Source organism: Furipterus horrens, unplaced genomic scaffold (assembly GCF_987537825.1).
Source record: "Furipterus horrens unplaced genomic scaffold, mFurHor1.1.pri manual_scaffold_8, whole genome shotgun sequence".
In the NCBI taxonomy this organism is placed as follows: domain Eukaryota; kingdom Metazoa; phylum Chordata; class Mammalia; order Chiroptera; family Furipteridae; genus Furipterus; species Furipterus horrens.
Window position 1 is genome coordinate 71,906,920 of NW_028327178.1, and position 72,089 is coordinate 71,979,008.

A 72,089-nucleotide genomic window follows, 5' to 3' on the forward strand; every position below is an offset into this window, starting at 1 on the left:
ATGGCATTGGCTCAAAGTTCAGGATCTTTTTACCTAAAACAGGTCAGTGTATAGATGATGCTTTATCTGAAGATTTGTAACTAAAAAAAGCATATCTAACATTCAATATTGACTCAGGGATAGGATAACTAAAATAAATGCTTCTATTCAAATAAATGGAGAAATATATACACACAGTTCATATAATAATTGAAAGGACCCTTGGGAATGGAGTCCTCATGTATATGATTTTTTGGTATGTCTTTTTTATTATGCTGTTACAGTTGTCCCAATCTCATTTCCCTTTGTTCCCCTTTACCCAGCAGCCCCCTCCCTCCAGCAGTCCCACCCAACTTAGCCCATGTCATCCATGCTTCATGCATATAAGCTCTTCTCTACATCCCCGCCTATTCTGCACTCTCCTACTATGCTTCTTAATTCCTGTACCATTTCCCTCTCTCCCCCCCAACCCCCTCCCAGCTGACACCCCTCCCCATGGTCCCCATACCTATGATTCTGTTCCCACTCTGGTTGCCTGCTTAAATTGACTTTATTTCCATTCCTAGCTTCTGTTGTTGATAGCTGTGATTCTGTTGTGATTTTAATGTTCACACTTTTGATCTTCTTTTTCTTAAATAAGTCCCTTTAACATTTCATATAATAATGGATTGGTGATGATGAACTCCTTCAGCTTTACTTTGTCTGAGAAGCACTTTCTCTGCTCTTCCACCCCAAATAATAATTTTGTTGGATAGAGTAATCTTGGTTGTAGGTTTTTGTCTCTCATCACTGAATATTTCCTGCCAGTCCGTTCTTGTCTGCAAAGTTTCTTTTGAGAAATCAGCTGACAATCTTTGTAGGTAATTCTCTTTTCTCTTGCTGTTTTTAAGATCCTCTCTTTATCCTTAACTTTTGGCATTTTGATTATGATATGTCTTGGTGTGATCCTCCCTGGGTCTAGTTTGTTTGGAACTCTCTGTGCTTCCTGGACCTGTATGCCCATTTCCTTTCCAAAATTAGGGACGTTTTCCTTTATTATTTTTTCACATAGTTTTTCAATTTCTTGCTCTTCCTCTTCTCCTTCTCAAACCCCTATGATTTGGATGTTAGCATGTACAAAGCTATCCCAGAGGTTTGTAAGCCTCTCTTCATTTTTTAAAATTCTTGTTTCCTCCTTCTGTACTGGTTGACTGTTTATTTCTTCCTTATGTTCCAATTTGTTGATTTGAGGCCTGGTTTCCTTTCCTTCACTAGTTTCATGTGGATTTTCCTTCATTTTATTTAGTATGGCCTTCATTTCTTCTCTGTCATATTTAATCTTTCTGTCAGGTCAGTTAGCATCTTTATCACCAGTACTTTAAACTGTGCATCTGTTAAATTGGCTATCTTCTCATCTGTTGGGTTCGCTATTTCCTCATCTGTTAGGTTTGCTATTTAGTTGTAGCTTAGTTCCCTCACTGGAACCTTGATCTGACCCCCTTTTGGGCTGTACTTCTCTGTCTCCTCATCTTGACAGCTTTCTGTGTTTGCCTCTGTGTCTTGGTAGAGCTGTCGCACCTGCTATGTTACATGGGGCGGAGCCTTAGGTATCTGTTAGTGCTGGTGACCTGTTTCACACATTGTTGCGCTTTATGTGGGAGAAGGGTCTGAGAGGGAACAATGCCACTTGCTCAGCACTCACCCTTTTTCCAGGCACTTCTCCCCCTTCCTGTATTAAGCAAGCTGCCTCCTTTGAGAGCCTGGTACTTTCTTCCTCCACCCCAACCCCCACTGGCTTTCACAATCAGAAGCAATGCGGTTCTATTTTTTCTGGAGCTGGAACTGCAAGCTACGCAGTTAGGTTTGAGGCTGGGGTCGCTTCTGGGGTTTAAAATATATGACTGCTTTTCACCACGGCTACAGTAGCTGTACTGCTATCTGCGCTGCCAGCCTCTGCTATCTCAAGCTGCATGTCAGCTGCAGCTGAGTACCTCCCCTGCAGCCGCTACTCTGCTCCTCTTTCTCTCCAGCCGGGCTCTGCGCCTTTTACCTTTCTGGCTGGATATTTCTTTATTTCTTTGTTGAACTTCCCTGTAGTTTTTCTGGGTTTTTTGTTTTTTTTTTTTTTAGTTTTTAAGTGGTAAATTCCTTCTTAGATGTGCGGAAGACACAGTGTTTCTATTTATGCCTCCATCTTGGCCAGAAGTCTATACAATATGATCAGGACAATGTATTGTTAAGGAGGCTCCATGATAGGAGATCTAGGGACTAAAGCCTGACAAAAGCAAAAAAGGTGGTTAGGAGGTGATTCTGCAAAGACAACAATAGACATTTGAGAACTAAAATGAGAGATGCAAGAGGAGCTGTCATAGAAGCCAAGGGAAGAGAACAGTTGGAGATGAAAGTGGATTCCAGAGGAAACCATATTTCTTGGAAGATACCTGGAAGATTTCCTTCCCTCACCTGAAACCCCTGAATACAGTTCTTAATTTTTCTCCTTATACATGGGACCAGACTTTCTAATAAGTATACTAGTGACTCAGTTCTTATGCCTTCCAGGAATTGAATTCTTGTGAAATTGAGGAATTAGGAATTCAAGATACCTGTACCACTTTTTATTCCCTATCTTTATAAATGAGTAAATGAGGTACACAGAAAAGTTTACAGATTTGTAAAGAAGCAAAGTTTATTAGAACAAAAGGCCACAACACATAAAGACTTAATGTAAAGAAAGTAAACTAAGCCAAATGTCCTTTGACCACTTATGGGATGCATTTTTCTATACTATAAAAGTGTAAAAATTTTGATTATTTAGTCCTCACCACCATCTTCACTTTCAAAGAGAGTGGAATGGGTCAGAAGATTGCCCCAAATAGGTTTCAGAGTCAGTGTGGAGTGGCAATTTGTGATGGACAGATTTCATTCTTCTGTTTGTTGAGGTGAGACTTCTGGCTAAAGCTTTGCCCACATGTTTTGCACACCTAAGGCTTTTCCTCCTGGTGTGTTATCTGATGTAAGATGAGATATGACTTTTGGATGAAGCCTTGGCCACACTCTCTGCAAACACAGGGTTTCTCTTTTGAATGTATCCATTTATGCATGATTAAAGCTGACTTATTGCTAAAGCCTAGTCCACACTGCCTGCACATGTAAGGCTTCTCCCTCAAGTGTTTCCTCTTGTGCCTGATGAGACCTGCCTGGTGACTGAAGCCTCGCCCACACTCCCTGCACACATACGGCTTTTCCCCTGAGTGTGTCCTCTGGTGTGCAATGAGATTTGACTTCTGGCTGAAGCCTCGCCCGCACTCCTCACACACCATGGGCTTTTCCCCTGAATGTGTCCTCTGGTGTCTGATGAGATTTGATTGTTGGCTGAAGCCTCGCCCACAATCCTTGCACACGATAGGCTTATCCCCTGAGTGTATGTTCTGGTGTCTGTTGAGGTGTGACTTCAGACTAAAGCCTCGTCCACACACACCACACACATAAGGCTTCTCCCCTGTGTGTGTCCGCCTATGTGAGATGAGGGTTGAATTCTGGCTAAAACTATGCCCACACACTCCACACACATAAGGCTTCTCCTTTGAGTGTGTCCTTTGGTGGTTGACAAGGGTTGTCCTCTGCCTAAAGCACCGCCCACACTCCTTGCAGGCATAAGGCTTCTCCCCTGAGTGCGTTCTCTGGTGTGAGATGAGGTTTGACCTATCACTGAAGCCTAGTCCACAATCACTGCACACGATGGTCTTCTCCTCTAAGTGTGTCCTCTGGTGTCTAACAACAGCTGACTTCTGGCTAAAGCCTTTCCCACACTCTCGGCATACATAGGGCTTCTCCCCTGAGTGTGTCCTCTGGTGTATGATGAGGTTTGACTTCTGACTAAAGCCTCGCCCACATTCATTGCACATATATGGTTTTTCACCTGAGTGTGTCCTCTCGTGTATAATGAGTGTTGATTTCCGGTTAAATCCTCGTCCACACTCTGTGCACACAATAGGTTTCTCCCCTGAATGTGCCTTCTGGTGCCTGGCAAGACTTTTCTTTAGACTAAAGCCCTTCTCACACACCCCACACACATATGGCTTCTCCCCTGAGTGTATCCTCTGGTGACTAAGCAGGTTTGTCATCTTGCTGAAGCCCAGTCCACACTCTCCACAATTGACTGTTCCAAATCCTAAGACTTCTATCCTCTTCAACAATTTGTTTGTTTCTTCAGGATTCCCCACCTGAGTAGGGCTGGCCTCTAATTCCAATCCTCTGATGCCATTCCTAGACCTGACTGGCTGCCTTCGGGGTGACTTGGAGAATACTACTAAAGTTCGTTTCTTTGTCTTTCCAAGTGAAGGCTTGGTGCCTTCTCTTTCTTGACCTTCTGCATTTTCACTCCAAGAGCAAGGATCAGAGGCTTCTTGCAGCTTTTTCTGGTCCTCCCGGCACAGATCCCCTGACAGGATGTGATTTTCTGCACACAGGCATGGGAATATCCAAGGGGTATGATTACACAGCACATGCTGCATGTGTAACTTCTGACTAGAGAAATCCGGAGGACAGAAAGCACAGAGTTGGAGTTCTGGCTTTGGTTCTCCTGCAGAGAGAAGAGTCTAAGTCAGAACTGAGACTCACTGGGGCAACTCAAGTAATTATGCCAATTCTGATGTCGAGACTCAACTTCTTGTTCTTTAAAATGCTTAAAACTTAAGTGCTACCCAAATAAGACCTTCCTTTACATAAGCACTTTTCCAGGCTATCACAACATCTTCCATTACAATCCAGAAAATCCACTTCTAAACCTATGTATCAGACTATAAAAGCATCACAGGCAGCTCTGGCTTTGTAAATAACACCAATATGCAAGTCTTACCTGCCCACCCCCCACTACAATTATCTTCTAACTCACAACCACCCACAATAAAATAAACTGTGTCCACAAGTATAGTATTTTCTTTGACTGAGAGATCTCTAACCAGAGGACCCATGTGAAAATGTCATGTCTTTCCCTATTTCCATATGAAGACAAAGAGACAGATTAAGAGAGCAGTTTGGAGAATTCCTAGTGGCTAAAGAGATCATGTGTGAGATGCCTGAACTAGTTTTCCCACTCATTAGCAATTAGAGGATTACTTTGTGCCAGAACTCCTACAAGGCAGTAGGTTTTCAACAACGGGGCAATACAACCAGCCTTAAGAGATGTTCTCTCCTGGTGCTCCTGACCAATTCAAGCCCTGATAATACCCATAATTAATCTAAATAAAAATTCCTCCAGAAATCAATGTAACAGAAAAACTTTCTTCTTATAGTACCTCTTGTGTAGGAAATGTCAACATTAAATGTGTTGTTTCATCACAACTGGTTCTAGTCAGCTGAAGGCAATAAATGACCACACAATTTGAGAAACCAGGTATAGATTTTACCAGATCTACCTGAACATTCTTTCCTTGATCAATGAACTAAACTTTTAAAAACCATTTGCATTCCAGAATTATTCCATCCTATATAAAATGCTACTATATTTGGAGATAGGGCCCTTAAAGAGGTAATTAAGGATAAAAAAGTTCATAAGGGTTGGGCCCTAATCCAATATAAGTGATGTCTTTACAAGAGGAGGGAGAGACAGCAGGAATGTGTACGTACAGAGGAAAGGCCAATGAGGACATAGTAAAAAGGCAGCCATTTGCAAGCCAAGGAGAGAGGCCTCATGAGCAACAAAACCTGCTGACACTTTGATTGTCCAAGAACTCTATGTCTTCAGAACTGTAAAAAAATAAACTTCTGTTGTTTACGCCACTTAGTCTGTAGTATTTTGTTTTGGCAGCCTTTAATTCCTTTGCTTGGACCTTTTCTGTCACTGTAGTCAAGCACTTATGCATCTGCCCAATAGTCAGCCCTTAAGTGACACCTATGAAACTTATCAGTTATTACACTAAATGTGAAAGGGCCACAGTCCAGTTATAAAACACAAACTTGGTCTGGCATAAAATGTACTACCAGTTATGTGCTACTGCTTAGAACACTCAAATCACATTATTTTTTAAGAGAAAAAGATGAATGCAGAAATACTATACCAAAAAATACATAAGAAAGTGAGTGCTAAGACTAACCAGAAGGAAAAGTTAAAAGGAGTATCACATAGAACAAAGAATATTTGTTAAAAACTTTATTAATAAGTGAGAATAAATTATGATGACTTTTTACATACCTACATTTACTAAAGTAAAATATAAAGATAAAACTCAGAAATAAATGGAGAATTTCAAATAAATTACAATGACATTGTGGAGGTCTATGACTCTTTCTAGAAGATAAAAAAGAACATAACTTGTAAATTAGAAATAATTTCTATTATACATGCTATAATCCCTCAATTCTAGGACGATTAATTATAAGGCTCTTTCAAATTTAATGAAATAGAGAAAAAAATTTCTTACATGAGAAAAGAAAACATATACTTCTCTGAGGATGAAATATTTATAAAATTGTTGAAAGTATTAAAAAAAACACATAATTCCTTAAAGCTATCTATACTTCTATCACTAAAAAATAATTCCAAGTAGAAAGAAAAATTCCCTGAAACCTCTGTCCCCATCTCTCCAATTCTATCCCCACCAAGGTAATCACTAGTCACAGTGAATAACAATACAGACTTCTATGTACAATCTTTCATATACCTCTCTTTTTTAACAAAAACTGAACAACACTCTTCTGCAACTTTTTCATTTAAGAATATATCCATTTAGTATCTGAGTTATTCTGTTAAAGAAGGTAAAGGCCAACCTGTTCATCATTAATAAACAGATAGGAAATAGCAACACAAAAGCAAAAATAATAAATGGAAATGGAAATAGAAATGTGAAAACTAAAAAGCACAATATCTGAAATGAAAAATGCACTGGCCAGGGCTTAACAGCATATTGAAAATGACAGAGAGATAGTAAGATCATCCAAAATCATCTACTCTGAACAACAGAGAGAAAAAAAAAATTTAAAGTATGGCTCCAAAACCTGTGGGACAATGCAAAAAGGACTAACACACATTTAATTGTAGTCGCTAAAAAGGAGAGAAAGAATGGAGCAGAAAAAAGAAAAAACATGTGAAGGAATAATGCCCCCCAATTTCCCAAATTTGGTTCTGGCCATAAATTTATAGATTCAAAAATCTCAGTGAACCCCAAGCAGGAAAAATACAAAGAAAAGCATGCCTGAAGGGTCCCATCATAGTACCAGCTTAGTACCAAAAATATACAGAAAGGTTTGAAAGTAGTCAGAAAGGGGGGGTGGGGAGATTAACAAAATGAACAAAGTAACAATTATGGAAACGGCAGCTGACTTCACATCCAAAACAACGGAGGCCAAGAACAAGAGAACACTATCTATCTTAAAAGTGCTGAAAAGATATATAAAACAATCTAAAATTCTATATCCAGTGAAAATATCCTTCAAGACTGAAGGTGAACTGATAGATCCCAGAGGATTAGGGGTTAGGGGGGACTGGAAGAGATTAGCAAAAGAACATATTTGCATGTATGCATAGCTCATAGACACAGACAACAATGTGGTGAAGGCTTTGGGGGAAAAGGTGGTAAAATGGGAGACATCTGTAATTTTGTCAACAATGGAAAAAATACTGAAGGTGAAATAAAGACACATTTAGGATAACAAAATATAAGCAAATACACTGTCAACACAAGGAACGCTAGCTAACCAAGTACTTTAGGCTAAAGAAAAATGATACCTGGTGGAAACTCAGATCTTCAGGAAAAAAAAAAAAAGAAGAGTAGAGAAAATGGTAAGTTATCTGAATGCATATAAAAGAATATTTTTTCTTGATAAAAATACATATTAGGGAATTTACAATGTATGTAGGTGTAATAAGAATGACGACTATAGAATAAAAGGACGTTGGAGGATGGGGCAAATGGAACTGTGCGATTGCAATGTTCTCGTGTTTTTATATAAAGTGTCCAGAATAAGTAGGATAAGAAAAATTAGGGCTATATATCATAATTCCTTAGAGCATGGGTCAATAGGTTTTTTTCTTAAATAGTCATACAGCAAATAGTTTAAGCTTTGAGGTAAGAGGTAAATTTGAGGATATTATATAGTTACTTATATAACCATTTGAAAATGTAAAAAATATTTTTGGCTCACAGTTTTTTAAGAATTTCATAGTTGGATTTTTAGCCTTTCTTCCCCCTGGGCTTGCCTTATTTCTTTAGTTCACTGTTTTTTCTCCCCCCACATTCTTGCTTAATCTTTAAAAAAAAAAAAGAAAAAAACAGTAACAGGAGAAAGAAGCCTATGAATATGGAAAAGAACTGAGTGAGGTAGAGAGCGCAAACTCAGTAGAAGGAATGAAGGGTTCTAATGGAGAAAGATATACCAGAAAAGCCCAGCACTGGAGTAAGAATGAAGGTCTGGAAGGGAGGCTGTGCCACGCAATGCAAACAGCAGCCAGGGGGTGAGAAGCACATCTTCCCTCTCCAGCACTTGAACAATGCCTCCTTTACCCGACCCTGAGCTGCCCACAACTCTGTGATCCATTTGCCAAGTGTTCCCACTCACCTGGACAGATGGCTGATGGGCATTTTCCCTCCTCTCTCCAGGTTTCCTTCCCTTGCTCCAGTTGGGTGATGAGTTTTGGTTTAGAAAATGGAATTCCTGCTCACAGGAAAAGAAAACAAGGTGGCTGCAAGTTATGATCTCAAGGGCCAAGTCAGAAGGCAAGATGGCTGCTTCAGGCATACCCTAAAATGCCCAGCAGCATGAATGGGAATACTAAGGCTTACCCAGCGAAACCAGGTTGCTGTAGTTTTCCAGCATCACCTCCTTGTACAGGGACCTCTGAGCAGGGCTCAGGAGCATCCATTCCTCCTGGGTGAAATCCACAGCCACATCCCTGAATGCCATGTATGCCTGTAACACAAAACACAGCCCTGCTCACCAAGGAGCCAGCCTTGCCCAGGACTCATGGTTAGGGGCAGGGAGAGGGCTTCCTTAGTGGTGGTAGGAGAGATATCTAGTTCCTGCCTTTGACTGTGACCCTGATGCTATGTGTTCCAAGACCTTTAAACCTCTGTTACTATCCAGCCAGCAGCACTTGAGAATCCACACATTCAAGATCCTGGGTGAACTGTTTGGAGAAAATATGCAAAAAGAGTCCCTCTCGGGAACTTTAAATCTAGGCAGAGAGAGGAACAGACAACACATAAAAATTAAACAATAATAAAGCATAACAGACTTTTTGAATTTTAAGCGTTTAAAAGATTAAATAGTATAACCAAATTAATCAATATTGAAGCATCTGATTGACCAAAAGTGACACAATTCAATAGTGGCTAAAACTCGTCGTTCCCCTAAATCCCATGGCTCCTTAGCCTTCTCAGACCTGAGAGGCCCAAGTGCAAAGTGGTGACCAGCAGGGACTTGAATTATACGGCCTAGGATTGGGGACCAACTCTGCCATCAGCTAGTGCCTTTTCTCACTTCTGAAATATGGGTAACAACAAATTTACAGCCTCACACTGTGGATGCTCAGGATGGACCTTCTTGGCCACTCAATCTACAAATTCATTTCCACACCCCATCCTCACTCCCTGCCCAGTTCTACTCATATCCTTAACATTATTTCAAAATGGAGGGTATAATGGAATAGAGACACCAGGAAAGATTTCATGAGAGGGTCCCAAGAACTTGGTCTTGAAGGATAGGCCAGAATCACAGCCACATAAGGGAGGCAGAGAAGTGGACACAGAGCAAAGGAAGACAGGAAGCCACAATGTGGGCAGGGAGGACTACCTGAAAGGAATAAAAGGCACCTGGTGATAAAATACAGCATAGGTAGAGTGTAGCAGCCTACAGCGTTTTTACTTTTACTGTAAAATATACACAACAAAAAGTTTTTACCACTTTTATCATGTGCTTATTGCACAATTGTAATCTTCTTTACAAAACTGTCTATTAAAGTTCTTTGCCCATTCTTTAATTGGGTGTTTGTTTGTTTTTTGTTGTTGAGTTATAGTTCTTTATATATTCTGGATATTAATCACTTATCAAGTAAGCAACTGGTAAATATATTGTTTCTCTTTAATGCACAAGAGGTTTTAATTTTGAAGTTCAATTTATTTTTTCTTTTGCTGCCTGGATTTTTGGTGTAATATCCAAGAAATCACTGTAAATCCAACTTCATGAAATTTTCCATGTTTTTATAGTTTATATTTCCCCTAAGAGTTTTATAGTTTTAGCTCTTACCTATTTAGGCCCTTGATCCCTCTGGAGTTAATTTTTGTATATCGTATATGTTAATGGTTCAATTTACATCCTTTTCCATTAACGTATACAGTTTGCCCAGCAATATGTATTGAGCGGGCTGTCTTTCCCACATTGAATAGTCTTGGTATTCTTGTCAGAAATCATTTAACCATTATATATTGAATGTTTATGTCTGGGCTCTCCATTCTATTCTAATCATCTGTATTTGTCTTTATCCTAGTATTGCACAGTTTCCATTACTGTAGCTTTGTAGTGCCCCTGGCTGGTTTGGCTCAGTGGATTGAGCGTCGTCCTGCGAGCTAAGTGTCGCTGGTTCGATCTTCCAGTCAGGGCACATCAGAGAAGGAAAACTCTGACTCCAAAAAACCTCCGCTGCCTTGCGGCATACCTCTTCAGGGGAAAGGCTAAGGGAGTAAACCCCGACAGAAAATCCGGAGCCGGAGTCCCTAAGGCGGTTTGACGTTGTAGTCAACACCGGCAACTCCTGCGGCGCACCTGAAACCAAGCTGTATTGACTCCGTCTTTCCCTTGGACCCTTCAGCTGCGAAGAGAGGGGGGTCTGCTGCATGGGCAACAGCAGACCCTCCATATCACCCTGCCCAGGCTCTGTAGCTTCAGCTTCACTGGAGAGGACACTCCAGCGTCATCGCAAGATGTCGATTCAACACGGGAGGAGACAGATACCGTGTCACTCCCGAGTCGGACTGCACAGCCATTCTCGGCGGTGCAGATAGACTCTTAAGAAGCTACACCATCGTCTCTCGAGACGGACGGCTGCCAACGACGACGAGCTTTGTAGTAAAATTTGAAATCAGGAACTGTCACCCAACATTGTTCTTTCTCAAGATTGTTTTGAATATTCAGATTCCCCCAAGATTCCATATCAATTTTTAAATGAATTTTTCTATTTCTGAAAAAATAAGTAATTAGGATTTTGACAGGGATAATATTGCATTTGTTTGGGTACTATTGTCATTTTAGCAATATTAAGTCCCATCCATAAACATGTATTGTCTTTCCATTTATTTCTTTGTTTCCTTTAACTCTTTCAGCAATGTTATGTAGTTTTCTTTTCCTTAAGTATATTTTATTGATTACGCTATTACAGTTGTCCCAATCTTTTACCCCTTCGCTCCCCTTTGTCCGGCACCTCCCTTTTCTCCAGCAATACTCCCACGCCCAGTTTATGTCAATAGGTCATGCATATAGGTTCTTTGGCTTCTCCACTTACTCTACTATTCTTAACATCCCCCTGTCTATTCTGTACCTACCAGTTATGCTTCTTGGTCCTTGAACCATTTCCCCCATTCTCTCTTTCCCCCTCCCCACTGATATCCCTCCAAATGATCTCCATATCTATAGTTCTGTTCCTGTTCTTGTTGTTTGCTTAATTTTTTTAAAGTGTATTTTATTGATTATGCAATTACAATTGTCCCAATTTTCCCCCTTGCCCCCCCTCTGCCCATTACCTATCTTCCCTCCAGCAATTCTGCTCCCTCCCTTAGTTAATGTCCATGGGTCATGCAGATAAGTTCTTTGGTTTCTCCATTTCCTATACTATTCTTAACATCCCCACTTATTTTGTACCTACCAGTTATGCTTTTTGATCCCTGCACATATTCTCCCATTCTCCCCCTTGCCCCTACCCACTGACAACCTGCAATATGATTTCCATATCTATGGTTCTGTGTGGAGTCTCTGGGGATTTCCAAGGTGGGCAAAGAGTGTAAGCCAGGTTGATGGAGTCTCAGATACGGCACCAGCTTCCCAGCTCTGTGAATCTGGGGTAGGAGGGTTTTGAAAAGGTACAACGGCGTCTGCTCACCTTGATGTCAGGCCCTTCAGTTTCTCCCAGTATGCCACTGGTGCCTTTCAGGCTGCAACCCTGGTCTGGAGCTCAGAAGAAGTGAGTCTGAGTAGGTGAGTCCATATGTAGGTTCTTTAAGAGGAACTGCTTGGGGCTCAGACGTTTCTTCCACTGACTCAATCCCCAGTGGTTTTTGCAGCCCAAAGTTGTGGAGACTTATCTTTCCTGGCACTGGGACCATGGTCTGGAGGCCTGATGTTTCCTGGGACTCATCGCTCCTGAGATATCCATCACAAATTTTTATCCACTACCCATGGGTGAGGGACCAGCCCATTCTACATCTGCACCCCTTCTAACAGTCTGGATTGGCATGGTTTCTTCAATTCCGAAGTTGTCGGACTTCCATTCAACTCAATTTCTGACAGTTCTGAATGATGCTTGTTCTACATTTTAGCTATAATTTGGATGTCGTTGTGCAAAGAGGTAAGACATGTCTGCCTACACTGTCATCTTGACCAAAAGTCTCATAATACTCTTGTAGTAATTTACATTTTGCAGAATCTGTAGTAATGTTCTTACTTTCATTTCTCATTTTAGTAATTTGAGTCTTGTTTTGTTGGTTTTCTCTATTATTTTTCTATTCTCTATTTAACTCTGCTCTAATCTTTATTATTTACTTCCTCCTTCTAGCTTTCGTTCACTTTGTACTTCTTCTAGTTTCTCAGGTTGTCAAATTAGGTTATTACCTGGAGATCTTTCATTTTCAATGTGTTTATAGCTATAAATTTCCCTCTTGTCATTTCTGTTGCTGCAACCTAAGTTTCCACTTTGATTTCTTCTTTGGTCCAATGGTTGTTTAGGAGTGTAGTGATTAATTTCCACATTTTTCATCTTTTATTGGTTTCTAACTTCATCCCATTGTGGGAAAAAAACTTTGTATTTCTTTCTTTTTAAGTCACTGAGACTTAACTTGTGGCTTAACATAAGGTTTTTCCTGGAGTGTCCCATGTATATTTTGTGTTGAGTCGAATAGTCTGTATAATTCCAATAGATATAGTTGATTTATTGTATTCTTCAAGTCCTCTGTTTCCTTATCTTCTGCCTGGTTGTTCTATCCATTAATGAAGGTCAAATATTGAATTCCCCAACTATTATTTTGAACTGTCTCTCTCTCTCTCTTCAATTTTTTTCATTTTTGCTTCATATATTTTCAGGGTATGTTATTAGGTGTGTAAGCATATATACATACTTTTTATATTTTCTTGCTCTACCAAACCTTTCATTAATATCTAATGTCTTTCTTGTCTCTTGTAATATTTGATTTAAAGTCTATTTTTTCTGATATTGGTGTAGCCACCTCTACTCTCTCAGTTATTATTTGCATGAAATATCTTTTGCCATACTTTTGCTTTCATCTTATATCTTTAGATCTAAATTATTTTAGACAGTATATGCTTGGATCATGATATTTTGGTTGTTATCCATTGTACCAAATTATGTCTTTTGATTGATTAGAGAGTTTAATCCATTTACATATCACATAGTTTCTGGTAAGAAGAGACTTCTGCCCCTTTGCTGTTTGTTTTCTACATGCCTTGTAGCTTTTCTGTCCTTCATTTCTTGCATTACTGTCTTTTTTATTTAGTTGATTTTAGCACAACTTTTAAATTCCCTTACTTTTTGCTGCATATTCTATATCTATTTTCTTAGTGGTTATCATAGGAATTAAATTTATCATCTTAAAGTTATAACACTCTAAATTGAATTTATATCAGCTTAACTTCAATAGCAAAAAAAATTCTCCTATACAGCTCAATCCTCACCTCTTATTAGATAGTAAAGCCTCAAAATTATACCTTAATTACACATGTCCAAAAACAGAGTAATTTGTTTTTTTTTAAAAATATTTTTATTGATTTTAGAGAGAGGGGGAAGGGATGGAGTGAGAAGAGGGAGAAACATCAATTTGTTATTACATTCATTTACACATTCAGAAACTAATTATTTTTTAATGTATTAGTCTCTTATACAATAAATAAAAGGTAGAAGATCAAAGTGACAATAGCACTTGTGGGGAACCGTTCCTTGTGGTTTCGGAAATCGTAGCCCAAGCCATGAGCCAAGCTGCTACCCCACCTTCCCCAGAAGCCTTTAAGTCTCAGCAGAAAACCGAAAGGCTGTGAAGCAGACAGGACCAAAGGCCACTCAGAGGGTTCCCAATGGGAATTGGGTTTAAAAAAATGCATATTATGCTTTAGAGCTTGCTCCACTTTTCTTAGCTCTTAGTTAACTATAAACAATCTGTAGCAAAGTATGTATGAAGCCTTGCACCTAATGCCAGTGTGGTGTCAAGATGTTTAATAGACCCTGACACAGACTGGTCACTGTGCCCTCTATATTAATATCTATAATCAGTAACTGTCAACTGTAATCCAGGCGCCTAAAAGCTAATTGGTGATTTATGAGTTTTGACCTTGCATCTTCCATGCATACCTTTCTCAATAAAAGGCATGAGGAATGGAGGTCTTGCGCTTTCTCCACTAGAGGGAATAGCCACCTCCCATTCCCCGCAGACAAAATAGTGTCCTGGATAAATTTGTTCCACTGTGGTCCTGAAACCTCTTCTGGACAGAAAAGTTTCCAACCGACTCAGGGCATGGGAGGAAGCTCAGCCTCAAATACTAGCTTACATAAATGCCCCTTTACTAGTTGACTTTATTTCTTCATATAGTTTCAAGTAACTGTTTAGTGTCATTTCATTTCAACTTGATAGATTTCCATTAGCACTTATCACAAGGCAAGTCTACCTTTTGTTTCTCTGGGAATGTCTTAAATTTCTCTCTTACTTTTGAGGATAGTTTTGATGGATATAGAATTCTTGGTTGACATTTTCCCCCAGCACTTTGAATACCTCAATCTGCTGCCTTCTGCCTTCCACAGTTTCTGATTAGATATTCGATGTTAGAGGGCTCCTTTCATGTGGCAACTGCCTCTCTCTTGCAGCTTTAAATATTCTGTTGCCTCTAGCTTTCAAAGGTTTGATTCCAATGTATCTTAGGTGTGGGTCTCTGAGAATTTATCCTGCTTAGAGTTTGTTGAACTTCTTGGTTCCTTTTTATGTTTTCTCTTTGATATTTCCATTTTGTTCTTACATTGTTTTCTTAACTTTGTTCATGTCTTACTTACTCTAGCTCTGAGAACCTTCTTTTTTTTTTTTTACAGCTTATAACACAACTGTTATTAGAAAAGTTATATATAACATAGCATCAACTATTTTCAGGAACAATATTAAACCCAATAAGCAAAAAAAACCAGACTAACAAAATGTGTAACAAGGAACTAATGACCTTTCTATAATCAAATATTCAATTATCTACACTGTTTTTTAAAAGGGAGAAAAATGGTTTACAGGCACATTATATAAAAAAATAAAGCTGCAATAGCAATTATACAATTACCATTCTGAAGAAAATGAATCATCAGAACAGTAATTAATGCGTTCACAAGTTTAAAACATTTCACTTTTAAATTACTGGATATACACTGAAGTCTGAGTTTCAAAAGTGATTTTTCTTTTTCCCACAAAAGTGCCAACACTTAAGCTAGAACTTTCAGTGTAATCTTGCCCTAAAAAATTAGGTCATTTTGATAATCATAATAGTCACATCATTTCTGGTGCTATCCGGTCTGTTAATAATAAAACCTTTTTTTTTTAATAGAACTTCTTTTCATTTATTTACTTATTTTTTAATATGTTTTATTGATTATACTGTTACAGGTGTCCCAATTTCCCTTCCCTCTGCTCCCCTCCACCTGGTGGCCCCCATCCCTCCAGCTGTCCCCCCCTTTTAGTCCATGTCCATTGTTTGTGCATATAGTTCTTCTCAGCCTCTTCCTGTTTACTCCATTCCCTCCTACTATGCTTCTTAATTCCTGTACCATCTCCCTCCCTTACTCCCTCCCCCTCCCTCAGACCTCCCCTCAATATGTTTCCCATACCTATAGTTTTTTTTTCCACTCTCGTTGCCTATTTAGTTTGCCTTTGTTTCAACTCCCTAGCTTCTGTTGTTGGTTCTTGTGTTGCAGTTTTCATTTTAGTGTTCATAGTTTTGATCCTCCTTTTTCTAAACCAGTCCCTTTAACATCTCATATAATAGTGGTTTGGAGCTAATGAACTCTTTCAGTTTTATTTTGTCCTGGAAGCACTTTCTCTGCCCTTCTATTCTGAATAACAATTTCACTGGATAGAGTACTCGTGGCTGTACGTTTTTGCTTTCATTACTTTGAATATTTCTTGCCAGTTCCTTCTTGCCTGCAGGGTCTCCCTTGAGAAGTCAGCTGATAGTCTAATTGGGACCCCTTTGTACGTGATTCTTTTCTTCTCTCTTGCTGCTTTTAAGATTCTCTCTTTATCTTTAACTTTTGACAATTTGATTATAATGTGTCTTGGAGTGGTTCTCCCTGGGTCCAGTTTTTCTGGAACTCTCTGTGCTTCCTGGACCTGTAAGTCTATTTCCTTCCCCAAGTTCGGGAAGTTCGGCTTTATTATATTTTCACTTAATTTTTCAATTTCTAGTTCTTCTTCTTCGCCCTCTGGCAATTCTATATACCATATGTTCGATCTCTTATAGCTGTCCCGGAGGTTTCTGATCCTCTTCTCACTTTTCTTGCTTCCTGTTTCCTCTCTCCACACTGGTTGACTGTTTGTTCCTTCTCTCTGTTCCGGTTTGTTGATTTGAACTCTGGATTTTATTTCCTCACCATTTGTCTTGTATGTGTTTTTGTTCTTTTCAGTATGAGTGGTTTTCAATCCTTTCTCGTCTTTTCCCAAATCTTTTGTTAATTCTGTAAGCCACCTTATAACAATGGCTCTGAACTGAGCCGCTGACAGGTTTCTTATTTGTTCATCTGTCAGATTCTTCATCTGTTGCCTGGTGAGCTGCACCACCGGGATTTCTGTAGTTGTCTGCCTCATTTTGACAGATTTGCGTTTTGTTTTCTTGGGCTGGCTATAGGGGGCAGTGCCTGTGTACTCGTCACAACCCAGCGACTGGCGGCGATCTGCAACCTTTTTTGCCACGTTGTGACCCTTTGTCGTCACTACCCAGCGACTGGTGGCGATCCGCAACCTATTTCGCGGCGCTGTGGTGCTTTGTGTGGGGGCGGGGGTCCAAGATGGATCCTGCCTTTATTCTCTGCTGGGAGACCCGGATCCATCCTCCCGCCCTCTGGGCCTCACAGTCTGAGGCAATGCAGTGGCTGCTTTTCCCAACATTGGGGTTAGGAGCTGCTGTGGCTCAACTGCAGCCAGGATTGCTCTCCCTGCCGCTGTCCCTTGTGCTACCACAAACAGCACCACCCACTTTTGCTCTTCTTACCTCCCCGACGAGCGCCGCTGGTTTATAACTTCGTACGTTGGGCTTCCGTGTAGTTTTATTTTCTGGAATTTCTAGTTTTGTTTTGAGGTAGTTGTATTCCTTTCTAGTTGTAGAGGGAAACCGAGTGGGTCAGTCTAAGCCTCCATCTTGACCCAATAAAACCTTTATTTGGATTGTTTTCTTCACTTAAATTGTAGGAAACTGGATACAGGGTTTCTGTTGCAAAGCTATTAAAAGTTCCAAACACAGAGTGTGCAGTGTTGGAAAAAGAGGTCAGTAATAAAACTTGTAATAAATATCGAAGAAGCCATTATTTTTACAGCATTGTAAAATACTAGGAAAAAATGAAGAAAAAGGCAGAGACTTTGTACAGACAAAAATTTGAATTTTCTTAAAAGGGTTTTGTGTGCCTTACACATGGGGCAATTTGTACACACTAGTGAAACCAACACTAGCTACAGTGCTTCTAAGCTGCTCAAATAATGTGGAACATTGGTCCAGGTGTGACAATGATGTCACTGTACCGTTCTTCCTGGGTCAGCTCAATAGCTCGCTGCTTTTTATGAAACAAGAAACTGTAGAACTTTGCTGCAGCTTGCTTTCTGTTTGTGTTCCGACATAACTCAAGTGAACTGATAGATTCAGCTCCAGTTTTAACAAGAGCTCACTGAAGCCCGTGGAGCAACTGCTGGGTCCTTTTGTTCCATCTCATTTCTTCTTGATCCTGATCGCCCCCCAAAGCGTCTTCATTCTCCTCCTCTTCAGCGTCTTCTTTCTCTTTCTCTTTCTTCTTCTCTTTTTCTGGTAGAAGATCTAACTCTGGAATTAACTGACAGATATTTGAAGGCTCTTCTGGCGGCAGCTCTACAGGAGGTATTTCCATCTGTTCTACCTGCTGAGGAGGGATCACAGGCTCTGGGTCGATCTGTCCTGCTTTCCGCTTAACTCTCTGAGGTGGGGGTGGGGGCATGGATGACTCCTACAAGTTTGTTCTGCTGGTCTCCATCGCTGACTCCTGGAGGCGGCTTGGCTCTTCCAAAATGGGCTCATCGATAACATCACACTCTGATGTTGCTGTTGCTGGTCCTCCCTGGGAACCTCTGGATTTTCAAATTCTTTGAGGAGTTCATCCAAATTATCAGCCTCTCCTCCTTTTTATAAGATCTCCTGGAACTAGAGGTGTAAGACAGCATGTAAAGAGCATCAGTAGTCTGTTATTCCACAAAGGCTGGGCAGGTAAAGAGAAGTTTTTTCACTCCCCCTGTCTCTTTCCACATCATCAATTTCTTGGTGGCTGGTGCCAGATCCAAAGTGGTAACAATGTCAGAATAATCACTAAGTTGGGCTCTAATTGTCTTACTATCCAACTCTTTGACACTGTCAACAATTAGCTTCCTCTTCCTCTTGGCTTTTGTTTCTTTGACAATGATATCAATAGGTTCCAAAGCAAAAACTTCTTCCTCATTTGAAACAAGTGTTGTTTGATCAGTCATAGTTGGCATTGGTTCAACAGGATTCACTGACTCAAGACTATCAGGCCCACCCCTCGATACGTTATCATCCTCATCCATATCATCATGTGCAGGCTGTTCTGGCAACATAACCCCCATCTCAGATAGGGCAGGAGGATCATTGAAGATACCACCATCATTATTACTAATAAGTTTGTCATCTAATATGCCACCAGCATTTCCTTCTCCAAAATTGTCATCCTTATATTGGTCTTCATATTCTAAATGATTAATTTTCTCATTCAGATTGTCGGTAGATTGTTCAGTCTCCAATAGGAGGTTAGAAGCACTAGTGCTTACTAACGTCATCATCCTCAAAAGCACTTCCCTCTCTCATTATCTCATGATCATCCATTCCAAAGTCACCAAAATCATTTTCCTGTAGAATACTGATGTTCCCAACTTCTTCCCTCATGGTTATCTCTTCCACCCTACTCTGGTTCAAGCTGAACTGCTGGGCCACATCAATATCATCTAAGTCAGGCAGTGGCTGATCAAAGTAATGAAATTTTTCAGGTGAAGTAATGGCATTGTAAGCAGCTTCTCAGTTTTCCTCAGCCAGGTCAACAACACCTGGCTGAAAAGCCATCTTGATCTTAATGAATGCTTCATTATAGTCTGCAAGGAAATATTTGGCTTTTCTGAGATAGATTCGAACTACTCCCAGTAAGAGGTGTCCTGATGTTCAGAGTGCCATGTTCACCTTATTTTGAAATTATCCTTTGTACATTTTTGGAGTCAACATGTAAGTTCTTCAATGAAATATTAATGATGAATTGCGTCTGTGTGTTTTAAAGGTTCTTTCTTGGCAACACAAAACCCCCATATTACTCTGAAGTTCCACTATTTGTGAAATCCGAGGGTGGAAACCATGGCCTCAGAACAGTTTTAGAGGACGTCAATAAAAGTTTCTCCAGGAACAGAGCAGTAAAAAAGGCAGATAAGGTAAGGACATTCATGACTCTTCATTCTTTGGTGAGATGATGCTCTCCATGCTGCTCTCTAAATTACACTCAAACACATGGGCTTTGGTTAGCTTCTTATCCCAATGGGCCACCAGCCAAATTTTGACCAGAGGCCCTCTTTTACTGAGGACAAAGTGTACATAGAACATTGTTCTGGATGACTAGGAGACAGGAGGAAACCTAGCTCTCCACCAGGAGTTCAGCTGACTGGGTGACCTGGGGAGGGGCTGAGAATCTTTAAGACAGCTGTTTTAAAGTATTTGTCTAGTATGGACACCATCTGGCCTGCATCAGGGATGGTTTCTGATTTTTTTTCCTTTGAATGGACTATACTGTCGTGTTTCTTTGTATGCCTCATAATTTCTTTTTCATTGAAACCTGGACAGCTGTCTTATTATATAGAAAATTAAGAACTCAAGATTCTCCAAAATTTTCTGAGTTTTAATATTGTTATAGGGTGTTCTCCATGCCAGGGTTCAGTCTGAGGTATAAACTTATGATTTTCTCAGGCCTTTCTAATACATTTTTGATCCTGCAACATTCCATGAGCATGTATGGTAACATTCTAAATTCCCTTGTATATGCAGTTGTTTTTGAAGGTCTAGTCCTGAAATGTCTGGCCCCTAAAATGGGAAAATAAAGGGTGGGGGGACCCAGGGTCTAGTTCTTTAAATTCTCTACTTCAACCAGTGAGGGTTGTACCAATGGCAGCCCACTCCTATGATCAAAAGCAGCAATCAGTAATCAAAACACAGATCCTCAAAACTTGGAGAACAAGGTGTATGCTGCCCACCCTGGCTGTCACAAACCATGTGCAAGGCATTCCAGGAAAAGATGCATAGCTGTCTGTCATGGTCTAAGGAGTGGGTGATGGGTAGCAACTATTTCACTAAGAGCAGAAACTTATTGTTCCAAGCCTTCCCTTGGATGCTGTGAGCATTCAACTAGACTCCAAAGTTCCAAAATAGTTATATCAGAGAGATTCTGCCAATACAATTGTTGTCTAGGTGAAGAGAAAGATTCTGTGCTTCCTACTTTGTTTTCTCTGAGGTCACTGTCAGCCTATAGAAGTTGTGAAGCTGAACAAAGGAATGAGCCTTTATCCTGTACTGCAGAAATATATTTTTTCAGACTAAACATGGTGAATGACCAAGTCATGGATTGAACAGGCTGCAGGTAAGGTAAGTCACACCTCCAGGACTAGAGCTAGACTCTGCCCAGGTACCAATGAGGCAATCTAGACAAGAGAATATAATGTGTCCATCCTGTGACAGCCAGTGTGAAAATACAGGAAACATTCACCATTACCCTGGCTTTCCAGGACCCTGTGGCCATTTTTCCTGTTATCTCTAAAGGATATCTCAGAAGGCAGACTTGAGTAAGGAAAGCAGAAATGAAATGGTGTCAGGTGGAAATGCTCTTCCAGGAGGGAGGCACAGCCTGCTCTCTACAATTGGAGGAGGGGATGATATGATGGAGAATGTAGCAGTATGGTTCTCTATGAGGCCCTGGAAAAACATCCAGAGAGCCAAGCCTTTAGCAGGTTCAGCCTCAAACTCTCCTGATCCCAACAAACTAAATGTAGAAGGACATTTTTAAGGCCATTTACTTGATAGTAAATGATGCCAATACTTCATTATTAATTTGAGGAGTTGTGTAAATGGTACTATGGTTATTTTTCAAAGAAATGCATATAAAAGTATTTATGGATAAAAATGACTCATGAAGTTGCTTTAAAACATTTCAGAAAAAGTGGGACAAAAAATAAAGCAAGACTGCTACATGGCGATGACTGTAGTAGTTGGGGCTTTATTATATTATTCTGGTATCTTTTGAACATTTGAAAATTTTCCATTAATAAAAAAATCATTAAAAAATTCTTAAACATAAACAAAAGGAAAAAAAACCCAGGTGCAATAATATGGTGAAAGATTAAAAAGTGTTAAATCAAGATACACATAAGGATGTTCATTATGCTATTGTCTTCTTTTTTGAAAATTTTTTTCATTAAAAGTCAAAAGTATAAATTTTTTCAATGGTAGCCAAGACAAAGAAAACACTGTATTGAGAACAAAACCAGTAAAACCTAAAGCAATAACCAAGGACAAAATCTGGCCAGAAGAATAAATTATCAGTTTTGAAATAATGAATTATGAAAATGTAGGTCAAACTCATAAATATTACAATTTGGATGAAGAGGTAGAAAAATAAAAATAAAACTGCAAATCACTCACAAGGGAAGTCAAAAGACTTCAAGAAATTTATTTACTTTTAATGTTTTAGTAAATATGTACAGCACATTTATGGCTTTTCTGGTGGGTCTTTGGAGTTCTTTGGTTCTAATTTAGGAAGAAAACATGATACCTTGATATTTATCACAAATAATTCTATTGACAAATAAATGTCAAATATCCCTCTCCCATCTCTGTTATTCATTTGAGCAACATTGAGTCTCTTTAATGTAACAGAGATAGTGCTTGGAGCAAAAACAGATAGAAAATAAGAATTAGATTTGTAAAAGAAGGTGGAGGAGGAGTAAGAGGGAGGAGGGAAGGAAGAGGGGGTATGGGGAAGCAGAGAAGGAGAAAGAGAAAGAGAGAAAAAGGAAGGAAAATATTTTGTGGTTTGTAATTAATATGTTAATTAGTGTTAGAAACTGACTCCAGAGCAGTCTAAAGATTATAAAGTAAAAAAGTTTAGTCTCTTTCCATACTCTTCCCCATCCCCAGTGTACCTGCTGTTAACTGTTTCATGGCTACTCTTTGATTTATACCTTTATCTCTTCATTCTCATTCATATTAGTGTATATTTGCAAATAATGTCATTTTCCTATAAATAAAAACCATCTGTAGAGTTCTTTGACTTATTTTCCTTTAATAGCTTTTTAATAATTGTTATACCATTTCCAGCAGCAGATCATATTTTTTAAACAAAGTATTCCTGTTAATTGACAGATTCTAGTGTTTATCATCAACAAGATGAAGAGCAATACCTTTCTGCACACATGTGAATGAGTGATAAAAAACTGGAATTGCTGAGCTTAATATTAAACACATGTTTATATTGCCAAATTGTCCTCCAAAGGAATACCAATTCACAATCCCAACAACCATATATAAAAGTGCCCAACAACCAATTGTTTTCACTTGCCTTCAACTCCTGAAAATGAGAAAGAAAAAAAAAAAACAGAAACTGAGGAAAACAAGAATATTTTTTATCAGAATAAGAAATAGTAAATTTAAAACCAGTAGCATTAGATTCTGATACTGGTAGAATAGCCTGCATCAAACTAACCCTTTTACTATAAACCCTAATCAAAATATAAAGAGCAATGATATGAAGACACTGCAACCAAAAGCAGCCAGAAACTGGAAGGGATATAACCCTTCAAAGAAGGGATGCACAGTAAGTAAGACTTATATTTAACTGACTTTTCATCTGAAAATGAGGACACTTACCAGTCCATGTGGCAAACGGGGAGCAGGTCAAGAGTCTGTGGCTTTCAGAGTTCCTGGAAACTGTATGGCAAAACCCTAAAAAGTGGGAGCAACAAAGTGTGGAGTGCTAAATCTGCATATAAGCTCCTCTTAAAATTTCTGGTTTACTACATTGTCTGAATACATAAGGAAAAACAACAAGGAGCTCAAGCGGATAACAGCTGGAAGGTTAAAGGAACAGTGCAGATTCCAGCTTCTGTTCACCACAAGAGAGATCAGGTTTAGGGTTTGAGTCCAGTCAAGTAAGAGAAGAATGCTAAATAGCATAGTTGAGTTTCTACTGAGACGCAAGTAAACTACACAAAACATATATCCTTTCAGCATAACTACACAAAGAACGTGCTAACTTCAAATTACCTGTAAATAATTACCTATAAAAATAAATATAATAAGAAGCAAAAAAACATTAATTGGTGAACTTCTTATATTAAGCCATTGGGAGTAGAATATCAGCTGGGGTTGGGGGGGCTACATGAAAGAAAGAAGAGAGGCACTAATAGCACATTTAAAGTTGATTGAAAACAACCATCAACCATCAGAAAAGGTCACCACATTTAAAAGTTTTCTGATAGATCAGAGGAACTATTTATTACAGGGAAAGGACTTAAAAGTGTAGGTAGAATGATAATAGGAAGTCTCAGAAAGGTAAAGTCCAGGAGAAAAGGGGATTACAAAGTAAAGGGAGTCCTGCAATCAGTAAAGGACCATACTTGCTATACTGACAGAAGAGTTTTCTTGAAATAGAAAATTTAAAAAAACAAAAGCAAAAAACCTAGACCTGACAGTTATCTACAGAAATGCAGATGTGCCCCTGGCTGATGTGGCTCAGTGGATCGAGTACCAGCCTGCAAACCAAAGGGTTGCCAGTTTGATTCCCAGTCAGGGCACATGTCTGGGTTGCAGGCCACATCCCCATTTGGGGGCGTGTGAGAGACAATCACATAGTGATGTTTCTCTCCTCTCTCTCCCTCCCTTCCCCTCTTTCTAAAAATAAATAAAATCTTTAAAAAAATAAAAGAAAGAAACGCAGATATGTATAGAACAGTACACCTAAAACCTATATGATTTTATTAACCAATGCCACCCCAATAAATTCAACTAAAAAATGCAGATGTGCAGTCTCCATCTATAGAAAAACAAAACAGAAAATGAATATCCAAAATTCAGCTAAAGAAAGTTTCAGTAAAATAATAATTTTAAAAAAAAAGTAGAGAAAAATCCTTCAGGCTGAATTAAGTATCCTCAACATTTGGGGGATATGAGAAATCATCCTGAATCAAAAATTCAAATCTCTATGTGTGGTGATGGATGTTAAGTAAACTTATTGTGGTAATCATTTTGCAATACATACATGTATCAAATCATATGTTGCACACCTTAAACTCATAACAATGTTATATGTCAATCATATCTCAATAAAAACAAAACTCAAAAGCTAAGAACAGAAATGAACATAAAAATGAAGAAACAAAATGAGATAACTTCAGAAAGAAACAAAAAATAGACAACATTATAGATAAATGAAAACTAAATTACAGACACCAAGGAAAAATAGATTGAAATAAATACATCATGGGCCCTGAAGAAGAGCAGGAAAACCACTTAAGAGAATAAAAATGACGTAAAGTAAAAAGAGTTAGAAAGTGGTAGGAAATGAAAACAGACTGTGTGTGTGTGTGTGTGTGTGTATAATTTGTGTAACTGCAGTTCCTGAAAAAGCAAATAAAAAGGGAAACTGATATTTATAATTATAATCCAAGAAAACCTTCCAAAAATAGTCAACCTGAATCTAAACTAAAAAAGGGCCTACAGGGTACCCAGGAAAAGTTGACTCACAACCACCAGACTTTGAAGAATAACAAAAATCCTAAGTGATTCTAGGCAAAAAATATACCAGATTTCCAACAAACTTATCAAAACCATCATTCAGGGGGTTCAAGATGGTGGCAGAGGAGCTGGAAGTTACACTTGCCTCCTCTCAGGACCATATCAGAATAGTGGCTAACGTACAGAACAATCAACCTGAATAACCATCTGAAGATTAGCTGAACAGAAGTTTTATAATTAAAAATTTACAGAGGAACCCACATCAAGACTGGTAGAAAAGGCAGAAATGCAAAAGGGGCTGGCCCCACACCCAACACATGGTGGGAGAGAATCCAGAGGGATTCCTTGGCACAGGAGGTTCCCCCATGAGGGCCTCAGCGCCAAGCGAGGCTCCCTAGCCCAGAGCACCATATCTGGGAAGAGGAGCCCACACAATATCTGGTTTTAAAATCTGTGGGGATTCCACTTGCCCTGGTGGAAGGGAGATGGTTCTCTTGGAAGGGCCAGTGTACAGGATCTCAGGGACAGCACTCACCCTGAGTGTTAGCAGAGGGACAGTGGCTTGAAGTGGGCCAGAGTCATAAAGTGAGAAATTGAATGGTGTGGCTATAGGGAAAGGGTTAGGGGACTCACCCTGCAGGGATCACTCCTGTGGAGAGATTTATGGAAGACTCCAGTGGTGCAGCCCTTATTGAAGAGAGGTCAAGGAGGTTAGGGCAGGCTCAAACAGTGCCAGAATCATAGGGGAAGAGACTAATTTGTGAGGCTGGAGTGAAGAGCCATCTTTTCCTGTGAACCTAAGCAGTGCCTCCATTCCTGAGTGGAGCTCTCCCTCCACATGGCCAAGTAGTGATCTGTTTTACCTGGTAAACTCTTCTGGCCTCATCCTGAACCTGCCCCACCACAAAGGCCCACATATTCTAGATAGTGGCAGCTGACCTTGGAGTATTCTGAGACTTTTGCTGAGTAGCCTTAGACTCAGCACTGGCACTAGATTTGAATCTGTAGCAACCTAGAAAACACCACTCGCCCCTACCTGGTGACTCACTGAAAACATGCCCCATGCAACTCACCCACCACCAGAGGCGCTTACAGTAACTGAGCACATAACAGGCAGCCAGCAGGCAGAGGTAGATCTCAGGGTGCCTAGGGCCTTTTTATTTCCTGCCCCCCGGCTTGCAGCTGGTGGAAATTGGCCTTAGTAAACAGCTTGGCTCCTCCAATGTGTGCCCAGGCCCAGCAGAGGCAGTTATAAACTGTGAATAGCTTGGTAGCTACAGACAGATAGTCCAAGGCTGTTACAAGCAGCATGTGACATTGACCTGCACTGGAATCCCTCCTAAGAAGCCCCAGAACCTATATCCAGTAGCAGGCTTCACACCATACCAGAGCACAACCCAACTAGCACTACAAGTGGTACACCCAAAAAGAGATCCTGGCAGGCAATAGACCATGCTGGGACCAATTCTGCTTCATGTGGTCAACCCTCCCACAGCAGCTCATATACTGTAGTCAGGGTCAGTCATCGCAATCAGCCAACTTGAGGGTCAACCCAACCCACAGATGGGCCAACAGAAACCATTACTCAACTACAGCAGGAGGGCTCACATAACCCACACAAGGGACACTCCTAGAACACCCAGCTCAGGTGACTAGGGAAATTGTGCCACTGAATCCTACAGGACAACTACTACATAAGGCTATCCTACCAAGACTGGGAGACATAGCAGATCTACCCAACAGAGAGAAAAAAATACAGGGAGGCAGCTAAAATGGAGAGGCAAAGAAACATGACCAAATGAAAGAACAGAAGAATTCCCCCACTCAAAAAAAAAAAAAAAAAAAAAACCCCAAGTGAAACAGAAGAAACCAAACTACCAGATGCAGAATTCATAACATCGGTTATAAGGATGCTCAAGAAACTTAGGGGAATAATGGATGAACTCAGTGAGAACATAAACAAAGAGACAGTAAGCATTAAAAAGGACATAGAAACCACAAAAAGAACCAGTTAGAAATGAAGAATACAATATCTGAAATGAGAAATATACTAGAAGAAATAGCAGATTAGATGAAGCATAGGATCGAATCAGTGATTTGGAGGACAAGATAGCAGAAAACACTCAAGCAGAGCAACAAAAAGGAAAAGGAATTTTAAAAAATGAGGGTAGCCTAGGGGACCTCTGGTACAACACCAAGCATAGCAACATATTGTAGAGGTATCAGGAAAAGAAGGGTAAGAGAGAAAATGACCCCATGTTTGCTTCAGCATTGGAATGATACAGAGAAAATGGGCATGACCCTGGTCCAAGAAAGACATGCAAATTTGTGAAGTGTTCCATAATTTTAAAAAAAGAAATAAAATGAAATAGTGACTGAAAACTTCCTTAACTTTGTGAAGGAGAAGACATGCAAGTCCAGGAAGTGTGAAGAGTCCAAAACAAGAGAAACCCAAAGAAGCCACTCTAAAACACATCATAATTAAATTGGCAAAGATCCAAAACAAAGAGAAGTCTTAAAAGCAGTAAGAGACAGGCAGTTACTTACATATAAAGGAACTTTCATAACACTGTCAGCTGATTTCTCAACAGAAACATTCCAGGCAGAAGTGAATGGTGCAAATATTTTAAATGATGAAAAGCAAAGACCTACAACCAAGACTACTCTACCCAGCAAGGCTATCATTTAGAATCCAAGGACAGATAAAGAACTTCCCAGACAAGAAAAAGCTAATGGAGTTTATCACCACCAAGATAGTATAACAAGACATGTTAAAAGGACTTCTATAAGAAAAAAAAAAAAAAAAAGGAACATAATTATAAAGAATAAAATGGCAATAAACACATTTCTACCAGCAGTCACTTTAAATGTAAATAGAATAAATGCCCCAAACAAAAGACATAGAGTAGCTGAATGAATAAGAAAGCAGTACTCATATATATGCTGTTTACAAGAGACTCAACTCAGGATAAAAGACACATACAGACAGAAAGTAAAGGGACGGAAATAGATTATTTAATGCAAATGGAAATAAAAAAAAAAAAAAGCCAGGGTAGTAATACTTATATCAGATAAAACGGACTTTATTTTTAAAAGATTTTATTTATTTATTTTTAGAGAGGGGAAGGGAGGGAGAAAGAGAGGGAGAGAAACATCGATGTACAAGAGATACATGGATTGGTTACCTTTCACATGCCCCCAGCTAGGGACCTGGCCTACAACCCATGCTTGACCCTGACTGGGAATTGAATTGGAGGACCTTTGGTTCTCAGGCCAGCAGTTAATCCACTGAGCCACACCAGTGAGGGCTGACAAAAATAGACTTTAAAACAAAGGCTATCATTACATAATGATAAAGCATTCAATCCAACAAGATAAAATAATCCTTGTAAACATTTATGCACCCAAAACAGGAGCACCTAAATATATAAAGCAAATATTGATGGACATAAAGGGAGAGATCAACAGTAACACAACTGACATCAATGGACAGATCTTCCAGATAAAAAATCAACAAGGAAAGAGAGGCCTTAAAATGACACATTTGACCAGATGAATTTGATCTTTTCACAGCATTATACCCTAAACCTTCAGGATACATTTTTTTCAAGTGCACATAGAACATTTTCTGGGATAGAACACAGGTTAAGCCACACACACACACACACACACACACACACACACACAGCCTCAGCAAATGTTAGAGGAGTCAGATCATTTCAAACATCTTCTATGACCACAATGATATGAAACTAGAAATCAATTACAAGAAAAGTAAAAAAACCACAGACACATGGAGGCTAAATAACATGTTACTAAATGGTGAATGGGTTAAAAATAAAATGAGGAATAAATCAAAAGATACTTTGAGACAAATGATGATGAAAACACGACAATCCAAAATCCACAAGACACAGTAAAAGCAGTTCTCAATAAACAAGAAAAATCTCAAACAATCTAACCTTATACCTAAAGAAATAAGAAAAACAAAAAGCCTAAAGTTAGTAGAATAAAGAAAATAATTAAGATCAGAGTGGAAATAAATAAAATATAATCTAAAAAACAATGTAAAAAGATCAATGAACTGCGAACCAAGTGTCGCTGGTTCAATTCCCAGTCAGGGCACATGATTAGGTTGCACATCAAGTCCCCAAAGGTCCCCAGTTGGGGGCGCAAGTGAGAGGCAACCACACAGCGATGTTTCTCTCCCTCTCTTTCTCCTTTCCTCTCTCTCTAAAAATAAATAAACAAACAATAAATAAATAAAATAAAATTTAAAAAAATCAATGAAACCAAGAGCTGATTCTCTAAAAGATAAACAAGATTGACCACCCTTTAACCAGATTCATCAAGAAAAAGAGAAAGCAACCAAATATATAAAATCTGAAATAAAAGAGGAGAAATAACAACTGACACCACAGACATATAAAGGATTATAAGAAAATATTGTAAACAACTATATGCCAACTTATTGGACAATCTAAAAAAAAATGGATAAATTTCTAGAAACACACAATCTTCCAAAACTGAATCAAGAAGAAAAAGAAATATTGAACAGACCAAATCCAATCAACAAAACTGAAGCAATAATTTAAAAAAAGGCCAACAAATAAATGTCTTGGACTAAATGGCTTCACAGGTAAAGTTTACCAAACATTCGAAGAACTAACACCTATCATTCTCAAACTATTCCAAAAAACACAAGAGGAGAAAAGATTCCTAAGTTCATTTTGCAAGGCTATAGCATTATCCTGATTTCAAAACAAGACAAAGACACTACAAAGAAAGAAAATTATAGGCTAATCGACCTCATGAACAGAGATGCAAAAGTTTCTCAACAATATATTAGCTAACTGAATTTAGCAATACATTAAAAATATCATACACCATGATCAAATGGGATTTATCCCTGGAATGCAAGGATGGTTCAACATCCACAAATCAATTAATGGGGTACATCACATAAATAAAATGAAGGATAAAAATTACATGATTATATCAATAGATGTAGTAAAAGCATTGGATAAAATGCAGCACCCACTTATGATCAAAACTCTTAGGAAAGTGGGAATAAGGGAACATACCTCAACATAAAAGTCATATATGACAAACCCATGGCCAACATCATATTCAATGTGCAAAAGCTAAAAGTATTACTCTTAAGATTAGGAACAAGTTAGGGATGTCCACTTTCACAACTCTTACTCACGTAGTACTGGAAGTTCTAGCCACATAAATCAGACAAGAAGAAGAAATAAAAGACATCCAAACTCAAAAGGAAGAAGTAAAACTGTCATTATTTGCAGGTGACATGATGCTGTATATAGAAAACCCTAGACTCCACAAAACAAACTACTCGAAATGATAAATAAATTCAGTAAAGTAGCAAGATACAAAATTAATATCCAGAAATTAGTTGCATTTTTATGCACAAATAATGAACTAGCAGAAAGGGAAACTAAGAGACACTCCCATTTACAATTGCATTAAAAAAAAAAATAGTAAGGTACCTAAGAATAAATTTAACCAAGGAGGTTTAAAGACCTATACTCAAAAAACGTATAAGATACTCAAAAAGGAAACAGAAAGATACAAATCAGTGGAAGCAGATTATATATATGTTGTTCATGGATAGGAAGAATTAATATCATTAAAATGTCCATACTAACCAAAGCAATCTATAGAATCAATGCAATTCCTATCAGAATACAATAGCATATTTCACAGAACTAGAACAAACATTCCAAAAATTTGTAGGAAACTACAAAAGACCCCAAAGAGCCTCAGCAATCTTGAGAAATAAGAATAAAAAGTTGGAGGGATCACAATACCTGATATCAAACTATACTACAAGGCCATAGTATTCAAAACAGCATAGTACTGGCATAAAAACAGACATACTGATCAATGTAACAGAATAGAGAGCCCAGAAATAAACACACACCTTTATCACCAATTAATATTTCCACAAAGGCAACGAGAACATAAAATGAGGTAAACACAGTTGATTCAATAAATTGTGTTGGGCAAGTTGGACAGATAGATGCAAAAAACTGAAACTAGACCACCTCCTTACACCACACAAAAGAATAAACTCGAAAATGGACTAAAGACTTAAATGTAAAACTGGAAACCATAAATATCCTAGAAGAAAATGTAGGCAGCAAAATCTCTGACATTTCTCTTAGCAATATGTTTTCTGGCATATCTACTCAAGCAAGAGAAACAAAAGAAAAATAAACAAATGGGACTATATCAAACTAAAGTGTTTTTGTACAGCAAAGGAAACCATCAAAAAAACAAAAATAAAAAGGCAACCACTGCATAGGAAAACATGTTGTCAATGATACATTTTTTAAGGGGTTAATATCCAAAATTTACAAAGAACTCAATACCAAAAACAAACAAACAATCCAATTAAAAAATGGGCAAAGGACTTGAATAGACACTTCCCCAAAGAGGATATATAGATATATAGATGGCCAATAGACATATAAAAAGATGCTCAATGTCACTAATCATCAGTGAAATGCAAATTAAAAGCACAATGAGATATTACCTCACACCTTTCAGAATGGCTATCATCAATAAATCCATAAATGACAAGTGCTGGCGAGGATATATAGAAAAGAGCCCTACAGCATTGTTGCTCATAATGCAGATTGGTTCAATCACTGTGAAAAGCAGTGTGGAAGTTCCTCAAAAAATTAAAAATGGATTTTCCTTATGACCCAGTGATTCCGGTTCTGGCTATATATCTGAAGAAACACAAAACACTAATTCAAAACAATATATGCACCCCTGTGTTCACTGCAGCATTATTTACAATAGCCAAGATATAGAAGCAACCCAATTGCCCCTCAACAGATGATGGATAAAAAAGCAGTACTATATACACACAGTGGAATATTACTCAGTCATAAAAAAGAACAAAATCTTACTATTTGTGATATCATAAAGTGGACCTAGAGGATATTATGCTAAGTGAAATAAGTCAGAAAAAGAAAGACAAATACCATAGGATTTCACTTGTATGCGGAATCTAATGACCAAAATAAACAGACTCATATATACCAAGAATAGATTGATGGTTGCCAGATGGAGGAGGGTTGGGGGGCCTGGATAAAAAAGGTGAAGGGATTAAGAAGTACAAATTGATAGTTAAAGAATAGTCACAGGGATGTAAATTACAGCACAGGAAATATAGTCAATAATATTGTAATAAGTATGCATGGTGTCAGGTAGGTACTTAAAATATTGGGCAGACCATTTTGTAAAGTATGACTGTCTAATCACCTGCTGTACAAATGAAATGCAAAATAACACTGAATGTAACTTGTAATTGAAAAAAAGATCATCATTCAACCCTTGTGTATTGCTAGTAGGAATGCACTATGGGACCACCAGTATTGAAAATGGTATAAAGGTTTTTAAAAAAAATAAAAATGTAATTATCATAGGGTGTACCAATTCTATTTCTGGGTATATCAAAAGAACTGAAAGCAGGAACTCAAACATAATTGTACACACATGTTTATTATGGCATTATTCACTATAGCTAAAACATAGAAGCAACACAAATGTGACACTACACATACACACATACACATTGGGACTTTTTTGGCCTTAAAAATGAAATTCTGATACATGCTTCATGAGTCATGGATGAATCTTGAAGACATTATGCTAAGTGAAATAAACCAGACACAAAAGGACAGATATATTCTTCCATATATTAGGTACCTAGAGCAATCAAATTCATGTAGACAGAAAGTAGAATAATGACTGAGAGTCTAGAGGAAGGGGAAACAGGAGTTATTGTTTGATTAGTCCCAAGTTTAAGTTTAAAAAGATAAAAAAGTTTCTGGAGATGGAAAATGGGGATGGCTGTACAACAATGTGAATGTACTTAATGCTACTAAATAATACTTAAAAATGGTTAAAAATAGTAAATGTTATGTTGTATATACTTTATCATCCATATTTAAAAATACATGGCAAAAAAAAAAATCATTCAAAGCAAAGCAACAATGGAGCTACATTTACAAGAAACTTAAAGAGATCATGAACCAAAGATTTTATATGCACCCACAAGCCAGATCTATAACTTGCAGACTAGAACCACCCAGCTGATATTGGTAAATCCAAGGAATTGTGAGAGATTATAACATGCTGGTCCCTATAAGCACTAAGATTTGGCGTTGTTTGTTGTGCAGCAATCAATAATCAGAATCTTTCCAGACATACTGTGCCTTCTCTAGCCTCAGCTCTCTGAATGACAGAAGCACTTTTCCTATCATCCACATGCCTAATCAGGTACCATGCATACTTCCTTACCTGCCATATGATATCAGTTACCAAGGCCAACTGATAGCAACTCTGAGAACTCAATTCTTCCACACAATATCAGCTGGCAATAGCCCCTCCTGACAGAGCCTCTGGAGACTATCTCCCAACATCCCAGCTGGCATCATTCATTTCTCCCAGAATAGCTCTATATTTATGTGGTTGAATTAGTCAGCAAATATTTATTACTTTCCTACTGTAAGATAAGCTCTATTTTATTTTTATTTCATGTACTTTATTACAAATAAATGAAACATAAAATTAACATGTAACTTTGCCATTATATTAAAAAAGATGGAAAAAAAGTGAGACCCTCAAATGAGCCCTCATTTAAAATATTACAGCAGTTACTTATGTAAATCACCTTTCTTCCCTCTATACTTAAAAAAAAAGTACACTGGGGTTAAGGAAACTTGTGTTTAAAAGCTTTTTTGTAATATTAATAAAATAGCATTTTTTAACCCTAACTCGAGGACAGGTTTCCACTGATTGTAGAGAGAGAGAAAGAGGGGGGAAAAGAATAAGACAAGCATCAATGTGAGAAACATTGATCAGCTGCCTCCAGTAAGCTCCCTGACAGGGAACTGAAGCAGCAACCCAAGCAATGTGCCCCAATTGGGAATTAAACCAGCAACTCTTCAGTGCATGGAATGATGATCCAGTCAACTGAGCCATGTGGTCAGGGCTAAAATAGCATAGTATAATGTCATATTAGGACAATTACACTACTTAACTGAATAGAAATACTTTCTCTATATTAATTCCCATATAGTCTAGCAAATGATACCCAAGAGGAAAATAAATTCAAACAGAACCAAGAATCCTGCCCCAGAACAAAGAAGGAAAACAGAACTTAATATGAAAAAGACTAGATTCCATTTAATCTATTCAATTTGAATGAAATGAAGATATTGACTAACTTTGTCATGGTACTTTTCTGTTTTTGCTCGTTTTAACCTACTGCATTTGATTTTTCAAAACAAAACCATCCACTTTCCACAGCCAGCTCTCCATTGGCCAAAAAATGGCAAGAGGCATGGCTTTGGTTAGGAGAGATTTAATCAAGCATTAAAAAAAAAAAAAAAACTCTCTAAATACCTAGCCTTAATATTTTTATTAGAACAATGGGTGACTGAATTTAAATTTGGTCCATCTTCTTTTTCACATTTCTCTACTATCACTGAGTGAAGATTCTTTAAATTTTTTAGGCAGTTGGGCAGTCTGACCTTTCTAAACCTTAGTTTTCTTGTTTGAAAATGAGAATTATTATGTAAAAGGTACCTAGCACAGTTTCTGACCGCAGTAAATGCTCAACAAATGATAGCTGTTATTATACTTACTGATCACAAAATGACAGCAAGTGTCATGTTTAGAAAGAGACGGGGGACTACTACTACTACCTGCACAATACCTATTGCCTTCTCCTAGCTAACAAAATCCTGAATTTGTTGTGATTTCTTTTATTACTGAGTTGGCCAAAAAGTTTATTTGGTTTTTTCTGTAAGATGGCTCTTAAGAGTAGCACTTAGTTGTCATTAACTTCATTCAAAACAATTTTGTTACTGTATTCTAACAACTGTCATAGTCAGCATGCATTAAAAACAAAACAAAACATCAAGGGATTCATCCCAGAGATGCAAGGATAGTATAATATTCACAAATCAATAAACATTATACAGCACATAAACAATATGAAAGACAAAAATCACATGGTCAGGTCAATAGATGCTGAAAAAGCATTTGATAAAGTACTGTACCCATTTATGATAAAAACACTCAGCAAACTGCAGATAGAGGGAGCATACCTCAACATAATAAAGGCCATATATGAGAAACCTACAGCCAACATCATAGTCAATGGGCAAAAACTAAAAGCTTTCCCCCTAAGATCAGAAATAAGACAAGGGTGTCCACTTTCACCACTTTTATTCAACATAGCACTGGAAGTTCTAGCTACAGTGATCAGACAAGAAAAAGAAATGAAAGGCATCCAAACTGGAAAAGAGGAAGTGAAACTGTCATTATTTTCAGATTACATGATAGTGTACATAGAAAACCCTATATGCTCCACCAAAAAACTACTCGACCTAATAAGTGAATATGGGAAAACAGCAGAATACAAAGTCAAAATTCAAAAATCGAAGGCATTTTTGTACATTAAAAATGAAATATCAGAAAAAGAAACTAGGAAAAATCCATTTACTATAACAGCAAGAAAAATAAAGTATCTAGGAATAAACTTAACCAAGGAGGTAAAAGACCTGTACTCAGAAAACTACAGAACACTGAAGAAAGAAATTAAGGAAGAAACAAAGATTCAATGCAATCTCTATAAAAGTACCAACGACATACTTCACAGACTTAGAAGAAAACTTCAAAATTTTATATGGAACCAAAATTGACCCCGAATACCCTAAGCAATCTTGAGAAAAAAACAACAGAGTAGGAGGTATCACAATACCTGATATCAAACTATATTACAAGGCCACTGTAATCAAGACAGTCTGATATTGGCATAAGAACAGACATATAAATCAATAGAACACCCAGGTCTCTACAGTCAATTAATATCTGACAAAGGGGGCAGAAGAATGAAATGGAGTAAAAATAGCCTCTTCAACAAATGGTGTTGAGAGAACTGGAATGGTACAGGAAAAAAGAAAATGAAACTAGGCTATCAACTTACAACATACACAAGAATCAACTCAAATTGGATAAAATACTTAAATGTAAGCTGTGACACCATAAAAGCCCCAGAGGAAAACAGGCAGTAAAATTTCAGATATCCCACTGAACAATATTTTTACTGACACATCCTCTAGGACAAAGGAAATAAAAGAAATAATAAGCAAATGGGACTACATCAAATTAAAAAGCTTCTGCACAGCTAAAGAAAACATCATCAAAATAAAAAGAGTACCAACTGTATGGGAAAACATATTTGCCAATGATACTTTGGACAAGGGTTTGATCTCCAAAATATATAAAAAACTCATATGACTCAACCCCAGGAAGACAAACAATCCAATTAAAAATTGGGCAAAGGACCTGAACAGACACGTCTCCAAGGAGGACATAGAGAGGGCCCACAGACATATGAAAGGATGCTCAACATCACTAGCCATCAGAGAGATGCAAATCAAAACCACAATGAGATAACACCTCACACCAGTCGAATGGCCATAATTAACAAACCAGCAAACGAGTGTTGTTGAGAATGTGAGAAAAGGGAACCCTAGTGCATTATTAGTGGGAATGCAGGCTAGTGCAGCCACTGTGGAAAACAGTATGGAATTTCCTCAAAAAACTAAAAATGAAACAGCCTTTTGATCCAGCAATTTCCACTGCTGGGATTATACCCTAAAAATCAGAAACACCAATTCAAAAAATCCTATGCACCCCTATGTCCATAGCAGTGTTATTTAAAATAGCCAAGTGCTGGAACAGCCTAAGTGCCCATCTGTAGATGAGTGGATCAAAAAACTGGTACATTTACACAATGGAATACTATGCAGAAGAAAGAAAGAAGGAACTCTTACCTTTTAGGCCAGCATGGATGGAACTGGAGAATATTATGTTAAGTGAAATAAGTCAGGCAGTGAAAGATAAATACTATATGATCTCACCTATAAGAGAAATCTAATGAACAAAACAAACAAACAAGCAAAATAGCACCAGAAGCATGAAAACAAGGAATAGACCAACAGTGACCAGTGGGGAGGAGGGAAGGGGAAAGAAGGGGAAAGAAGGGGAAGAGTCTAGTCAAAGAACAAGTGCAAGGACCCATATATATGGACAATAGGGTGGGGATTGACTGTGTGAGTGGGGGAGGGCAGGACAGGGGAGAGCAACAGGGAAAAAATGGTACAACTGTAAAAGAACAACAAATTAAAAAGGCAAAAAAAAAATTTTAAACATCAAGATGATGAATTTTTGTGTAGTCATTTTAATATTGAAAATGAAAGAAGAGGATCCAAAATGCCAGAGGAGTAACACTAACCTCCTCCCAGGACCAATCTGGAACTACGACTTAATTGTGGAGAAATCATCTGGAATAACCAACTGAACACTAGCTGGAGAGAAGCCTTATAACAACACAGACAGACAGGAAAGGCTGATACATCACAATGACACTGGTAGGAAGTGTGCAGACTCGAGAGGGCTGGCTGGGCTCCCACGAGTGGCAGCTGAATGAGAAACATCTCAGCAGCTGGGGGTTCCCCCTGAGATAGGTGGAGTCTTAACCCCAAGCTGGCTTCCTATCCTGTCACAGAGCACGGTCCTCAGAATTCACCAGAGCCTGTGGTTTGGGGTGGGAGAAAGGGACAGCTTTCAAGATGCCTTTGCATATCTACGGCTGGTAGCTAGTGTCTTAGTTATGCAAATAGCTTTAGTTCTTCCAAGGTCCCAAGCAGATGGGAGGGGTTTCAATGAGAGAATGGTGAGGAGAGAGTGTAGGGGGCCTGCACAAGGTTCTGTGAATGGTCAGAACCTGTTACTATGCCCACTGCACCACAGGCCATGGTCAGGGACTTAAAAATAAGGCGGCAGCCATTTTGGAGAGGAGAACCACGCAGTGTGCAGAGAGGAGAACCACGTGGTTTGCAGAGGGAACTCCAAGCAGTTTGCAAGGAGGTAGAAAGAGAGCATCATGTGGTTTTAGAAAGATCCATGCAGCTTTGAAAGGGCAGAGAGAGAACCATGCATGATCCAGTGCAACCATGCATGATCCAGTGCAACATGGCACATGTTTTCCCCAACTGTTATAAGGAGGCTGATGACATCGTACCTCAGATCCTGAAGGAGACAGCTGACAGATAAGGGATGGGGAACTTCTGGGCATGTTTTTGGTTTATGGCCTTTTGGGGAGCAAGGGAAGTGCTGGGTCCCGTGGGAGAACAAGGGTCTGAGCTGAAGTGCTCACTGCCCTCCCCAGGATGGAATAATGTAAATAAAGACCTGTTTTCCTCAACACTAGTTGTTGGCTTTTACGCCAAGGCACCACGTGAAAGAACCCTTTTTCAGTCTTTAACAAGCCTACAGCAACAGAGCGGAAAATAAAATAGCATACAGCTGTGAAAAGCAAAAAGTCATGGACATTTTTGCTGGCTTGAGAGAAACGGTTGGAAACAAAGAGCTCTTACAGAGACCACATACAAAAATATATTGGCACCCACTTACCCTGGGCTCCAGCAGAGAAAGGGCAGAGTGGACTAGAGATGCTTAAGGAAAATTTGTGGTGGTGGCTTTGAGGAGGGAACTGAGGGAGCAGCAGACCAGGTCCCAGTGCTGACTCATTCCCCATACTGCAAGTAGACCACTCCCCTCCAAGTGGCGTCAGCCTGAGGGGAAGTAATAGCCCTGCCAGCAGGAATTAATCTGCCCCACTCTCCATGCTTAAGCCTGACAGCTGACTGTAGTTAAAACAGATTAACAATTGAAAGAGACAGACAAAGGCAGTAATCTCTGGTAGTCTCGAATAGGCTGCCTAGGCCCAGACTGGGACACAATCTGACAACACCAGGGGCAGATCCAGGAAGTAAAGAAAGTGCACCTCTACAACAGTATACAAGACATGGTGGGAGGAGTAACTCTCAGTCAGCTAGCTGGAGGGAAGGACTCACCAAAGAGCAACACAACAACAACCAAAACCCAAGTACAACCAGACAGCCCAAATGAACAGCATAAAGGGCATCCCAAGAGCATCAAGTTCAGGGGATCAGGGAGACTGCACCACTGAATCCCAAGGTCTCCTACTACAGAAGGTCACAACATGAAGACAGGAAGTCAAAGCAGATAAATCTAAGAAGCTGAAATAAACAAAAATGGGGAGACAAAGAAACAAACCCCATCAAAAGGAAAAGAGGAATCCCCAGAAAGAGTGCTATATGAAATAGAGGCAAGCAAACTATCAGACACGGAATTCCGAATGATTATAGGGAGCTCAATAAGCTCAGCAAGCTCAAAGAAAACTACAAAGAACTCCGGGGAAGCTACAAGGAACTTACTGAGAACTACACCAGCATTACAAAGAATACAGAAACTATCAATAAGAACCAGGAGGAAATGAAGAATACAACTTATGAATTGAAGAATGCTGTAGAAGGAATCAAAAGCAGGCTAGATGAAGCAGAAGATCAGATCAGTGAGCTGGAGGACAACATAGAAAAAAATTTCCAGATAGTGCAACAAAACAAAAAAGGCTGAAAAAGAATGAAGAGGTTTTAAGAGAGCTGCAGGACAACATGAAACATAATAATATTCATATCATAGGAATATGAGAAGGAGAAGAAGAGCAAGGGATAGAAACCCTGTTTTAAAAAGTAATGACATAAAACTTACCTAAGTTGATGAGAGAAAAAGTCATGCAAGTCCAGGAAGCACAGAGGGTCCCAATGAAGAATGAACTCAAAACAGGCCCACTCCAAGACAAATCATAATTAAAATAGCAAAACTCAAAGACAGAGAAAATCATAAAAGCAGCAAGAGAGAAACAGCTAATAACATATGAGGGAGCTCCAATAAGGCTATCATCAGATTTCTCAACCAAAACACTACAATGCAGAAGGGAATGGCAAAAAATATTTCAAGGAGTGAAAATAAAGGCCTACAACTAAGACAGCTCTACTGAGCAAGGCACTCTTTCAAAATGGAAGATGAAATAAGGAATTTACCAAACAAAAGAAGGCTAAAAGAATACATCTCCACTCAACCATCATTGCAAGAGAGGATAAAGGGTCTGCTTTAAGAAAATGAAGAAACAGAGAGAGACAGAGAGGAACACAGGTACAAAGGCAAAAAAATGACAATGGATAAACACCTATCAATAATAACCTAAATGTAAATGGATTAAATGCATCAATCAAAAGACACAGGGTAGCTGCATGGATTAGAAAGCATGATCCATATATATGCTGTCTACGAGAGACTCAGCTCAGAACAAAAGATCTACACAGACTGAAAGTGAAGGGATAGAAAAAAAAATTTCAAGCAAATGGACATGAAAAAAATCCTGGGGTAGCAATACTTATATCAGACAAAACAGATTTCACAACAAAGGCCATAACAAGAGACAAAGAAGGACATTTCTCAATACTTAAGGAAAAAATCCATCAAGAAACACTAATTCAAAAACCCTAGCCCCTGGCTGGTGTGGCTCAGTGGATTGAGCATCAGCCTGCAAACCAAGTGTCGCTGGTTTGATTCCCAATCAAGGCACATAACTAGGTTGCACATCAGGTAGCCAGTTGGAGGCGCAAGTGAGAGGCAACCACATAGTGATGTTTCTCTCCCTCACTTTCTCCTTTCCCCTCTCTCTAAAAATAAATAAACAAACAAATAAATTATTAAAAAAAAAAAACCTATGTACCCCTATGTTCATAGCAGCGCTATGTACAATAGTAAAGGGCTGAGAACAGCCTAAGCACCCATCTGTAGATGAGTAGATCAAAAAAATGTTGTATATTTACACAATAAAATACTACACAGCAGAAAGAAAGAAGGAACTCCTACCATTTGCGACAACATGGATAGAACTAGAAAGATTATGCTTAGCGAAACAAGCCAGGCAACAAACAATAAATACCATATGATATTACCAAATACAGAAAACTAATGAACAACACAAACAAAAGAGCAAAATTGAACAAGAGGCATTTAAACAAGGAGCAGACTAACAGTTACCAGGGGGGAGGGGTGGAGAAAGAAAAGGTGGGTAAGGGAAGGGTCTAGTCAAGGAACTAGTATAACTGACCCATGGACATGGGCAAGGGGGTGGGGATTGACTGTGGGAGAAGGGGTGCTCTGGGTGTGTGTGGGAGCAGTGGGGGAAAAAGTGGGACAACTGTAATAGAAAAACAACAAACAAAAACAAACAAACAGGAAATACATAAAATTCAAAAAATAAAATAAAATAATTTATTTAGAAAAAAAAGGTGTAAATCTTGTAAACAAACATGCAACCAACATAGGAGCAAACAAATATATAAGGAAAATCTTGGAGGACTTCAAGAAGGATATTGACAGCAACACACCCATAGTAATGGAATTTAACACCCCATTGTCAACAATGGACAGATCTTCCAAGCAAAGAAACACCAAGGATATTGTGGCACTGAACAACACTCTAGATCAAATGAACTTAATTTATACACACAGAACTTTCACTCCAAAAAAGAAAAATATACATTCTTTTCAAATGCACATGGAGTATTTTCAAAGATAGACCACATGATAGGACACAAAAGAAACCTCAACAAATTCAAGAAAATTAAAATTATATCAAGCATCTTCTCAGATTACAATGGTTTGAAACTAGAAACCAACCTCAAGAAAAAAACTCAAACACATTCAATACCATGGAGACGGAACAACATGCTATTAAATAATGAATGGGTTAACAATGACATCAAGAAAGAAATAAAAATGTTTTTGGAGACAAATAAAAGTGACACAGAACAGACCAAAACCTATGGGACACAGCGAAGGCAGTCCTGAGAGGAAAGTTCATAGCAATGCAGGCCTACCTAGAAAGGATAGAAGAATCTCAAATAAACAACCTAACCCTACATCTAAAAGAACAAGAGGAACAACAACAACCAAAAGCCCAGAACAAGTAGAAGGAAGAAAATGATCTAGATCAGAGCAGAATTAAATGACATAGAGACTAAAAGAACAATTCGAAGGATAAATAAAACCAGGAGATGGTTCTTTGAAAAGAAACAAAACCGACAAGCCTTTAACCAGATTCATCAAGAAAAAAAGAGAGAAGACCCAAATAAATAAAATCAAAAAAGAAGGAGGAGAAATCACAACTGATACCACAGAAATACAAAGGATTGTAAGAAATTACTATGAACAACGATATGACAAGAAATTTGACAACCTGGGTGAAATTGACACATTTCTGGAAACATATAATCTTCCAAACCTGAATCAAGAAGAAGCAGAAAACCTGAGTAAACTGATAATAACTAATGAAATTGAAGCAGTAATCAAAAACCCCCCAGCACACAAAAGCTCTGGAGCAGATGGCTTCACAGGTGAATTTCACAAAACATTTAGTGAAGAACTAACTCCTATCCTGGTCAAACTAATCCAAAATATCCAAGAAGAGGGAAAAATCCCAAACTCTTTCTATGAAGCCAGTATTATTCTGATTCCAAAACCAGGTCAAGACACACACACACACACACACACACACACACACACACACACAATACAGACCAATATCACTGATGAACATAGATGCTAAAATCCTCAACAAAATATTGGCAAACTGGATCCAGCAATACATTAGAAAGATCATATGCCACGATGAAGTGGGATTCATCCCAGGGATGTAAGGATAGTATAATATTCACTAATCAATAAATGTAATATACCAGATAAACAAAATGAAAGACAAAAATCACATGCTGATATCAAAAAATGCTGAAAAGGCATTTGATAAAGTTCATCACCCATTTATGATAAAAACACTCAGCAAACTGGGAATAGAGGGAGCATACCTCAACATAATAAAGGCCATATACAAGAAACCTGCTACCAACATCATATTCAATGTGCAAAAACTAAAGGTTTTCACCCTAAGATCAGGAACAAGACAAGGATGTCCACTCTCTCCACTTCTATTCAACATAGTTTTGGAAGTTCTAGCCACAGCAATCAGACAAGAAAAAGAAATAAAAAGCATCCAAATTGGGAAGGAGGAAGTAAAACTGTCATTATTTGCAGATGACATTATAGTGTACATAGAAAACCCTAGATTCCACCCAAAAAACTACTTGACTTAATAAGTGAATTTGGCAAAATAGCGGGGTACCAAGTCAATATTCAGAAATCTAAGGCATTTCTGTACTCCATCAATGAAATATCAGAGATAGAGAATTGGAAGAAAATCCCATTTACTATAGCAACAAGAAAAATAAAGTACCTAGGAATAAATTTAACCAAGGTGGTTAAAGGACCTGTACTTGGAAAACTACATAACACTGAAGAAAGAAATTAAGGAAGATACAAATAATGTAAGCATATACCATGTTCACGGATGTGAAGAAACAACATCATTAAAATGTCCATACTACCCAAAGCAATTTATAGATTCAATGCAATCCCTATTAAAATGTCAATGACATATTTCACAGACGTAGAACAAATACATCAAAAACATATGTTGAACCAAAAATGATCCCAAATAGCCTCAGCAATTTTGAGAATGAAGAACAAAGTAGGAGGAATCACAATACCTGATATCAAAATATATTACAAGGCCATGGTATTCAAAACAGGATGGTACTGGCATAAGAACAGACATATAGACAATGGAACAGAATAGAGAGGCCAGAAATAAACCCAGGTCTTTATAGCCAATTAATATTTGACAGTGGAGGAAGAAGCATAAAATGGAGTGAATAGAGCCTCTTCAACAAATGGTATTGGGAGAATTGGACAAGGACATGCAAAATAAATGAATCTAGGACACCAAGTTACTATACACTAGAATAAACTCAAGATGGATAAAAGACTTAAATGTAAGCGATGACACCATAGAAGTCATAGAGAAAAACACAGGCAGTAAAATCTCAGATATCCCCTGCAGCAATATTTTTGCCAATATATCTTCTAGGGCAAGGGAAATAAAGAAAAGAATAAACCAAGGGGACTACAACAAACTAAAAAGTTTCTGCTCTGCAAAAGAAAACATCAGTAAGATGAAAAGGAAACCAACCATATGGGAAAGCATATTTGCCAATGATACCTTGGACAAGGGTTTGATCTCCAAAATATATAAAGAACTTATATGACTCAACACGAACAAGACAGACAATCCAATTAAAAAATGGGCAAAGGACCTGTACAGACACTTCACTAAGGAGGATATACATAGGGCCCATAGTCATATGAAATGATGCTCCGAATCACTAGCCATCAGAGAGATGCAAATAAAAACCACAATGCGATATCACCTCACACTGGTCAGAATGGCCATCACTAACAAATCAATAAACAAGTGTTGTTGAGGATGTGGAGAAAAGGGAACCCTAGTGCAGTGTTGGTGGGAATGCAGACTGGTGCAGCCACTGTGGAAAACAGTATGGAATTTCCTCAAAAAACTAAAAATGGAACTGTCTTTTGATCCTGTGAACCACTGTTAGGGTTATACCTGAAGATTCTGAAACATCAATTCAGAAGAATCTATGGATCCCTATGTTTATAGCAGCGCTGTTTACAATAACCAAATGCCTGAAACAACTTAAGTGTCCATCAGTGGATTAGTGGATTAAAGACTGTGGTACATTTACATGATGGAATTCTATGCAGCAGAAAGAGAGAAGGAACTCCTGTCTTTTGCGACAACATGGATGGAATTGGAGAGTACCATACTTATGAAATAAGCCAGGCAATGACAGAAAATTATCATATGACCTCAGTTAATATAGGAACCCAATGAACAAAACAAATGAACAAAATAGAACCAAAGGCATGGAAACAACTAACAGACTCACAGTAACCAGAGGCGATGGGTGGAGGCGGAGAAGCAGGGGAAAGAAGGGGAAGGGTCCAGTGAAAAAATGATTATAAATGACCCATGGACATGGACAACAGGGTGGGAATTGACTGTGGGAGAAGGGGCAGGTGGACGGGGCAGGGGAGTGCAGTAGGAGAAAAATGGGACAAGTGTAATAGAACAATTAAAAAATGGAAAAAAAAAGAAAATAAGCAACACTTTTGGCATATTATGCTTTATTCTTTCAAGAAAGGTAAAAACACAACTGAAACGCAAAAATACTGTGCAGTATATGGAGAAGGTGGTGTGACAGAACATGTCAAAAGTGGTTTGCAAAGTTTCGTGCTGGTGATTTCTCATTGGATGATGCTCCACAGTCAGGTAGACCAGTTGTAGTTTATAGAGATCAAATTGAGATATTGAGAAGTGTTATAACACACAGGAGACAGCCAACATACTCAAAATATCCCAATCAATAAAGTTATTGGTGAAAGTGAAAAATGTATCTTTTAAGGAAAAAAACCATACAAACTTTTTGATCAACCCAATATTTTTCATTTATAGGTGACATACATTATTACATTAGTTTCAGGTGTACAACCAATTGACTAGACATCACATAACTTACTAAGTGATCATCCCAATCAACCTCATACTCATCTGATAACATACATAGTTATAAGAATATTACTGACTATATTCCCTACGCTGTACTTTACCTCCCTATGACTATTCTGTAACAATAAATTTTTACTTCCTAATCCCTCTGTCTTTTTCACCAATCCCCCAACCCTCCTCCCATCTGGCAACTGTCAAAATGTTCTATCTACGAGTCTGTTTTTTGTTCTGCTTGTTCATTTTGGTTTGGTTTTTAGACTGTTGATAAATATGTATTTACTGCCATTTTGCTGTTCTTATTTTTGACTTCCTTTTCCTCCTTCAAGAAACACTTTAACATTTCATATAATACTGGTTTGGTGGTAATGAACTACTTTAGCTTTTTCTTGTCTGGAAGCCCTTTATCTGTTATTTGATTCTAAATGACAGCTTTGTTGGGTAGAATAATTTTAGTTTTAAGTCCTTGTTTTTCATTACTTTGAATATTTCTTGCCAATTCCGTCTGGTCTGGAGTTTCTGTTGGGAAATCAGCTCACAGTCTTATGGGAGCTCCCTTGTAGATAAAACTACTTTTGCTGCTTTTAAGATTCTTTGTCTTTATTTTTTCACGTTTTAATTATGATGTGTCTTGGTATGGGCTTCTCTGGGTTCATCTTGTTTGGGACTCTACACTTCTTGGGCTTGTATATTTCCTTCACCAAGTCAGAGAAGTTTCTGTCATTATTTTTTCAATTAAGTTTTCAATTCCTAGCTCTCTCATCTCTCCTTCCAGTACCTCCATGATGCAAATGTTGGTATACTTGAAATGGTCCCAGAGGCTCCTTACACTAACCTAAGTTTTTTGGATTCTATTTTCTTATTGCTGTTCAATAGGGTCTTTTCTGCTTCCTTATCTTCCCAATCTCTGGTCTGATCCTATGCTTCATCTACTCCATTGCTGGTTCCCTGTAATGTATTCATTTCAGTTCATGTATTCTTAATTTCTGACTGGTTCCTTTTTATGTTTTCTAGTTCCACTTTTATGTTCCCTAGCTCTTTGTTGAAGTTCTCACTAAGTTCATCAATTCTTGCTCCCAAGTTCATTGAGCATTCTTATTACCAGTGTTTTGAACTCTGCATCTAGTAGCTTGTCTCCATCTTGTTTAGTTCTTTTTCTGGAGTTTTGTTCTGTTCTTTCATTTCGGACATGTGTCTTTGTCTCATTTTACCAGCCTCCCTGTATTTGTTTCTATGTATTAGGTAAAGTTGCTATGTCTTGTGGGCTTGGTAGAGTTGCCTTAGGTAGTAGGTGTTCTGTAGGGTCCAGTGGTATAGCCTCCCTGATCACCCAAGCTGAGCACTTGAGGTGTGCCACCATATGAGCTGCACATCCTCCTCTTGTATTTGAGCTTTAATTGCCTATGGCACATCAATGGGAAGGATTTACCCCCAGGCTGGTTAGCTGCAAGGACTGGCTGTGACTGCCAACCACAGACCTCCAACCACCATGGAGAATCAGCTGTGTAGGGGCCCATCCCACAGAGCAGGACTTACTTCAGTAGGGCTCTGGGGCCCACTGAGTCTGTCTCTTGAATGTGTCTTATTATGTGGTTGGGTGGTGGTCCTTCAATCTGGTCTGAAGCTGACCACACTGGGTATGTTAGCTCAGGGACCTCTGGGGAGGTGCAAGCCAAGGGCAGACACTGCTTGTGTTCTCCCTGGGGCCACCTGGCATGAGCTACAAAGTGATCTGCAAATGGCTGCTACTTGTACTGATCTTGAAGGTGCCCAGGTGAGGCCAAGCTGTGAACCAAAGTCCTCCATTGCTAGTGCCAGGCCTAGGGTCACTTAGCAAGAGGTACAGAGCATGCTGAGGCCAAATGCTGCTTGAGAGAGTTTAGGAAATAATAAAGCATGAGTCAAGACAGGCCATTCATATGGAAAAGCCACTTGAAACAGCTTGGCTGGGCCCATAAGTTAGGTGGACAGGGCCTCAGGGAATCAGGAGGTTGGGGCAAACAGTGTGAGCCACATTGATGGAGTCTCAGATATGGCACCTGCCTACCTTCTCTGAGTGGGGAGGGTTCATCAAAGGAACAATGGCCTCTGCCAGCACTTTTGTCTGGAAGAAAGCTATCTCCCCAGCTCTCACCCTGATACCAGACTCCCCGTATAACTGGGTGCCTTTTGAGCCGCTGCACCAGCACTGGAGCTCAGAGTGAATCTCAGTAAGTCCATGCACAGGCCCTTTAAGAGGAACTATCTGGGACTCCAAAAGCCTCTTTTTCTCTCAGCCTAAATCCCTGCTGGTTTTTACAGCTGGAAGTTATGGGGACTTCTCTTCCTGGCACTGGAATCCTGGGCTATAGGGCCTGGTGTGGGGCTGGGACCCCTCTCCTCAGGAGAGGACCTCTGCAACTGAGATAGCCCTCCTGATTTTTATCTGCCACACGTGGATGTGGGACCAGCCTGTTTCAAATCTCCACCCCACTTATCAGTTTCAATGTGGCTTCTTTTTTTAAAAAAGGATTTCATTTACTTTTAGAAAAAGAGGGAGGGAGAAAGAGAGGGAGAGAAATTATGTGCAAGAGAAACGTGGATCAGTTGCCTCTCACATGCCCCCAACTACAGATGTGCCCTGATTGGGAATCAAACTGGCAATCCTTTGGTCCACAGGCTGGTGCTCAATCCACTGAACCACACCAGCCAGGGCACAATGTGGCTTCTTTTTTAATTCCTTAGTTTTAGGCCTTTCATTCAGCCAGGTTTCAGGCTGTTCTGAATGACGCTTGTTCTGCAGTTTATTTGTAATTTTGATGTGGTTGTGGGAGGAGGCAAGTATTGCATGTAACCTACACCACCATCTTGACTATAAGCCTCTAGGCTCTATTTTAGACAAGGGATTCAGAGGTTAACAAAGACAAAAACGTTCATCATCATTGATGTTAAAATCAAGGGGGAGGAAGATGGACATATTAATAAATAAAATATACAGTAGATCAGTAAGTGATGAATGAGATGGAGAAACATGGCAGGAAAGCCAAAAAGAAGTAACAGATCTTGAGTGGGTTTTGAAATTAAATATGGTTAGGGAAGGTCTCACTGAGGTGAATGAGTAAAATTCTGAAAGGTGTGAGGAAATAAGCCAAGTGAGTAACTTTGAAAAAAAGAGCATTGCAGGCAAGGCAACAGCCAGGGGAAAGACCCTAATGCAAGATTCATCCTGGCATGGTCAAAGTGCAGAGATAGTTCACTGAGGCTGGTGTGGTGAGTGGTAGGGATGAGGTTCAAGAGTAAATGTGAGGGGGGAGAGGAAGATGGCCGCAGAGTAGGGACAGTGTTCTCAGCTCGCTCCTGTTAAGGAGACAATTCAGGAGGAACAAATGCGGAGAGGAGTGAGTGACTGAAACACAACAAGGACACCAGCCTGTTAAACCAAGCACGCCGTTGACCAGAGACAGTCAACTGACCTGGAGTCTGCACAATCCTTCCCCATGTGGGAAGGCCACCCTCCCCTCCACACCCCCACTCTTATTAGGGTTTTCTGGACCCAAGGGTAGGTAGGACGACGACCATGTCCAGCTTGAAGCAGCTAGAGGAGCACGAGACCTTCGCCCATTGTCCTTTACAAGATTACAAAGGGTCCTAATATTTGTGGGGGGGGGGGGGGATAGTTAATTTTTACGAACCAGGGGTATGGACTTGGGGGGGATTGCTGGGGGAGGGGGGTGCTGGGTGGAGGGGAGCAAGGGGGAGAAAATTGGAACTGTTGTAACAATATAATCAATAAAAAACATTAAAAACAAAACAAAACAAAAAAAAGAGTAAATGTGAGGGGAGATCTTATCTAGTCTTATAAGATACTGGTTTTGACTTTGAGATGAGAAGCCACTAGAATGTTTTGAGCATAACATGATTTTACTGACACTTTAAAGATTCCTCTGGTTGCTGTACTGATTAATATCTTGGGGGCCAAGGGAAGAAGCAGAGACCACTCAAAGGCTACACTCATTGAGGTAAGGTAGTGGTCTTGACCATGGTGGGAGCAACAGAGGTTGGAGATTAAGAGTTCAGATTTGCTAATTGGGGATGGAGGATAAGAGCAAGAAAGAAGTTAAGTGTGACTACAAGGTTTTGAGGCTGAGCAAGCTGAAGAAAGGAGTTGCCATGTTTCTACTCCCTTTTAAACTTGAAAAACTTATCTGTACTCCAGTAGGGCAGAGCAAGTTTGGAGAAGGTGATCAGAGTTTGTTGTTGGAGATCTTAGGTACCCATGAGATAACCAAGGTGAAATGTGAAGTAGACAGTAGGAAACTAGAATTGTGAGTTGAAGGTAGAAGTCTAGGCAGAGAGAAATGACATGTAAGGCCTTGAGACTGAGTAGAACCCCTAATGAGAGAATGTAGCAGGAGAAGATGACAGATCAAACAAATGAACCAGGACTTTTCACAGTGAGGATTTGGGAGAAGAGAAGCTCGCAAAGGAGACAGAGGAGAAGCAAACTGAGGTAGAAAAATCTGGAAACCAGAAGCAACTGTGTGAAAGATACTTTAAGAAGGAGGAAGTAGGCAACTACATTAAATGTTGCTCAGAACTAACTGGCATCCCACAGGGAGAACATTGGTGACCTTGACAAGAGTATTTTTTTAGTGGATGAGCTAAAAGGGCCTCGCTGCAATATTTAAAAGACAGTGGAAAAATAGATATAGAGACAGCAAGTGCAGACAATTCTTTCAAGGAGATTAGCTCTAACAGGGAGGAAAGACACAAGGCAATAGTTGGGAGGGGGAAGTCACGGTCACGGCTCTCCTGAAAACCCTTGAGTTTCTACCCTTAGATCAAGTCCACACTCACTAACTTGTCATATAGGGCTCACTCCAATAATGCCCGAAACACTTTTCCAATCAGACTCCCCATGTGAACTTCCCTCCGAGCAAGCAAGGATGACTCATGTTTTCACACTATCTCCCAGTTAGTCTATCCAAGTCCCAGGTATTATATCAGTGACCCAAGGGAAACAAGATGAGGTGCCCAACCCGCAAAGAACCACCTAATAGTTCAGTGGGAGTCAGTCAGTAATAATGCAGCTTGAGAGCCCTGGAGTCCCGATGCATTAAGTGTTCTGCTGCTGACAGGGAGACTGGGAGGGGAATACTGCCTAAGGAAATCCAGGAATGTTCTATACAGTAGGATCACATTGAAGCTCAGTCAACAAGAGCTTATGTGGGAGCAGAGGCAAGGAGAAATAAAAGCATACAATGGAATATATTTCCATGCAGCTGTAAAACAAGATCTGACAAGGGTGAGTGTAGGGCAAAAGACTAAAAAGGTGACTTAGAGAAGTTGGAAGCAATAATAATAATCCTAACAATTATTTAGTAATTCCTATATACCAGGTGCTTTAACCTCATCACAAGTGCTACCACAGCCAAAATCCCTATGAAGTGAACACCCCTGATAACTCCCAAGTGTTATCACAACCAACATCCCTGTGAGGTGGACACCACTGATAAACCCCATTTTACAGATGAGGAAAAGAAGGCTCAGAGAGGTAAAGTAATGTGTTCATGACTGCATAGCTCAAATATGGTGAAGCTGAGATTGAAGCCAGGTACTCTGATTTGCAGTTTGAACAGAAGCTAAACAGATTATTAGAAAGGTCTCTTTCTAGCAGGTTAAATGGCTAGTTAGTACATCAAGCATGGCAGACATTTCAGTCAACAATAAACCACATATACGATAGTGGTCCCATTAGATTATAATGGAGCTGAAAAATTCCTATTGTTTAGTGACACTGTCATAGCATAATGCATTACTCATGTGTTTATAATAATGCTGGTGAAAACAAACCTATTGTATTGCCTGTCATATAAAAGTGTAGCACATATATACTTAATAATGATAATAAATGACAGTTACTTGTTTATAGATTTCTGTACTATACTTTCTGTCATTATTTTAGAGTGTCCTCTTTCTGCTTATATTAAAAACAAGTTTTCTGTGAAATAGTATGCCATGTTATGCTAGCAGTGGCCTCATACCTCGCATAGTTACCGCATTTCTTGATTGCATTATTTTCTCTTGTGTTATACTTACTCTCATGTTGTTTTATAAATTTAGTGTAGCATAAGTATACATTATTTATAAAGTCTACAATAGTGGACAATGATGCCCTAGACCTTCACATTCAGTCACCACTCACGCACTGACTCACCCAGAGCAACTCCCAGTCCTGCAAGATCCACTCATGGTAAGTGCCCTATATAGGTGCACCACTTTTTATCTTTTACACTGTATTATTACTGTGCTTTCTCCATGTTTAAATATGTTCATATATACAAATACTTACTATTGTGTTACAATTACCTGCAGTATTCAATACAGTAACACACTATAGAGGTTTATAGCATAGAAGCAATAGGATATACCAAATAGCCTGGGTGTATAGTAGGCTTATACCATCTAGATTTGTGTAAGTATACCATATAATGTCCACACAATGACAAAATCACCCAACAATGCATTTCTCAGGATATAGCTCCATCATTAAGCAGTGCCTGACTATATTTATACTTCAGAAGCCCAACTCAAGAGGTAGGGGGAAAGAGGGACAAGAAGGTGGAAAAGAGACAGGAAGCTATGGTGGTACAGGGGTGGGGAGGAGGAGAGGGAATCAAGTGGTACCACTTAGGTGGAACCGAGAGGACACAACAGCCAAAGAAATGGGAGTAGGTTTGAAAAAAGAGGCAAGGAAAATTCAAGAGGCCCAGCTTGTATCACTAGTAGCAGTTGCAGCTATTAACCTAGATTAGCAAGATCAGAAGAAACGGAAGGAAAGAGAGCCAGAGACAGAGGAAACCACCATGCTAAATTCCAGATATGTCTTCCTCTTCTACCTCTGATGAGGGCTGTTCTAACCAACAACAACAACAACAACAACAAAAATCTAAACAATTGGGGAGAGAATTCAATTTTGTTGGGTGTAACAATTAAATTGCAGTTGTGTTAAAATAAGTCCTTTTGTTTTAGAGATGCCTACTCAAGTATTTTCAGGTGAAATGATACAACAATTTGCTGCAAACTACTCTAGCAGGGAAGAGTAAGTGAGAGCACTGGATGAAAAAGAACAGAATATTGATAACTTCACAAGCAGAAAAGCCCTGTAAGTGAGCAGTCTGAACAAACGCTGAGAGAATAAATGCTGGAGCAAAGATGAAGAGGTCATGAATGAGGACACCAGGTCTGAAGAACAGTCCCTGTGAAAATCATCACCCTTATAACAGGCCTTGTTTCCTGGGGAAACCAGCTGAGGCTCTGATCACTAGATGTGATACAGAAGGATACAAGATGTCAATGTTGAGCAAAGGATACCCACCAGCAGTTCAGCATACAAAAGGTAAGTGGGAACTTACCTGAGGCTGGGCTGTCAGGAGCCCAGGAGTCCTCCCTTTGCCCACTAGACTGTCCTCTCTGGGCAGGCAGGAGTTGTAGTGGAGTGGAACAAGAACCAAAAGGTTCAAGTAAGTCTCTGGAAACCCTCAAGATTCAGCAGGGTAGGGTTTCTGCATCCTTAAAAGCATGAGGAATAGACTTGTCAGATTAAAAAAGACTGTGGGCAGCTTGCTCGGAACAGAGCTGGTATGTGGGCTGTGAATACTGCCTGCCCAGACATGCTACTGACATTGACCCTGAGCTGATCCTCTCTCACCGTTGCTCTTAATAACTAAAGTTAATACCTATCAGATACTTAGTATATACCAGAGACTGCTACAAGCACTGTACAAGTTTTATCTCATTCTATCCTTACAACCCAATGAAGTATGATTTATTACCTCCATTTTACAGATAAGAAAATTGAAGCACAGTGACGTCAGTCTCTTGCCCAAGAGGACACAGCTATAAAGTGACAGAGCCTGGATGAAATCTGGCTGTGGAGGCCATACTCTTAAACAGGGCAGTGATAAGAAATCTCTGTGGGTTGTAAGAGTTCTCTGTATCATTTTAAAATGAAATTAGGAGTGGTCAGGAGATGATAAGCACTGAATCTGGGCGCTGGGTCTATGGAGTTCTATCTACTTCTGTCTTAAATTTCTCTGTAATAAAAAGCTAAAATCAAACTTAAAATCCAAAAGCCTGGCCACACAGAGATGTGGGAATCATGATTCCTGTGGTCAGAGAGAGTCCTCCTGATCTTTGAAAAACTTGTCCAGTGGACCCCAACCCCACTTCTTCCTCCAACGCCAGAAACCAGGGGCAACCTGCCAAATTGAGACCCTAAGATCGCACCAAAATGACCATTTTAACACCTAGTCCAAGCCAGGGATGTTTGGCCAAGCCCATCAGACCCTCACCCCGATTCAGCAATGCAGAGGGGTAGTGGGCCCACCAACCAAAACCCCAGTGGCAGGCCCCACTCCACCACATGGTGACAACGGGGAGATAGCCTACTTACTCAATTCTTCAAAACCCCGGGACTTGTGATATAGGACACCCTCCCTCCCAATATCGCTATTTCGACCAAGGCCGAATATGTCCCAACTCACAGGAACCCTAGGACGAAATGCCGGAGCTCAGCACCCACCACCACTGGGCTTCGAGACCGAGCCTCACACATGTCGGAGATGTGTGCCCACACCCCCAAATAAAATATCCAGTAGGGCACGGCCTAAGCAACGACAGCGCGTCCCCACCACTACCTTCTCACCCCGCCATCTGCACCACCCTCAGCCCAGCTCACAGACAAGGCTTTCAGACCTACCTTGCTGAGCAGGGAACGGCACGGTTGCGGCAAAGGTGCCCCGGAAGTCTCACTCACCAGCGCCACCAAAGAACAAGGGGTCAATTTAGCCACAGCTGGGGATCTAGCTACTCCAGGAGCGCGGTGGGACTACACTACCCAAAATCCGCGCGATGGCGCCGGGACCACACCTCCCAAGATGCTCGGCGCAACCAGAAGCGCGCTGACGGCCACCGGCTCCCAGTGGCCTCCGAGGGAGCCATTTCTGGATAACTTGCATTGGTCACTGGAGGATGAGTACTGTAGCACCTGGATTTCACCTCTTTTTTCTTTAAACCACATTCACAAAGCATGTACAGCGCCATAGGTATAGCTCTCTCCGTTGTGCCGCAACCCTTTCTTCTCTAACGCCTTCACCTCAAAGACTTCACTCCCCAGCGCTGCCTGCAGTGACTTCCGCATCCGACACCGCTCCGCAACTGGCACAGAAACGACTTGGCAGGGGGGACAGCCTTTTGGATTCGGGCTGACGCTGGTGAGTGGGAGTTCGGTAGTGAAAGTTTCCCAGCCCCTGCTGTGGATTACAAACCTGTGCCCTCTATTCCGTGAGCGCTGGACAGATGTGGCTTCGTCCAATTCACATACCCTTTTAATTCCATTAAATCCATGGCGAGACCGAAGCTGGGAGAGGGGTTTCATCAGAGCGAATTAGACCTGGAATCTGAGCACAACTCCTCAACCCAAACACTCCACTGCGGGTTCCCCGAGACCTTTTCCCTGTGTTGGAGTCCGCAAAATTATGGGGAGACTCATTACTCTCCTGGCGAGCAGGAACGGCAGAGCCCGTTTTGGGATTGGCTGTCTGGATCTTTTGGGGGGACTCTGGCTCAGAACAGGGTTGCGCTGGTGCCATGCGGGACACCTCGAGGAAGAGCAAGCCCCACTTGACTTCTTTCCACCTGGACACCCTTTCACTTCTCTTTACCTTATTTGGGTAGACTTTCTGAAACTTACGTTTTCTCTAGGAAGATCAAGAAAATTTCATGTGTCCCCGAGAACCAGGAAGATAAGATAATTTTTTCCTAAAATTTCTTAGCTCTCACAGGATGAATCCATTCCCTCTTGCTTCTAGGCTGCCTTGTTTGTAGTGAATTCAATTCAGCCTTGGCCCTGGATGAGTGCCTAGTTTTACTTAGAACCTTCTCATGACCTCTCTCACAGCCCCAACTGTGACTCGGTCATTAGAAATTATCTGTTAGCACACAGAGGTATAAAGTAACAGTGCGGAGATTTCCATGTCTAAGTGTCCAGTGATGCATGCTGTATGTAAAAGGGATCTCAGGGTCCTGGTGATAAGAGACCAAGGAAGACTTCCAAGATGAGGGCTAACAGAGCTCCCGTGAGGGAAATAGGTGAGAAGAGTTGAAGAAAAGCCAGTTTCGGGGTCTGAGCCACTGGCTTCAGTGAAGGTGGTTTCCAGTAGCAAATGGTCTTGTATCCTGCTGATTTTCCATGCATGTAGGTGAGGATGTCATCTAGCTATATACATGTGACATACAGATGTTTGTTTTGCCTCATGCTTCGTATCTGAAAGAGTTCTCAGCATTTAATAATTAGGAGTCTCCAGAAGAAATCTGGATTGCCTGCTTTCTAAAAATATTCCTTCTTGCCTCTTTCTTCATCTCCTCCTTCCCTGTAACACTTATCACTCCACTCTACCCTACTCCACTTCTCATCTGGAATACCTTGTGTGCTTCCTTGACTCTTCTAAACCCTATCAATCCTTCAAGACCAAATTCCCAGCTCTCATTTATGAAACCTTTCCTGTTCTCTAGCCTATGGTGACTGCCTGAGATTCCTCTGACCCTGGCTGTATCTGAAAGCCTTTATTTATTTTTGTTTTTGTTTTTAAATCTTTTAATTAAAACACTTTTCACAGTGAAGACTGTACTGGTGATGGTGTAGTATTTGCTAGTTTCAAACTTCCACGGGGATATGTCCATGGTGATGTCACACTCTCTCTCTGCCTTCAGCTTGTCTAGCACCCAGGCATATTTGAAGGAGCACTTGACCCTTTCTACTGCCTCCTTCTTGAACTTCTTGGTAGTTCTCTTGTTGATACCCCCATACTTGTAGATAAGATGCCCAGTGGTGGTGGACTTGCCAGAGTCCACATGGTCAATGATGGTGATATTAACATGGGTCTTCCCTTTGCACACGGCAATGGGTTCACTAGTCACTCCAAAGAAAAAGAAGCAACTCTGAACCAGAGATCAACAAGAGCCACAGAAGCTGTTTACCTGGGAGTTTTTTAAAATATAGTGTCTGAATACCACCTCCCAGAGATTATGAGTTTGGAGTAGGATCCTGGCATTCATTATTCATAATAAAGTTCCTTTCACCCCAAGAAAAGAAAGTGTCATGTGATAATGTAGGGGAAAAACCTATTTTAGAAAATCAGAAGTTCAACTGTTGGTTAGTTGTTGCTATTACTGAAATGCATACATATCACCTGGGATCTTAAAAACATACAGATTCTGAGTCAGCATGCCTGGGGTGGAGCCCAAGCATCAGCATTTCTAACAGGCTTCCAGATGATATTGACTAAGCTTGTCCTCAGATCATACTAGGTAGCAAAGATTTAACCCATTCAGGGGCTCAGATCCTTAAAGCTAATACAGTTAGATCAACTAATCTCCAAATTCCTAAAACTGAGAAAGGCTGTGCTATATGTTCTATTTTTATGTGTGGTTTTCCTAAATTTAAAACATCTTTAGCTCTGACCCATGTGGCTCTGTTCCATGAAGCGAAAGTTTGCCAGTTCCATTCCCTATCAGGGCACATGCTTGGGTTATGGGTTCAGTTCCTGGTCAGGGTGCATAGGAGAGGCAACCAATCAATGTTTCTCTTTCATATCCCTTCCCCTCCAAAAATAAATAAAATATTAAAAAAAAAAACAGCTTTAAAGTAGGTTAGGAACTCTATTTTTGTTTATAAACACCATAATAGCCAGACTAGGACCCAGATTAGACAAATTATGCTGCTTCGATAGAGACCATTTAGCTTGGGACATTTGGTCCCAATTGGCTATGAACTCATGAGCAAGTGCTTGCCCTCCAGGTTGGTCAAGTTAATGATTTTGCAATCCGAACACCAGCATCTAAGTATTTTCCTTCCCTTCTTCAGGGTGGCCTTCTTACTCCCTTACTTTGAACCATGAGCAAAGCTGGCAACAGAGTGAGGAGAGTTGTGTTTGGTACAGAAGGTTTTTATAGCCTTCAGGAATGTGGCTGGATTTTAGGAGCTGTGTACACTACAGGGTCCTGCACAGGAGAACCTATACAAAGAGGTTACCTTGAAGAACTACAGTAGGCTTGTCTCACTGAGTGATATTGGCTGCCCTTACGACTTAAAATTTGACCCACTGAGCAGTTTAAATCCCTTAAATGCAGAAAAGGCAAAGGCAATGGGTGGAGAAACTGCCAGGCATAGCTGACCTTTGTCTTTGGATTAGATTTGACAACAACAAAGTGTGTGTGTGTGTGTGTGTGTGTGTGTGTACTACATTTCAGGCCTTTTCTTAAGGCTTCATTCTCTTCCTAGATATTCTTGTTTCAAGTGGGAGAGATTTTTTTTATCCACCCAGCAAAAAGTGGACTCAATATGCTGTCTTGCTGATCAGTGGTTCCCTTCCTCTACTCATCCCTTTTGCCGCTGCTGAGGGTTTTCTCCTCAGAGGTCCTTATGCCACACTTTGGGCTTCCCACACAGTTTAACTCTGAGTTCTGAAATGGCACCTTAAGCCTATATCATACAGTCACTGTATTTTCTTTACCTAGAAGCAGGAATTCTATTTTTCCAAACCAAAATTCTTCACTCAGCATGGATGAAACAGGAAAACATTATGCTATGTAAAATAAATCAATTCAAGTCCCAGAAGGATAAATACTCTTATCTGAGGCATCTAAAATAGTCAAAGTTATAGTGATAGACAACAGAATGATGGTTACCAGGTGGCTGGGGAAAGGGGATATTGGGATTTTTCAATGGGTATAAAATTACAGTTATATGAGATTACTTGTATATTATACAAGTAAGTTCCAGAGATCTGCCAAATAATATAAGGCTTATAGTCAACAATAAGGTATTGCATATTTAAAATTTTGTCAAGAGGGTAAATCTCATGTTACACACAATCACACACAGAACACAAGAAAACTTTAGGAGATGACGAATGTGCTTGTTACCTAGATTGTGGTGATAGTAACATGAGTGTGTATATATGTCCAAACTCACCAAATTATACACATTAACTATATACAGTTTTCTATATACTAATTTTGCCTCAATAAAGTTGAGGGGAAGAAGATTATTAAGGCCATAAAAGCATAAGAAACTGTAAGTAAACATTGGGTTTGTCACACTTTCCCTGGAATACCAGTGAGATAAGTAGCTTTTATTAGGATATTCTACTTTAAAAATCATCAGCTATTGTGATAAGATTTATCCATTTAAAAAGTTAATTTATGCTTTTCTTTGAGTCACAAAAATATACCTCACAAGTAATTACAAATTATATTCAATAACAGTTTGAGGTAAAATAAGTTCACTTAATGAATTAAAAGTTTTAAAGGTATGTGGTTGATATTACTCTTATCCTCGAAAATACAACATGAATATTTCAGCTATATGGTATTTTAGCTTTTTCGTAAAACCTTATAATACATAGCTGTGGTGACATTAAATTACAGGACATAACTAATAACACTCATAATATTCAATGTTCTTGTTCTGGTTTAATTAATTACATCTTTAAATTATAACCTTAGGCACATTTTGATTCTGACTTCCTGATATCTGAGAAATACACTTATAGAATGTGCCAAATTTACTCTGGTGATACCCTTACTGGCTTGATTTTGTTGTGGCTACACAGGCAAGACTGAACACTCTGAGACAGTTAACAGAGTAAGCAAGAGGTTTATTGCCAGTGGCCAGGCCAAGACCAGAGTCTCTAACAAGGCACCCACCCTGAATGGAGTTGGGATAGGGTTCTATAAGGACTTGCTTTTTCTTTGTCTGGTAGCAGCTTTGGTAAGTGGGAGCTGGGCAGCGCTGCAGGAGCATCTGGCAGTAACGGGAACAAAGTTTGCAGGGCCATAAGATTATCTTTAGTTGCAGCTGCAGCTTTTAGTCATGGTCGAATTCTCTGTAAACCAATTATCTTTTCAAAAGGCTAGATATCCTGTAAGATATAACTTTACAAGAGTTATAAACAAGTCACAAGAATATAGAAGGGGAGGTAGGGGCTATGGGAAGGAGCTGGGTTGGGGTCTCTCGGCTTGTAAATCACTGAACGGCTGTAACATTACCCCCTCTAGTCCCTAGACAAGACCTTTAGAGTCAGTCCTCGGACTGCTTAGATAGCTGAACTTGGGGTGGCTCGGTGGTAAGGATGAGAAGCTGAGTGTCTTTAATGCTGGCTTGTAAATGCCTAACTATGTACTTAAAGACACAAGGTAAAATAGTAACGGCAAGAAAGAGTAAAAATATAGAGAAACATAAGGGAGTCGAGGAGACTGGTATAAGTAAGCAAAGAGTGAGGCTTGCCCAGAGGACTAGATAAGTCCTCCAGTCAGGTTTACTGAATAATGTGGAGATTTCTCTAACAACTAGCTGCAGGCAGGAGGCTTAATAGAGAAGACAATAAATCAATTCAAGCACTAAACACATTTGCATGTGATTAGAGGAATCCGAAAGCCACCCTTTCCCAGGGGCCCCAATCAGCTGGGGCAACAGCACGGCACCAAGTCGTATGGAAAATAGGGTGATAAGCAAGTTAACTAAGGTAAGTATAAAGCAGAACACTGTCTAGTCATTTCCTTTTCTTGAGTCGCTCCGATTGGCAGGGAAGGGCTGGGTTCGACTGTCCTGCTGATGTCGGTCCGGACTCACTGGGCTTTTTTTCAGAAGCGGGGGGAATGTAAGACTTGACTTGGGAATGATGAACCCAAGCAGCAACACCAGCAGCCTTTACAGCCATTGGGGTAGTAAGAATAACAGTGAGAGGACCTTCCCATAGCGGCCCTAGGGGTTGTCTTTTCCAGACCTTGACGAGGACCTGGTCCCCAGGTCTGACGGGATGCATGGGGGTCACTATAGGAATGGGACGCCTCTCTAATACTCACTGCTGGATGGAAGTAAGGGTCTTCTGAAGAGCCTGTAATTGCTGAATTAAAGTGTGGTCACCCCTAATTTATAAATCTATCTGAGGTGTTAGAGGGGGTAGCCTACCATATAATATTTTAAAAGGAGTTAGGCCATCGGTATATGGAGTGCACCTGGACCAGAAAAGGGTTAAAGGGAGACGATCTGGCCATGGAGAATTAGTTTCCTGGTGGAGCTTTTGCAGAGTCTGCTTTAAGGACTGGTTCATACGTTCTACCTGACCTGCACTTTGAGGCCAGTAGGCAGCGTGGAGGTTCCACTTGATTTCTAGAGCCTTAGCTACAGCTTGAACTGTTTTTGCTATAAATGCTGGATCATTATCTGACCCTATGCCAATAGGTAATCCATAACTAGGAATAATTAGGTTTAATAGAGCTTTGGCTACTTCCCTGGCCTTCTCTGTTTGGGTGGGGACTGCCTCTACTCACGCAGAATAGGTACAAATTAAAACTAATAAGTACTTATAGCCTCTGGGGGCTGGCCCTACTTCTGTGAAATCTATTTCAATGTCTTCAAAGGGAGTAGTTCCCTGCCGGCGCACCGTGAACAGCGGGACCCTGCCAGTCTTTGGGTTATTCTTAGTACAAGTTAGGCATCGCTGTGCAACTGAAGCACAAATAGTCCAGAGACTGGGTATATAATATTCCTTTTCTAAAGATGCGACAAGTGCTTCTTTCCCAAAGTGTGTAGTCTGGTGCAAGGTGGTGGCTAGCTGCAGGCCAATGCTGTTTGGAACATAGGTCCTGCCATTCGGCAGAACTAACCAGACATTTTTCTTTGTGGTAGTCTCAGTCTTAGCCCAAGCTTCCTCAGCTGGGGAGTAGTGCGAGGGCTCTGTAGGCTGTAATAACACAGGAAGGATATTACCCACCTCTGGGGCAGAGGCTTTACCTTGCAATGCAGCTTCTTTGGCAGCCTGATCTGCTAGCCAGTTCCAGTTTCAATTTCCCCAGTGCCCCTCTTGTGACCCTTGCAATGAACAACTGCTACCTGGACGGGCTTTCACACTGCTTGTAATAAAGCTAGAATTTCCTGAGTATTTTTTTTATTGTTTTTCCCTCAGCCGTAAGCAATCCTCTCTCTCGAGAAGTTGCCCCATGCACATGAACAGTGGCCAAAGCATACCGAGAGTCAGTATATATAGTGGCCCATTTGCCAGCAGCTTTCTCTAATGTCCAGGTGAGGGTGACAAATTCTGCTCTCTGGGCCGACCAGCCCTGCAGAAGGGGCTCAGCGTGGATTACCTTCTCAAGGGTGACTACAGCTGTTCCCGTGTAATGTATGCCCTTGCGAATGAAACTGCTTCTATCCATGAAGAGTATAAAGTCTGAATTTGGGAGCGTAGAGTCTTGTAGTCCAGGCCGGGAAGAACATTCTTGGTCAATGGTTTCTTCGCAATCATGCTCCAGTCCTCCCTCTTCAGTGGGTAGAAGCGAAGCTGGGTTTAAAGCCCGGATGGCCTGCAGGCAGATTCTGGGGTCCTCCCCTGCAGTGGTCATTATTTTTGGAGGAAGACGTTTCTTTAGCTTAGGGCAGTCACTTTTCCAATGTCCCTTTTCTTTGCAGTATGCACATTGGTCTGAAGTCAGTTCTTTTCCTGACTTTCCCTCTCTCTTCTTGCAGAACTTCTTGTTAGATTCTGGGCCTGGTTTAAAGGAGGTTTTTTTTAGGGCAGTGGCTAACACTTTAGCCTGCCTACCGCTTTTTTTTTTCAAGTCTTTTTTTATCGGCCTTATCTCTGTTTAAGTATACTTTGGTAGCGATTTCTAAGAGCTGGCTTAAATTCATGCCTCTGAATCCCTCTAATTTCTGTAACTTCCTCCAAATGTCCGATGCTGCCTGAGTGACAAAAGCCAGATTGGGTACGGGCATTCTCTGGAGCCTCAGGATCGAAAGGGGTGTACAGGCAGTATGCCTCTCGCAGGCACTCAAGGAAGGCAGTGGGGCTCTCAGTGGGGCCCTGAATAACTTCTGAAATCTTATTCAAGTTAGTGGGCTTCTTAGCCGCCTTGATCATTCCTTGAAGTAAGGCCTGATTGTAAGCTTTAAGGATCGTCATTCCAGGCGTGGTGTTGGAGTCCCAGTTGGGTGGCCCGGCAGGTACTACTTCTCTCATGGCTGCCTCCCTTTCCTGTTCTGTCCCTATAGCCTGACTCCTGACATTTTCCCTGGCTGCCTTAATAATTAACTCTTGCTCTTCTATCGAGAAGAGGGTCATTGGGAGCTGCTGGCAATTCACCCAGGTCAGTCGATGTGGTGGACAAATAGATTCAAATAGACTGGTAAGGGCCCAGGGCTGCTCAGAAAATGGCAGGTTCTGAGTTTGCCACTTATACAGGTTTCTAGTGGAGAAGGGGACATAAATGTAAGTGGTTTGGTGCCCAGGACCAGGCCCAACAGCATCCCTCAACGGGAGGACAGGCCTGGCGGCCTGGGCCTCACTAGAATTACCGGAGCTGGGTGGGTACCTTGACCATAGACAGGAGGAATGGGGATTCCTGGGGGGAGATGACTCAGAGGAGCCTCCGCAGATGGAGTCTGGCTCCGCCCTTGGGGCCTGGGGGTAGAGGGACTCAGGGGCTCCGCCATAGGGAGGGGGCTCTAGGAAGTGGTCTTCCTCTCGGGCTGACAAGAGAGGCAGGAGACATGGCCGATGCGACTCAGTGACTTTCGGTTTGTCTTGTTCTCCCTTGTCCAGTAATTTTTTGTTTTATGTTAGAAACAAAACAATAATACTATCTATGAAAACCATGATTCTGATTATAGCAAATCCACTGTGTTAAATGATTTTATTACTGAAAGGATAAAAAAAGCTAAGAAAATAAAGTTTTCAACTCAATCTAGAGAAAATAGCAAAAAGAAACAAAGGCGTAAATGAATGACATGTAAAACAGACAGTGAAATTGTGATAAAACTTGAGAAGTGGTTAGAGTGCCTGACTCAGAGAGAGCTTAGTAGCTGTTAGCTGGAGTTCATTACTGCTGCTTTCACATTCCATCTAATCTCCAGCCTTTTGCCAGGTGGTTTTTTACAAGCTTTATTGCACTTTTGTTCCTAATAGTGTGTGATTTTCTTTTGATTAGAGAAACATGTCATTAAGTAGAATATTTTTAATTTGGAAAGAAATACTTTTTTCTTAACTTCAGACTTTTTAGTTCAAAATAATTTTAAGCTTACAGAAAGTTGCAAAAGCATTACTCCGAACATCAATACACCCTTTACCCATATTCACCTATTGCTAAAATTTTTAAATGATTTTTTAAAAATTATTTATTTTTAGAGAGAGGGAAGAGAGGAAGAGAGGGAGAGAAACATCAATGTGTGGTTGCCTCTTGCACACCCCCAACTGGGGACCTGGCCCACAACCCAAGCATGTGCCCTGACTGGGAATCGCAGGCTGGCACTCAATCCACTGAGCCACACCACCCAGGGATATTGCTAACATTTTGCTCCAGGTTCTAATTTTTGCCCAGGTGAGCAAGATTTCTCTTCATTTCTATCCATCTCTCTCTCTCCCCCTCTTCCTTTCCCCATTCCCCTCCCCATATATACATATATATATTATATTATATTATATTATATTAGCATCGGCCTGAGAGCTAAGTGTCGCTGGTTCGATCTTCCAGTCAGGGCACATCAGAGAAGGAAAACTCTGACTCCAAAAAACCTCCACTGCCTTGCGGCATACCTCTTCAGGGGAAAGGCTAAGGGAGTAAACCCCGACAGAAAATCCGGAGCCGGAGTCCCTAAGGCGGTTTGACGTTGTAGTCAACACCAGCAACTCCTGCAGCGCACCTGAAGCCAAGCTGTATTGACTCCGTCTTTCCCTTGGACCCTTCAGCTGTGAAGAGAGGGGGGGTCTGCTGCTTGGGCAACAGCAGACCCTCCATATCACCCTGCCCAGGCTTTGTAGCTTCAGCTTCACTGGAGAGGACACTCCAGCGTCATCGCAAGATGTCGATTCAACACGGGAGGAGACAGATACCGTGTCACTCCCGAGTCGGACTGCACAGCCATTCTCGGCGGTGCAGATAGACTCTTAAGAAGCTACACCATCGTCTCTCGAGACGGACGGCTGCCGCCGCCGCCGTATATATATACTTTATTCCTGAACCATTTGTAAGTGGCACACATCATTGATGTTTAGATATATCAGTGTTTACCATAGTCGTTAATTGGGTCAGAGACTTTAACACCAATGCAATGCTTTTACATAACCTGCCACCCATATTTCATTTGACAATTGACCCAATAATGTGTTTTATCATGGTTACAAAGCTATGAGTTTCCAATGCCGGTACTTCTTCCATATTTTCCAGCTGGCCACTAGGCATTTACATAGGATGCAATATTAAAAGAGAAAATACAGTACTTCCAGGTAGTGGTGAGAGATGAATGTGCAAACTCTTGATCACAGTATCACTGGAGCTATTCAGAGGTGCAGAGGGCTCTGAAGGCTGAGAGAATGGAGCATGACGTGAGGCATGGCAGAAAGCAAGGCTGCTGAGGAAAGTTGGGGCTCCATGAATTTTCTTATTTGCCTCGCTGAGGTGTCCAGATTCAATCCTGTGCATTTGTGAACTTATGAAATCATAACAGGTCTGGTGGCAGCTCTGGCAAAGACTAGTGAGATTTATCATGGATGGGGAAATCGGAGGCATTAGAAAACCCATCTATTGTAAGCTGAGGTTTCTCAAACTTCAACATGCTGGTGATCCTGATAAGATGCAGATTGTGACTTGTGGACCTGAGCTCCCTGATAAGGGAGATGCTCCTGGTCAAGGCCCATGCTCAGAGTGGTCAGTCTTAAGAATTCAAGTTGTAATGACAGGGAGGCATGGATAAAGCAAACTTCAGAAGGAGCAGGCAAATGAAATCTGTCCTGGAAATGCATTGACAAAATACCACAGTCTCGATGAAAATGAACAGTGACTACCTAGTGATTCTGCTGGAATTTTGAATCCTAGTAGTTCTGCAAGGTCCCAGTGGCTCAGATGTGACTCCATCTCAGCTAAGAGTGGCTATTTTTAAAGTTTTTTCAGGAGCCAGTTACTGTGCTTTATGCACATGTCATTGAACTCTCATAACATCAAAATGGAGATTACCCTCTTTTTATGTATGAGAACACAGATGAGTGCTGGTGGATAATTTGCCCAAGATCATGTAGCCAGCAAGTTGCAAAACCCAAGTCTGAACCCCTGTCTGGCTCCAAAACCCAATCTTACCACAATTAATTAAGTGCCCACCACATACTATGCATAGGGCTCATTAAATGAATGCATTGCACTCCCAGCCCTCCCTCAACACAAACTAATCGGTAGAAGAATGTGTCTGCAAGTAATTACCATCCTGCCATGTTAGTTGAACAATGTACCATAAAGGTACTAGCTTTCCACTATGCATCCTTCTTTGGTTAGAACTTTAATAAATTCTCTTTTACAAAGTAGAATCTTGAAAGTTGAATAAGCTGGAGTAACATTATATTTAAGAATAATAAATGATTTAATCTACCTTAATTCTTTTCCTCCTAAAGCTTTACTATGAAAAAATTTCTAACAAAATTTGGGAGAATCATACAATGAATTTCCAGATGCCTACCACAGTGAACATATACTGTATTTTTATCATACACCTCTGTTTGTCTTCCCTGTATCCATCCATCTAATTTTTGAATACAGTTCAAAGTTTCAGATATCAGTTCACCCCTAAACATTTCAGCATGCATATCATTAACTAGAGTTCGGGTGCTGCATGGGCATACCCTTCACACTAAAATACACACATAAACACATTTGATCAAGGAACATGATAGTTCCTGTGAGAGCAGAGTGACTCCCGGAATGGCTTACAGCTGTTGGCCCCAACCTGGAGCCATTGGCCCCAACCTGAACCCTTATTATTATTTTTAATGATACATTTATTTTCCACAAGGCAGCATAGACTGACAGAAATTGCGCCCCCTCTTTGGCTTTTGGCTGTTATTGTACAATCATAATAGCTAACATTTTCAGAATGTTTGCTCTGTCTCAGTCACTGTTTTCAGTAGTTTATACTTAACTGGTCAGCTGATGGTCATTGGCACCAATTCAATGCCAACGGTAATTACCAATTTTGGATGCAGTGAAGAAGGAAACTTTATTTAGTGCAAAACAGCTTAATTGTGATACATCATAGCTGTGAAAACAGCATGCCTGTGAGGCAGTCCTGGGACCAGGCAGCCCTGTGGCTAGGCAGCCCTGGGGCTAGGCCTCTCACCAGCTGAATAGCTCTCCTATGCTCCTCACTGGTCTTCCCTGCTTTGCTCTGTGCTAGTCTTCTTTGTGCTTTGCTGTGCTGGTCAGCTCCTTTGTGCTCCAGCAAAACATCTTTGGTGTTTCAGCTCAGCCTGGAAGACACCATCTTTAGCCTTTGGTGGAAAGGAAAAGTACACTCTCAGAGCCAGAGGGAAGCTGGCTTATATGGACAGAAGTCCCTGCTGCTTTGGTTGGTTGGAGCTGAGCAGCTCCAGTCTGGACTGGGAAAGCCTTAGTCCTATTGGTTGAAATAGAATTCCAGGAACTCCTTTATAAGTGAGAGTGCAGACAGGCAGTTCAGTGCAGGTTTTCTCTGAAGTGCAGTTTGCATGAAATGGTTGCTAGACTCTGTTTTGTTGTTGTTGTTTGGTTGGTTGGTTGGTTGCTTGTTTTGAACCCACTTAGCCACCAGAAGCCCTTCTTAGTAGGTGTCTTCTTTCTCAGGATTCACAACATCGAATTTCATTTGATAATATCAGTCAGTAGCATAACCTCTCAGACATGGTCACATTGTCTGTATTTTTAAAAGTGAGAAAACAGGGGGAAAAGGGGGGAAGGGTCTAGTCAAGGAACAAGTATAAAGGACCCATGGACATAAACAACAGGGTGGCGATTGTAGAAGTGGCAGGCGGGTGGGGCAGGGGAGAGTAATGGGGGGAAAACTGGGACAATTGTAATTGAACAATAAAATAAAAAGTTTTTAAAAGTTAGAAAACACATTTTCCTCTAAGTGTGTGCATTGTTTGGTAGGTTAAAAACATTCAAGATATGAGGTCTATGGAGGAAATATATAAGATAAAAAGAGGCAAGCCTCAGAGATCCAAGATGGTGGAGGAATAAGTGGAAGCTACACTAACCTCTTCCCAGGACCAATCTGGACTTACATCTTAATTTTGGAGAAATCATCTGGAATAGCCAACCAAACACTAGCTGGAGAGAAGTCTTATAACCACAGAGAGACAGAAAAGGCCGCTTCATCACAATGTGACCAGTAGGAAGTGCAGAGACGCGAAAGGACTGGTTCGGCTCCAATGGGTGGCAGCTGAAAGGACTGAGAAACAGCTCAGCAGCCGGGGGTTTCCCCTGAGAAAGGCAGGGTCTAAACTCCCAGCTGGGCCTCCCTGCCTACAGCAACAGAGCAGAAAGTAAAATAGTATCCAGCTGTGAAAAGCGAAAATCCACAGGGTTTTTTGCTGACCCGAAAGAAACAGCTGGAGGAAAAGAGCTCTTAAGCAGATCACGTAGGAAAATATTTTGGCACCCACTTACCCTGGGCTCAGGCAGAGGGAGGGCAGAGAGGACTAGAGAAGCTTGAGGAGAATTTGCAGTGGTGGCTTTGAGGAGACAACTGAGGGAGCAGTTGACCAGGTCCCAGGGCTGACTCATTTCCCATACTGTAGGCAGACCATTTTCCTCCAAGTGGCATCACCCTGAAGGGAAGCAAAAGCCCTGCCCACAGGAATTAATCTGCCCCATCCTCAGTTCTTAAGCCTGACAGCTGATCACAGATTGAATAGATTAACAACTAAAGGAGACAGACAAAGGCAGTTGATCTCTGGTAGTCTCCAACAGGCTGCTTAGGCCCAGACTGGTTCATGATCTGACGCCACCAGAGGCAGATCCAGGAAATGCGGATTATTCTAAGAAGCAACAACAAACAAGAGTCAAAAAAATGGGGAGACAGGAAAACAACCCCTCATCGAAAGGAAAGGAGGTATTGCCAGAAAGAATACTAAATGAAACAGAGGGAAGCAAACTATGAGACACAGAATTCAAACATTGATTATAGAGAAGCTCAATGAGATCAGTGAGCTCAAAGAGAATGACAAAGAACTCCAGGGAAACTACCAGGAACTCCAGGGAAACTACAAGGAACTTACTGAAAATTACATCATCATGAAAAAGGACATAGAAGCTATCAATAAAAGCCAGGAGCAAATGAAGAATACAACTTCTGAATTGAAGAACATGGTAGAAGGAATTAAAAGCAGGCTAGATGAAGCAGAAGATCAGATCAATGAACTGGAGAAAAACGTAGGAAAAAATTCCCAGACAGTGCAACAAAATGAAAAAAGACTGAAAAAAAATGAAGAGGTTGAAGAGAGCTTTAGGACAACATGAAATGTAATAATATTCATATCATAGGAATATCAGAAAGAGAAGAAGAGGAGCAAGGGATAGAAAACCTGTTTAAAAAACTACGACAGAAAACTTCCGCAACTTGATGAGAGAAAAAGTCACACAGTCCAGGAAGCACAAAGGGTCCCAATGAAGAAGAACTCCAACAGGCCCACTTAAAGACACATCATAATTAAAATGGCAACATTCAAAGACAAAGAGAGAATCCTAAAAGCAGCAAGAAAGAAACAACTAATAACATACAAGGGAGCTCCAATAAGGCTATCATCAGATTTCTCAACAGAAACACTACAAGCCAGAAGGGAATGGCAAAAAGTATTCCAATCAATGAAAAACAAAGGACTACAACCTAGAACACTCTACCCAGCAAAGCTCTCATTCAAATGGAAGGTGAAATAAGGAGTTTCCCAGCAAAAGAAGGCTAAAAGAATACATCTCCACTCAACCAGCATTACAAGAGAGGATAAAGGGTCTGCTTTAAGAAGATGAAGAAACAGAAAGAGACAGAGAGGAACACAAGTACAAAGGGGGAATGACAATGAATAAGTACCTATCGATAATAACATTAACTGTAAATGGGTTAAACGCACCAATCAAAAGACATAGGGTAGCTGAATGGATTAGAAAGCATGACCTGCAGAGACTTCCAGCTAAGATGGAGGCCTAGACTGACACGCTCCATCTCCCTCCACAACTAAGAAAGAATACAACTACTCAAAATGAGAAATAACAAGAAGTTCCAGAAAATAAATGGAAGTCCAACATATGAAGTTATAAAGAAATGGTGCTCATCTGAATGGGTAGGAGGGGCGAAGCTGAAGTGGAGAGGACAAGCTGTGCTGGTGGTGGCAGCCATGACGATGGCAGTGGGACAGCAGTAAGCACAGACACTAGTATTTCAGAGGAGGTGAGAAGCACCTGGGGAGAACCACTGACTGCAGACTAGACCCATCAGCTTGTGATTCCAACGCTGGGGAAGGAAGACCCCCATTCCCTTGGAGTGTGAGGCCCAGAGGGGGGGATGATGGAGGGGGAGAATGAACAGCAGAAATCCATCTTGGACCCCTACCCCCACAGAAAATGACACAGGATGGTGAAAGGGTCGCCTGGTTGTGAGGAGTGCATGGGGCTTTGCCCCCTATAGCATAGGAGGTGTGACAGCCACACCCAGTAAACAAAGGTAAACATAAAACTGTCAGGATGCTACAGATCATGATAGAGATCCCGGCGACACAGCTGACCAGAGAGTAAGTATCTAATCTAAAGAAGCAGCAGATAGGAAATCTTTCTGAGGCACAGTTCAGAGTTTTGGTTATAAAAATGCTTACAGACCTAACAGCAGATCTTAAACAAGATGGGGAAGGAGTGAAGGCTAGTCCTGCTGAAATGAACAAAAACACATAAACTAGTGGTGAGGGAAAGAAAACCAGGGATCAAATCAAAAAATTGGAACATAGGGAGGGAACAGTCAACCAGTGCAGAAAGAGTAAACAAAACATGAGGAAAATGAGGAGAGGCTCAGAAACCTATAGGACAGCTATAAGTGGGCCAACATCCAAATCATAGGATTGCCAGAAGGTGAAGAAGAAGAACTAGAAACTGAAAAATTATGTGAAAAAATAATGAAGCAGAACTTCCTGAACTTGGGGAAGAAAATAGATTTACAGGTCCAGGAAGCACAGAGTTCCAAAACAACTGGACCCAGGGAGAACCACACCAAGACACATTATAATCAAAATGTCAAAAATTAAACATAAAGAAAGAATCTTAAAAGCAGCAAGAGACAAGAAGAGAATTATGTACAAAGGGGTCCCAATAAGACTGTCAGCTAATTTCTCAAAACAAACTGTGCAGGCAAGAAGGGACTGGCAAGAAATATTCAAAGTAATGAAAAGCAAAAGCCTACCACTATGATTACTTTATCTAGTGAAACTGTCATTCAGAATAAAAGGGCAGAGAAAGTGCTTCCAGGACAAAGTAAAACTGAAGGAGTTCACCAGATCCAAACCAGTGTTATATGAAATGTTAAAGGAACTTGTTTAGGAGAAAGAGGATCAAAACTATGAATATTAAAATAAAAACTGTATCATAACAACCAACAACAGAAATTAGGAAACTGAAACATGGCAAACTAAGCAGGCAACAAGAGTGGGAAAAGAATTAGAGGTATGGGGAACATATTGGGGGGAGGTCAGCAGGGAGATGGAAGGGGGGAGAGGGAGGGAGATGGTACAGGAGTTAAGAAGCATAGTAGGAAAATGGAGTAGACAGGACGATGTTGAGAATAACTATATGCACAACCAATGGGCATGGACTAAGTGGGGGGACAACTGTAGGGAGGGGGGCACTAGGTGAAGGGGAACAAAGGGAAAAGAAATTGGGACAGCTGTACAGCATAATTAATGCATATTTTAAAAAATAAACATTTTAAAAATTGTTCTAAAAAAAAAAGAAAGCATGACCCACATATATGCTGTCTACAAGAGACCCACCTTAGAACAAAAGATCTACATAGACTGAAAGTGAACGGATGGAAAAAAATATTTCAAGCAAATGGACTTGAAAAAAAAGCTGGGGTAGCAATACTCATATCAGACAAAACACATTTCACAATGAAGGCCATTAAAAGAGACAAAGAAGAACATTTCATAATACTTAAGAGAAAAATTCAGTAAGAAGATAAAACCCTTGTAAACATATATACACCCAACATAGGGGCATACAAATATGTGAGGAAAATTTTGAAATACTTCAGAAAGGATATAGACAGCAACACACTCATAGTAGGGAACTTTAACACCCCACTGTCAACAGATCTTCGAAGCAAAGAAACACCAAGGATATTGAGGCACTGAACAACACTCCAGATCAAATGGACTTAGTTGATATATATAGAACTTTTCACCCCAAAGAAGCAAAATAAACATTCTTTTCAAGTGCACATGGGACATTTTCAAAGATAGATCACATGGTAGGACACATAACAAACCTCAACAAATTTAAGAATATTGAAATTATATCAAGCATCTTCTCA

At 40.2% G+C, this 72,089-nt stretch overlaps 1 protein-coding gene, 1 non-coding gene and 1 pseudogene across 2 annotated transcripts; 1 reads left to right on the plus strand and 2 right to left on the minus strand.

Moving 5' to 3' along the window:
- Positions 1-2,643: 2,643 nt before the first annotated feature.
- On the minus strand, positions 2,644-54,582 carry ZNF133 (zinc finger protein 133). The gene is made up of 5 exons (XM_090286006.1): positions 54,417-54,582; positions 53,071-53,227; positions 8,739-8,865; positions 8,515-8,610; positions 2,644-4,540 (listed from the first exon to the last, which is right to left on the minus strand). The coding sequence occupies exons 3-5, from the start codon at positions 8,857-8,859 to the stop codon at positions 2,940-2,942; spliced, it is 1,818 nt and encodes a 605-aa protein (XP_090142132.1). The 5' UTR covers positions 8,860-8,865; positions 53,071-53,227; positions 54,417-54,582; the 3' UTR covers positions 2,644-2,939.
- On the minus strand, positions 17,882-20,031 carry LOC150003138 (double-strand-break repair protein rad21 homolog; annotated as a pseudogene).
- Positions 27,453-27,554, plus strand: LOC150003139 (U6 spliceosomal RNA). Its single transcript, XR_016512844.1, has one exon. It is a non-coding gene; the product is annotated as a U6 spliceosomal RNA (small nuclear RNA).
- Positions 54,583-72,089: the final 17,507 nt, after the last annotated feature.

What these genes read in the sequence shown, in the direction of transcription:
- ZNF133 (XM_090286006.1), bottom strand. Translation starts at nt 8,859, where the DNA reads ATGGCATTCAGGGATGTGGCTGTGGATTTCACCCAGGAGGAATGGATG. An exon ending in CAGCAACCTGGTTTCGCTGG is followed by an intron (nt 8,611 to 8,738) that starts GTAAGCCTTAGT and finishes TCCTGTGAGCAG; the next exon opens with GAATTCCATTTTCTAAACCA. An exon ending in CCCATCAGCCATCTGTCCAG is followed by an intron (nt 4,541 to 8,514) that starts GTGAGTGGGAAC and finishes TTCTCTCTGCAG; the next exon opens with GAGAACCAAAGCCAGAACTC.